The 62,331-nt window shown below is 41.9% G+C and overlaps 2 protein-coding genes across 2 annotated transcripts; one reads left to right on the plus strand and one right to left on the minus strand.

The window, feature by feature from the left end:
- Nucleotides 1–1,369: 1,369 nt before the first annotated feature.
- Nucleotides 1,370–6,269, plus strand: has1 (hyaluronan synthase 1). Its single transcript, XM_072679019.1, has 4 exons — nucleotides 1,370–2,059; nucleotides 3,044–3,269; nucleotides 3,790–3,922; nucleotides 5,594–6,269. Exons 1-4 carry the CDS (start codon nucleotides 1,370–1,372, stop codon nucleotides 6,267–6,269), a joined length of 1,725 nt encoding a protein of 574 aa, XP_072535120.1.
- Nucleotides 6,270–20,703: 14,434 nt separating this feature from the next.
- spaca6 (sperm acrosome associated 6) lies at nucleotides 20,704–31,271 on the minus strand. The gene is made up of 9 exons (XM_072679020.1): nucleotides 31,058–31,271; nucleotides 29,415–29,501; nucleotides 28,563–28,634; nucleotides 28,217–28,240; nucleotides 26,782–26,859; nucleotides 24,951–25,051; nucleotides 23,492–23,648; nucleotides 23,081–23,264; nucleotides 20,704–20,797 (listed from the first exon to the last, which is right to left on the minus strand). Exons 1-9 carry the CDS (start codon nucleotides 31,269–31,271, stop codon nucleotides 20,704–20,706), a joined length of 1,011 nt encoding a protein of 336 aa, XP_072535121.1.
- Nucleotides 31,272–62,331: the final 31,060 nt, after the last annotated feature.

A 62,331-nucleotide genomic window follows, 5' to 3' on the forward strand; every position in this document is an offset into this window, starting at 1 on the left:
CCTTACAGTAGGTGAGTGTGGGATCGCTTGGCTTGGTGATTTGTGCAAAGCTAGCTAGGTCTATGAGAAGTCCTCAGGATCAGCTGGTTGATGCGATCTAGGCTAATCACGTGGGTCTGATTTGACAAGGCAGCGCTGGAGACTTGGTTATTATTATATGGTCATTTTTAAGGACAAGTATAATTGTAATATTTCATTAGCCTGTAAACTGCTGTCATATTTTAGAACAAGCTTGTTTAGAGGTTTGCAATCAATGTTTTTAGTCTTAAATATAAATAAAGCATATATACATATATCTTATATATAACTATGTATAATATATATAGCTATATAAATATATAGCTATATTTATTTACTTATATTTATATATTTTTGTTTTTGTTGTTTTTTTATCGCTGTCACAAAAGTCTTGTGGTATGTATCTCCATTTTTGATGTTTTAAATTTTTGGATATAATTTTATTTGTTAGTTTTTATTTGTTAACTTTTATTTGTTTATTTTAAATGGATCAATAGAAATGTTACTACATTGTGAATAGATCAATAATAAATGGAGCAAAAGAAATTGTATTACATTATGATTGGACATGAATGGGAAATTAATGGGAAAATCTTTTGGTAAATTTTTTGGTCGATTATTTTATGTTTTTAATATTTAATAATATTTTGATTCTAGCAGTTGTTCTTTTCATAATAAATCGATCAATAGAAATGGTATTATAATTAATAATGAATGGACCAATATACATGTTTGTTTCTAGTTTTAGTGGAAATACTAGTACTAGTATACTAATACTAGTTTTAGTAGAAATAAAGTTGACAGAGATACAAGGTTTTTAAATGACCGTGACAATGCATGTAATTATTAGATCATTTCACATAATGAAGTTATGCAATGACTAAACCTTTAGGAGAAGGATCACGCCCAAACTCCTCCTCTCCATTCCTAGGCACTATAAAACCGCTCCTCTCCCCTCTCCTTCTCCTGATGAAAATTTGCACCCCACCACCACCCCTGCTCCTCCTAATGGTCCAGCTCAAAGCCCCTCAGAACTCCAGCCCAAATTTCTTGAGTTCCCCTTCCTTGCTTTAGCCAAGCCAGCATGGCCCACACTTCGCAAATATGTGTTTAAGATGACCGAGAACTACACTGTAAAGAAAATGTGAATGTTATAAAATTGACGGAATGTCTAAACTAGACAGTGAACGTTACTTTTTGAGTATCTGTACCTGCACTGTGTACCTTTTTACTGTAGTAAAAAATATTAAAAGGAAAAATGATCCTAAGCTTTTAGAGCAGCAGTGGAACTGTGTTCTCTGACCTTTCTAAATGATGGTCTTTGATTTCTTCCCCGTGGCAGGGCAGGAAAATGGAAATCAAACCACTCTTAAGACGCTTTGGCTCCATAGTCCGAGCCTTCTTTACCTTCCTCTTTGCCCTATTGGTCCTCGGAGTTGTTATGTGGGCTTACATTAGTGGCGTCCCAATCGTCTCTTCCCCATATGGTATCATCTCCTTTGGCTTCTACGGCCTCCTGCTCAGTCTCCACCTGCTGATCCAGAGCGTCTTCGCCTTCATTGAGCACCGACGGATGCGCGCCCGCCGCAAGCCCTGCTCCTACACCAAGACCATCGGCTTCACCATCTCCGCTTACCAGGAAGACCCTGTGTACCTGCGGGAATGCTTGCAATCGGTGAGAGCACTCCAGTATCCTTCTGAGCTTCTCCGAATTGTCATGGTGGTTGATGGGAACTCAGAAGACGACCGTTACATGTTGGAGATGTTCCGGGAGATCTTCGCCGACCAGGATCCCGGCTGCTATGTCTGGCAGAATAATTACCACACATGGGACCCGAATGCGCAGCAGGGGCACGGGGCCGGTGCTAATGGTCCGTGGGGGGATGCTGGACTGGGATTTGAGGAAGACCCCCAGCGCAGGGAGGTAGAAGATCTTATAAGCACCAAGAGGTGTGTTTGCATCATGCAGAAGTGGGGAGGCAAGAGAGAAGTGATGTACACGGCCTTCAAAGCACTAGGACAGACGGTGGACTACATACAGGTAAGCAATGTCCCTGGAAGCCTTTTTTAAAGAAATAAGGTTCTTTGGTTTGGTTCTTTGAGTGATAGAGGCCATAAAGGAACCATGTTTGGCTACCGTGGCCCCTTAGACAGTCCACATTTCCCTCCTCTATCCTTGTTTTGCAGTTTGAAAACTACTACCTTAAAGAAGCTTGTGTGAATGTGAAATAAGAACCTTGTCTTCTTCAGCTTCATAGTTCATTTATACAAGGTCCTACAGAGGGTTGTTTGAGCCATGCCATAGAAGATTCCCCTTTGGTTTCCCAAAGAACCTTGATGGAAAGGAGATATGTGAGCATGAAGAACCTTTTACAGCTGAAAATGACATAACGTAAAGGTTCTTTACTAAGTTAAGGGTTTTTCATGGAATGTTTACAAGACATGGAGGTTCTTGAGGAAACTTAAAGTAGGTTCTTCACACTTAGTAGCTGCTTTCCAAAGCCTAGGTTGCAGCCAAGGTAGGCTGCATTTCTCAGCCGCTACATCATAGAAAGCTGTTCCAGTGGAAGGACCCTTCGTATGCAGCTTACGTTCAGAGGACAATTTTGAGAATTCTTTTAAAAGCTTTGCCCTGCAATTACAAGAGGTGGGACCTTTCTGGTGACATCACCACACAGCCTGGTTAGAATGTTCCATTTGTATGACCAACAGGCTATGACGAAGGAGTTCCTCTGATGACCCGCCCTACCTCGGGCCTAGGCTTTTAACTAAGGCAGCCAATCAGAGTTCATTGATCTTAAATCCACCTTAAAGGCACAGGAACAGAAACAGCCTGTTGAGATCCCTTTGAGGGACTAAGAAGTTGGAGAAATGATTTAGGAGCATTTTTGGAACATATTTGTGGACCATTAGAGCCCTACCTTTCTGCCAGTAAAGCACTCTGGGATACTGCTTGTATGCCCTATGCTTTAAACTAATCCAAGGTTTGGTCTTCTCTGTGCTCCGTTTCCATTATTCCCCTCAGGTGTGTGACTCAGACACTAAGCTGGACCCTCTGGCCACAGTCGAGCTGGTCAAGGTGCTGGAGAGTAACCCCATGTATGGTGCAGTAGGCGGCGATGTGATGATCCTCAACCTGAAGGACTCCTACATCAGCTTCATGAGCAGCCTGCGGTACTGGATGGCCTTCAATATCGAGAGATCCTGCCAGTCTTTTTTTGACTGTGTCTCTTGCATCAGTGGCCCTTTAGGTAAATGACAAGCACTCATCAGTCTGACCTATGATGGACAGTGATTTCAGCATGTTCCATGCTAATCCATGGTAATGTCCATGATGGTAATCAGCTGTACATTAGAAACACAGAACTCAAGGCTAGTTTTCCCAGACATGGATTAAGCCTAAACCTAAAGACAATTTCCCATGATGATTCGACCATTTCCCTTGCAATTCACTCTAAGACAAGGCTTAGACCTTGCCTGAAAAACTGACTCATAGATATTGGGTCATATTCTCTCTATTCTCTCCATTGGCATTCATGGAGGACATCACAAAGCTTAGTCATGTTGAGCGTTCACACAGTGTAACCAAGTTAAGGGTTAATTCATGCTCATGTAGACTGGGATCCAGCTGGGCACGGGCACTGAGTGGATTTGTACATGCGTTTTTACTGAGACCCAGTTGGTCTTCCCAAATGAGCCCCATCATTACAGCCTTTTACTAATAAAAAGGAACACAACGTTTCTCACTTTGTTCCCTACTCTGTGCCGCAGGTCTGTACAGGAATGACCTCTTACAACAATTCTTGGAGTCCTGGTACAACCAGTCATTTCTTGGAACACATTGTACTTTTGGGGATGATCGCCATCTGACCAATCGCATGCTGAGCATTGGCTATGCCACTAAGTGAGTATTGTCCTTAAAATATAACCACACACATCCACACACACACACATAGACAGTGCATGTGTTGCCATGCAAAAACCTCCTAAATGTCTTCATAGTGGCAAATGTATAGTAGAAGGAAAAGACCTTTTTAACTTCCAGTGGAAATCGATGTATTTCTATTGGTTCATTCATCATGGACTCTTGATGCAATGTAAAGAACAACTGTATATACACATACAAACATACAAATATGTGTGTGTGTGTGTAACGAAGGTCTTAAATACAGAGATGAACTGCTCCACGGTGGCATGTTGATTGCTCTGTACCACTTGCTGGAGTCATTGCTCCCCTCGTAGGGCCATCAGTGGCTTGTAGGGCCATTCTCAGTAAACCCTTATTACGGCGGCTCTAGTGCATCCCTACCACCCTTCGCCCACTACCCTATTCTCATGCCCCTTAGGGCATCAGTCAACTCGTGTCCTTTGGCCCATGATGATCACTTTGCACTACAACTGACTGGTGTGCTCGCCATTATTTATGCATGCAGCAAACCCTGTCACGTGGCATCTGTGACGTCCCAAGCTTAGTTCATTCCAAACTAGGTGTGATCATAATATTCTGATACAACTGTGACAGTGGGTGAAGGGTGGTAGCATTTCAGAAACCGATAACTTTGTGGGAAGTTATTGAGCCGCTGTACTGAAGGTGTATAGAGAATAGACTCCTTGCACGTTGAATGCCTCCAAATGGCATAACAGTGGTGCCCCACGGGCCACTGATGCCAGAGGGAAATGGCGACTCTGGTAAGTGGGGCCGAGGCATTGACACCTAATTTACCATCATTTAGTGACACATTAGTGATTTACCAAACCAGGTGTTGGATGAGAACTATAAGTAATACTAGGCTCCAATGAGGAGACCTTAAGATGTTTTAATGAACACCGTGATGAATGTTATTAGTGTTAAATATGATTGATTTAATGCTGATGTAAGCAGTATATTTAAACAGTAAAAGGCTGAGGCAGACCCTCAGACCTCTCTGAGAATGGTCTGGGCATTGTCTTAATATTGGTCTTAAAGTTGCATCTTTTAGCTTTTTACTTTTCACAGATCTTTAGGGTTTGCTGAGGTTCTGTATCTGTATCTGAGTTACCAGCCTAGAATCAAGCTTGAGCTTCGCCTGAGGAAGTAGATGCCCCACATGCCCCTTTTCCATTCCGGCAGCTGGCTACGCGCTGTGCCTGTAGAGCAGGGTATGGGTGGGCAGCGGGATGTTGGTGGGTGGTGACCAGCAGAATTTTCCATAATGATGAAAATGGAGAGCCGGACATAAGGGATAACCGGGCAGGCAGGGCAGCTGCTCCCTGAGTCACAGCCTGAGTGAGCCTTTAGTTTGCCAGCTTTAGCTTTAGCTTAAGCTAGCTATCTAGATTGCATAGACTCAGGAGAGGGCAGTGCCACGTTTGCGTTGTGATTGGTCAGGTGTATGCTGACATTATGCTGATCCACTTTTTTGACGTCCATATCAACAGTGGTGTAATGCACTTCCAAATCTAGATCCATTAGACTACTTGATTTTTTTGAGCCTAGGCTACTATTCCCGTCTCTGCTGGTTAGGATTTTAGAGTTTCTACAGTTATCCATTGCCTGGAATGAACTCTAGACTGATCGTTGTTTTGCTTTGGTCAGGTACACAGCCCGCTCCAAGTGCTACACAGAGACCCCAGCCCAGTTCCTGCGGTGGTTGAACCAGCAGACCAGATGGACCAAGTCTTACTTCCGCGAGTGGCTCTACAATGCCATGTGGTGGCACAAGCACCACCTATGGATGACCTACGAGTCCATCGTGTCGGGCGTCTTCCCCTTCTTCGTCACGGCCACCATCATCCGACTCTTCTGGACAGGCACGCTGTGGGACATCCTTTGGGTGCTTTGCTGCATTCAACTGATTGGGCTGATCAAGGCGGCCTACGCCTGCATCCTCCGGCAGAAAATGGTGATGGTCTTCATGTCCCTTTACTCTGCCCTCTACATGACGAGCCTCCTGCCCGCCAAGTACTTCGCCATCCTGACCATGAACAAGAGCAGCTGGGGGACCTCAGGACGCCGCAAGATTGTGGGCAATTACATGCCCCTGCTGCCGCTGTCCGTCTGGGGGGCTATCTTGCTGAGTGGCTTGGGCTACACAGTCTACAGGGAAAGCCAGCTGGACTGGACTACAGCTGCAAAACAAGAGGAGATCAAGTTTTTGATCGGTGGCACCATGGCGTACATCTGCTACTGGCTCACGATGTGCTTCCTCTACTGGGTGTGGTTTCGCAGACTGTGCCGAAAAAGGTCGCAGAGTTACAATGTGAGTGTGTAGTATAGTTTTAATGTGCTCTTTGTTTACATGGACAGTTTCTTTTATTTATTATCTTTTGTACAGAATATGTGTGCTTTATATTTAAGTGATTTTTCTGTGGTTGGATTGTTTAAAACACACTGTATCATTAAAAATATCAATAGATGGGATTTTTGCATACATGTTATGAAGTGTTTTATAAAGAGGATTGTTTATTAAATAGTTTGAAAGAAACTTGAAAAATTAAGTACGTTGTGGAAATGGGCGGGTCTGATCTGTGTGATTTTGCACCCTTGCCTTTTTAACATGCTGGTTATTGTATTATTTGCTTAAAGAGTACATTTCTTTAAATTTCATTTCGATTTTTTAACATTTCTGAATATTTTGATGAAATGGACAAAGTCATTCAGAGTGGTTTGATGTGAAACTTACTGACCCTGACATCATCACAGTGGTGGTGATAGGAAGTGATTTTGGACTGTACATAAAAAGGCTATATTTGTGTTGTAGACATGGTAAGCCCTGATTCCTGAGTTTTTCATTTCATGTTAATGATGGTAAAATTGAGGTAAATCTGAAAAAAAGAAAGAATAAAAAAAATCTGAAATTGTTTTACCCATGAACAGATTTTGACTAAATATATTTTAGACCAAAACCAAGCTTTGTAAAACAGCATCTCGGGGCTTGATGCAGAATAGTAATGACAATTATGTGTCATGTATATTTTGATGGTTCTATAAAGCACCACTGTGAACCTTTCTAACTCTAGAATGGAGCGTTTCACACCAAATCTCTCTGAATGACTGAATGTTCACATGGCACTGATTTAATTCCTCTGAATTTCTGAACATGTTTTGGGATTCCCTTCAAAGAAAACCTCAAATGTAGTCATGTGTTGAAATAGACAAAGTAAGGAATCTGTAGCTGTAGCTTGACTGTAAGTATTCCTTTTGGCTGAAAAAAAAATTAAATTTACAATGCTAAAAATCACAGTATCAGCGTGAGTATCAGGCTTTTGTACTACTGATGATAGAGTTATTGTCTAATTCATCAGTTTCAAGCGGAACTCTGCTGTTACTGTCGCAAGAGTAATTTTCTAAGACAAATCTCCATTGCACTCAGTTCTGTTCATTAGAAACAGAGCACTGTTTGTATACTTGAATGTCTATTTATGAATATTTATTTTAATAATAGAACAAGGAAGGGGGACAATTTTTGAAAATGTGAACACACTGTTTAATATGAAAATAAATATTTGCACGAGTGAAATAACAGAGTGGTCTTTTTTCATTGTAGTATACGGCAATACAGTGGTGTCTTACTCTATACAGCAATACAGTGGTGTCTTACTCCGTACAGCAATACAGTGGTGTCAAACTCCGTACAGCAATACAGTGATGTATCACTCTATACAGCAATACAGTGGTGTCTTACTCCGCACAGCAATACAGTGGTGTATTACTCGATACAGCAATACAGTGGTGTCTTACTCCGTACAGCAATACAGGGATGTATTACTCTATACAGTAATACAGTGGTGTCTTACTCCGTACAGCAATACAGGGATGTATTACTCTATACAGCAATACAGTGGTGTCTTACTCCGTACAGCAATACAGTGGTGTCTAACTCCGTACAGCAATACAGGGATGTATTACTCTATACAGCAATACAGTGGTGTCCTACTCCGTACAGCAATACAGGGATGTATTACTCTAAAACCCTAAATTATACAACATGACTTCAGAATTAGATATGCTGGAATATGCCATATTATTATAACCTTAACAAACACCCCTTAATTCCCGGTGTCTTTAGCTTTGACACATGTACTGTTTATTTCTTTACATGTAATTAGTGACAATGGTGAGCTCAGAGGCAACAGAGGGCACAAGAAAAATTGTGCTCAGCCTCTTTAAAACCTTAGAGCCAACAACATCCCACCCTCAAACCATCCCAAGGTTAAGCAATCTGCTTTCCAAAACCTAGACAATGAAAATATACCATAGCTTGAAAACCCCCACATGTTAGTTTAATAGACACCTTTAATGAATACCTTAACTAAAGTATTTCTTAATGGACTGAATAAAACACATCTTTTGCTCAGTACTGTACAGTGAAGTGCATGCTTTAGGTTGTAAAAAAAATATTTATATATATATATATATATATATATATATATATATATATATATATATATGTATATATATAACATATACACAAAATCAATAATATGGGGTGTTAATTTCTGACCTATAGACGTAAATTATTGACCTTTACCTCATTTAGGGGGTCGACCTGTGTTTTCTGATCAGCCACCTTGCTTCACAGACTTGATGGATATACTGATTATACTCATTTTATTTGAAAAATTTTATTGTAAGTAATTTTGTTTTTGTTTTTAACAACAGTTGAAATTACAATTGCTTATAGAAACGGTATATATACAGTCATGCCCGAAAGTATTCATACCCCTGGCATACCCCAAGTTTGACTTAAATTTACTTTTATTTAACCAGAAGTTATATTTTTGCCTTGAAACGACACAGGCATCTCCCAGGAGATAACACGATGATGTACAAGAGGCATCATTGTGGGAAAAAGTATTTCTCAGCTTTTATACACATTTGAACAAAAAGTGGCATGTCCAAAATTATTCATACCCTTTGAAAACTGTCACAGTATATGGGAAAATCCAAAGTTCTATACCATTCCAAATAGTCCAAGCTGTTTTAAAGCATCCTAATTACCCTGATTCATTGGGAACAGCTGTTTTAATCAACTCAACAGGAGAAAAACAGCAGCTCTCTGCAGTTGGTTTGTGGACAGTCATGGCTAAGACAAAGGAGCTCACTAAGGACCTGCGGCTGTGCATTGTGGCCGCTCACAAGTCAGGAAAGGGCTATAAAGACATATCAAAATGTTTTCAAGTTCCAGTGGCTACAGTGCAAAGTATTATTAAAAAATACAAGAAGTTCCGCACTGTGGAAAATCTCAGAAGATGTGGTCGGAAGCCAAAAGTGACACCTGTGCTGGCCAGGAGAATAGTGAGAGAGGTGAAGAAAAATCCAAGGATCACCACCAAGGCCATCCTGGTGAATCTGGACTCTGCTGGTGGCGACATCTCAAGGCAGACAGTTCAACGGACACTGCACACTGCTGGGTTCCACGGACGCAGGCCAAGGAGGACACCACTTCTCCAGAAAAGGCACACAAAAGCCCGCTTGACCTTTGCAAATGCTCATCTGGACAAAGAAGAAGACTTCTGGTGTTCTGTTTTATGGTCAGATGAAACAAAAATTGAATTGTTTGGCCACAATGATGTGTGCACCATTTGGCGTGAAAAAGGAGAAGCCTTCAACCCTAAGAACACCATCCCCACTGTCAAACATGGTGTTGGGAACCTAATGTTTTGGGGGTGTTTTTCAGCCAATGGACCAGGGAACTTGATCGCAGTAAATGGCACCATGAAAAAAGAGCAATACATCAAGATTCTCAACAACAACATCAGGCAGTCTGCAGAGAAACTTGGCCTTGGGAACCGGTGGACATTTCAGCACGACAACGACCCAAAACACACAGCCAAAGTGGTGAAGAAATGGTTAGCAGACAAAAACATTAATGTTTTGCAGTGGCCCAGCCAGAGTCCTGACTTGAATCCAATTGAGAATCTGTGGAGGGAGCTAAAGATCAGGGTGATGGCAAGGAGACCCTCGAACCTCAAAGAGTTGGAGCTCATCACTAAAGATGAATGGGCAAAAATACCAGTGGAGACATGCAAAAAGCTGGTCAGCAATTACAGGAAGCATTTGATTGCTGTAATAGCCAATAAAGGCTTTTCTATTAATTATTGAGAAGGGTATGAATAATTTTGGACATGCCACTTTTTGTTCAAATGTGTATAAAAGCTGAGAAATACTTTTTCCCACAATGATGCCTCTTGTACATCATCATGTTATCATTTGTTTTCAATTCTATAAAAGAATCAATTCATGCCATTAGATTATAGATAGTATTTTTAATTCTATTTAATGTAATTTTTTTCAACTGCATTATATGTATTGCATTATATATGTTTTTATTAAGTTGTATGTTGTATAAGTAAACAGTGTCTTTACTTTTTTAAGACATAATTTTTTTTGTACTAAATTATTAAATTTCAGTCTTTAAACTTGTTGAGTTTTGTATGTATAAAAACAATGTCACTTTTATAGGTTAAGTATTAAATTCAGAAGTTAGACTGTAGACGTTATATTGATTGATTATATTCTAATAAAATCAAATAATATATAATTCTGTGCACAAAATGTATTTTAGACTAAACTAAAACTGATTCAATATATATAAAAAAAAACTAACAGAAAAAATGCATTGCATTAGGTCACTATTAGAGCTGGATATGGTGTTGCTTTCTATTATTAGATAGATTATTTAATTATTTTTTTAAATAGCAAATCTTTTCATTAATAATTAATTAATATTTGATATATATTCAAATGAACACTGATTCAATACTGATTTAACTTCTGTGGAATATGGACTGTTGTTTATAGTGTGTTGTTTCGTTTCACTATTAGACCACTATTAGAATTTGTGAATAAGTATTTTAACAATCCATAACAGTCCCTTATATTATTCACTTTCCTGTTCAATTCTGCTTAAAATCAAATTCCACATCATTACTTTTAAGCAACTAAAAGAGATGGGGAGTAAAAGCTACTATATTATTAGGAACTCACTGAATAAATGTTTATTGTCTATAACAATTTGTTCATTATAAATAAATTTCACTGGCTATACAAAAACATACCATCTCAAAGATGGAACAGATGACAGGGTGGAGTTAGATATCTATTCAGTAAATGGTTATCTAACACTTAGCATCATATCTGCCCCAAGGACACACTGAGAAATGAGTTTGCTCAGTGGGTTAACCGACATGACGTAGTATGGAGCATTGTGTGTTGGTTGATGAGATTGTCCAATGCATTTTTGACTTTAGGTGGGGTACAATCTTTATATCTTTACCATTAACAGAGAAAGTCTTATATTATTGTGAAATAGGTTGCTACAGTTACTGTTGGTGCAAACTCTCTCTCTCTTTTTTTTTTTTTTTTTAGAAGAAGTACTATGAATCATACAGTGGGGCCCAAACATCTGAAACCACTAGTGAAAATGCTTCAATTGTGCCTAGTCTTCTACCTTAATATATCACCATTTCACTACAAATACAGATTGTTAGCCAAACAACTTCAGTTCAACATAGAAATGATAAAAATGTTGACCCACAGTTCAGAATTTATCAGTACATCCACCTTTTGCTTTAATGACAGTGTACACCCATTCTAGTTTCAAGTATGTTTTAAAATCCCGTGTCATTTCCAGCTTTTCCATGTTTTTAAATGTTTCTCTATGATGGAACGGCTTCCTACACATGCTTCACTGCTGTCCATGGACCTCCTACAGTGATTGGATTTTTTGTGGATATCTCCACACATTTCCCAACACAATATGGTTTAAATCTGGTGGTTGTGTTTCCATGACATCACCTGAACTTCCTCACTCTTCAACCCACTCCATCTTATGAGGACCGGTGTGGTGCCTTGCATTGTCTTGTTGGCAAATCAAATCAATCCGTCACAGGAAGAAGTGACGGATCCCTTAAAACACGTACACTAAACATCAGAGTATGACATATGCGTGTCTCAGCAGTTTGTTGTGACTGCAAACATAACAAATGACTTATTGAAATTGAATTTGTGTTATAATTGCTGAAAATAATAGATAAAGACAACCATATTCACCATTTGTGTTGGCCTCAGATACAATTTTGCAACTGCCTTTAACCCATCCAGTGAAGTGACCTAGTGAGCACATGAGCACACATTTGATTGGTGATTCAAAACTTTTGATTGGTGAATCCAAACTTTTTAATCATGATTTCGAACCTTTAAATAGTTATTGTAAATTTTTGACCAGTGATTCCAAACTTTTGAGTTGTGATTCCAATTTTTTCAGCAGTGATTCCGAATTTTTTAGCAGTGATTTCAAAGTTTTGATTTCAGTAACTTAAAAGGTATACACACAGAGTCCTGTAACATCATAAAGACATAACAGGCTTGATTTCCATGTTTCCATGTTTCCATGTTTTTTAATATGTTATAAGATATAAGGTGCTGCAACTATGACCAGAGGATTGCTGGTTTGAATCCTGGGTCATGCTGCCTGCCATCAGCAGCCGGAGCCCGAGAGAGCACGATTGGCCATGCTGTCTCCAAGTGGGTTGATGGCGTTGTAAGGGGTGGCTCTGGGGCAAGGCCTCCCCCTGCCACCAGGGGGAGGCCCCGAGTCACCCCTGCCAGTAATTGAGCCCAATTCCCTACACCTGGGCAGTAGGCTACATAGGCACACAGATCCAGTTGCCCCACTGCTGGATCTTTTGACTCTGGTGGTGTGTGTCTGTGTAGTTCTGTGTGTGTCACTCCCCTTCATGTGTCTCTCCCGAGTCTGTCTCCCAGTGTCTGTGCAGTGTGTGTGTCTGTGTGTGTGTGCGTGTAGCACACATACACTCGTGTACCAGAGGAAGGCAGGAGTGTCTGTCTTCCCTGGTGTGTGTCCCTGGTGTGTGTGTGCCTGTGTGTGTGTTTGCACACAAACACTAGTTTTACAGAGGAAGGCAGGAGTGTCTGCCTTCCCTGTAACTTCTCAGTTTTCTGGTTTCTTTTGGGAGATCCTTTTTGCCCATAGTTGTATTTCCCTCAAGTGTTAAAGAGGTAGCCAGCTCTCCCCTGGCGTCCTTTGTTTGTTTCCCACCTTTTGTTTCGCGTTAGACGCGACGTCTCCTTATTTATTATATCCACCCCTTTACGTTTCTTTTGTTGACCGCTTTGATAACTGCCGCTTTGGTGAAGCGGCAGAGCGTCGGTCTCGCGATGCGGCGGCCTGGGTTCGAGTCCCGGGTGGTTTATTTCTCATTTCCATTTTGCCTGTTCTAAGATTAAAGACTCTGCCCTTGGGCCCGTTGGTCACGTCATCGTGGTAGCTCACTCCGTAGCATGCTGGCCCGCCAACACGGCGGCCTGGGTTCAAACCCCGCTGTAAGTGAGCACCTCCATTACAGGCGTCTTTTCACCCACATCACTTTAGCGTGATGCTTGCCGACATGGTGCGGGTGTCCGCTAGCCGATGCATCAGAGCTGGGTACCCGGTGCTTTCTTTCTAGTGCATTGGTTGCCTGGTGTCTCTTTGAAAAGAGGTGGTGGATGGTTGGTTAAAGCCAGTACAGAGTGGTGACCCAAGTTTTTAATGGATTCCAAAGTTTTAAGTGGTGATTCCAATTTTTTTTGCAGTGATTCCAAAGTTTTGATCCTAGTAACTTGAAAGGGATACAAACTGTACAAGTCCTGTAACATCCTAAGAATATTATAGGCTTGATTTCCAAGTTTGTTTTTTCAGCTTTGAATTTGGGATGGGAGTATAACTTAATGTTATAAAAATTAAAAAGTCGTCTCGCCAGCTTTAACTACAACTAGCAGGGCAGTGTCTGTGAGTTTTGCGGGTTTAAAGTTTAGTTACGTAACAGTTTGGGGGGTTTAAGAATTGCCACATTTTGCATCTTTTGAATATAAAGACTACAGTGTTTGAGGTTCAGGGGTTTGTCACCTCTATGTACTAAACTCTCATAATTCGACTATCCCAAGGAATATACAATATGACATTCTATGGCCCCTTTAATACTTCAACACCCCCAACAGTAGTAACAAAGTCAACTTGCAAACATACTCATTTGATCCTTACGAGAAACTGCAGCAGGGACCTGTTATGTTGATCTTTTGCAGAGCTTGACTGCTCCCTTTTTTTTGCATTTGTCATCCATTAAAAGTTGGCTCCAAACAGTACTCTAAGTGTCCTTAGGCTGACCTTGCTTTTACTTGAGGCTGGTCACTTTCAGGTTTAATCTAGGATTGAGCACATCTACATCATTGCTTCACCCAAAGAACTTTCAGTCCGCCTAATACTGAAAACGGAAAGGATAAAAATCAAGTTATGTCTAGTATTCTTCAGCAGGAAATGTCTAATGGTCCAACTCTCAAGAAGCATTAAGTCAATGAATCTAATAAAAACAGGCTGTGAAATGAGGAATTCTGAGCGCTGCTGACGTCAATAACGCTTGTGTGGTAATCTGGGTGAAGGGCTTCAACCTTAATGGTCATTACTTCAATAATTAGCAGCACGACATTGCTTACATCACTGATGTTTAGCTCATAAAAGACGTGGTTCATATTGCATAACACAACAGACCTGGAGAACTGATTTTCCTGACGTACAAACTGATAAAACACATACTAGTACAGACTAGGAAATATTTATAGTTCCATTGGAAAAAGTTCTGATTTATTTGCCATTTTAATCATTTTGGTTATTTATTGAATTTAACATTCAATAAATGATCGTTTTTCACTTTCTGTCATCATTTAAATCTGGAAATTTGGCTGTGCCCAAATTTCACAATGAATGGACCAATAGAAATGCTCCAAAATGATTTGGAATGTGATATTTTTACTTTGACTTCCTATAGAAGCTTTTTTCCTTCTCATTTTCCTTCTATCTTCATCAAGAGATGTTTTGTGTGACAGCAAAGATATATAAAAACATGTAAAATTCTAGGCACTAGGGCTCTGAGTGGTCCAGCGGACTAAGGCTCTCCCACAATGACCAGGATTGCTAGTCATGCTGCCTGCCATCAGCAGTCAGAGCCCGAGAGAGCACAGTTGGCCTTGCTCTCTCCAGATGGGTAGATGGCACACTCTCTCCCCACATCACTTCAGTGTGGTGCTGGCCGGAGCTAGCGCCTGCTAGCTGATGCATCAAAGCTGGGTACCTGACGCTTTCCTCCTACCGCATTGGTTGCCTGGAGACATTGCTTCAGCTGTTGGAAAAGAGGTGGAGGCTAGTTCATAAAAAAAGACACTTTTAGTTACTGAGCTATTTTCTCTGACCACTAATCTATCAGTCAATCTGTTGTCTTATATTGGGACTAAAGCATGTGACCTTCTGGTTGCGGCCTCATTTGTGTTACCATTAAGCCACTGGCCAACCTGTATTTGTATTGTTCTTCTTTTTGTTCTTCTGTTAGAACCAATAACCTTTGGTTTCTGAGGTATTTTCTCTGATTACTAATCTACCAGTCAATCTGTTGTCTTATACTGAGACTAGAGCATGTGTCCTCATTGATGCCTCATTTGTCTTAACATTAAGTTTCGGCTGTTGGAAAAGAGACGGCGGCTGCAACCCAAGGTAGGCATGGTTTTTAACGTTAACATATCTCCACTGTCACTCAAAAACCTTGCATCTCCAAAATGTGAGGAGAGAAGGAAAAAATGTATCTTTGAATGGAAGTCAATGTAAAAAGACTCCAGATTCCAGAACACTTGGAGCATTTCTACTGGTCCATGAAATTTGGTACAGCTGCCAGATTCACATCATGGCAAAAAGTAAAAAAAAAAATGACAGCAGAATAGGTTTTATTATTAAACACTTTTTATATTAGTCATTTATTATTTCTACACTGAATGAAAAACTACCTCTAGACTCCAAGGTCCCGTCAAATTATAATGTCTAAAATAACCTGCCTGTTCATTTTTGTGAGTTAAAATTCCACTGTGTTTCTTTTCTCACGAGTAAGACTGAAGTCGGATGTGGACCAGCCTGCATCACTGTTACTCATTCCACTTTTATCCCTTTTTGTGTGGTCTCAATTTGCATCATCAAACGTAATGTTGAACAGGCAGCTTTCCCATCATTCCAACACATCTGCAGGCCTCACTGTGTTATGATAGGACAGTCTACACACTCGTGAGTAATACCTTAAACTGGCAGCTGAAGTTGGTCTCTCAGATAAGGGGTGGAAAAAATTTATAAAAAAAAGGCCAAATCCCTGAAACCCCTGCCCATTCCTTGTGGTCAGGTCTTGCCAAACAGAGTGAGTTATTCGCCAGACGAATGTTTGCAATTATCCACACCCTTCCCACCCTGTCTCGCTTGGCCTCCCTGCGTCAGAGGGTTTGGAGTGTTTCTCCACTGGGCCAGGGCTGCACATCTGCAATAGATTAAAAAAGGAAGCTGAGCTATGTTGACTAAGCATAGGCCCCATACACCCACAGTCCAACCTCCTGCAGGCCTCCCTTATTGTACATCCCCAGCAATACAGTCACTTATTCCACTAGAAAATGTACACTTCTTTGAACACTCCTTCCAACTCAGAAGATCCTTGGTGGCATCATAGTAACGGTAACCATCATCACATCCATAAAAACAGTGTGAATAGTAAATCATTATATAGATCCATTTGGTTTTCCAATCTTAAAAGTAAAAGTGCCAAAAGCGTTTCTTAGAGAGCAATGCCACACAAGAACCTTACAATGATTTTTTTTTACAGACTTATTTTTATGTAATTGTTTTTAACCCTGTTTTATTTAACCCTCCATGACATATTACATCAATACCTATATTTTTTTTTGGTCCAATAAACAAACATGCCAGACCCTTATTTTTAAGAGTGTAATTTGGATTTGTATGGACCAGATGATCTGTGCTGTGTTTACACAGCGAACCATCTAAAGGGGTGTAATTGGTTTAGTAGGTGGCTAAGAACACAACTGGAAAAACCCAGTCAGTCCTGGGATTTAAACCCACAACTAATCCTTTACTGGCTTCTCTCATTACTACGCTACGAGGCCACTCGGTCTTTGTATTCTTCTTCTTTTATTAGAACCTATAACCTTCTGGCTGCTGAGCTATTGTCTCTGACCACTAATCTACCAGTCACCCTGTTGTTCTATCCCGGGACTAGAGCATGTGTCCTTCTGATTGCAACCTCTTTTGTCTTACCACTGAGCTGAGAATCCATAACCTTCTTGTTACTAAACTAATGTATCTACCACTACTCGTCACACTGCCTTCTTATCCTGGCACTAGTGTGTCCTTTTGGATGCTGCCTCATTTGCCTACTGTCCAACCTGTCTTTGTCTGTTTCATCTTGTCCTGAGATTAGAACAGGCGACTGTTCTCTTACCACCTGGGTAACAGGCAATCCTTCTTCTTCCTATGACTGCCCTGGGATTAGAACCCAGAACCTTTTGTGTAATCCTAGGCTGCCAGATATTCTGGTAAAAACCTTTTCAGCTTCTCCTTCTATTTCATATTATCAGTATTCATATTACTCTTCTAAAATGTAATACTATTGAGTATAATTGAGAATAATATCTAATATGTAATTATATTAATAATAAATACATTAAAATATATCTAATTTTCTCTCCTTCCGGTTGATTGTTCTTGTTATTATGATTTATTCATTAAGATAAGAACTAAGATTAGAAATGATAAAGTTCCATCTACTGACTCACTTCTCTTACCACTACCACAGCCTAATATTGATTTTATTTATTTATTTATACACACATATATAACTTTTCACTACTCACATTACATTTAATTGTCTGTTTTATACCCTCTGTGTATTTATTGTAAAATGTATGTTGCTTTATGCATGATAAATCAATGAATGAATTTATGAATCATTTATGAATTATTCTATAGTAGTAATAAAAGTAATCTGTGTCTTACATTCTGTGATTATTCTACTCTGTTTTATGATACATTCTAGAACATTTTATATTATATTTAAGAATGAACTGAAAGGTCACAGGTTTAAATACCAATACAGGAATATGAATAGTTAGTAATAATGAATTATTTAATTAATGTATTTATTTTTAAAGCAAAGAAAGCCAGGTTGTGTACTTTTTTTATGTTCCTGCTGATATTTGACTGACTGTAAGAAAGTGATGAAACACTCTTTCTGACCAATGGGCCCGTCTTGACTGATGTTGATATATCCAGGCGATATCACCTGAGAATCTTAGCCTGAGATTCCTCCAGCCTTCGGAGTCGCTCTCAGATGTTTCTCTTGTTTCTGATGAATTCTTGTCCGTTTACATGGGCCTGTGTACAGCTGCATGGTCTGTTCCTACACCCATTTTGTGTCCCCCCTGTTGCTAGGAGCGATGAGATACAGTGAAACAAACTACCAAACCAGTTTTTACGTTAAATGGGGTGGGGTTATGTACTGAGTCACGTCTGGCTAAATTTAGCATCATGAAGGGAGCTTTAAAATCCCCCGAACTGGCCAGCAAAGCCTTTGTACCATTTGTACAGTGATTCCAGGGGTGAGGCTTTCTTTTCTTCATTTTCCTCTTATAGCCATGAAGAAGAGAAAATTCAGATTCCTCCTGAAAGTGCCATACGACTTATTTTTTATTATATTTAATTTATTATTATATTTAAGTATAAATACTTATTTAAATATTTCAATATTTAAAGATATATTGATCTTTTTTTATATAATACTAAACTCGGGTGTTAAGTGAAGCATTCAGCAGAGTTTCAATAGAAAACACAAAGCAGAAATATGATCAAACTCAATAAGAATGACCAGAATGCTCTCCTCACTCCTCTCTGAGAACGGTCTGGCCATTGTCTTAATATTCTAATAAATGTACGTGACTGACAGCCCTCCATCACTGGCGACCAGAATTTTTTTACGTTTCCGTGGTAACTGGCACAGCCTTGAGAAGGAGAAGTTGCATCTTTTAGCCAGCTTTTTACTTTGAACTGCGGTTGTGATTTACAGATTATTAGGATTCACTGAGGTTCTGATATCTAGAACCAAGTTACCAACCCATGTGAGGGACGACGGGGCACGCAGGCCCCATCTGAGCTTCGGCTCAGCAAGTTTAGCTTTAGCTTTACCTCTCCAGGTTGCTCAGACTTGAAGAGAGGGTGGAGCCAGGTTAGCCTTAATTTGGACTGCCTTTTCTATTCGAGAGGAGAGCAATACTGCAGACATTTGTTAGACTTTGGGAAGATATTCATAGACATCCATAGACGTTTACACTGGGGGCCAGATTAACTTCATTAGAAATAAAAACAGTCAGATTTACATAAGTCAACATTACATGTAAACGAATAAAGGCTACATGGGTAGGTGCTCAAGCTGTGGTACTAACCTTATGTATTAGCCATACATCTGCTGATTGGAATTCCCTCTCCCCATGTGAATTGATCCCCAGGATAGTAAGTTCTGTGCAATATGCTACAGTATTACACATAGATTGTAATAAAAACACTATTTAACACAGTAAAAAAAAAAAAAAAAAAAGATTTTTCCTCCTCCAATTGATATCAATCAATCATTTCAGACTATACTTTCACCCTTCAATGCTCAGTACCCCACAGGACCACCACCTATCATTTGGGTGGCGGGTCATTCTCAGCACTGCAGTGACACTGACTGTGTTGTGCTGGTTCGAGAGGATCCACTGCAGTGCTGCTGGAGTGCTTAAACACTTCAGTGTTACTGCTGGACTGAGAATAGTCCACCAAACAAACAAAAAAAAAAACAGCCAACAGCAGCCTGTGGGCAGCATCCTGTGACCACTAATGAAGGCCTACAGGATGACCAACACAAACTGTGCAGCAACAGTTCATCCAGGTCATCCTGGTCATCCTTCATTAGTGGTCACTGGATACTGCCCACAGGTTGTTGTCCAAACCATAATATTCTGATATTCTGACATCTCCAAAGCTTTCCTCATGGGACTCTTTAGAGTTATCATCCAACACCTGGTTTGGTAAATCAGTGCTCAGTGATAGTAAACCAGGTGAACTGGCAATGGAATTGAACACATCCACGCTGTGCTGGCTTAGACTACACTAAATCTAGTGTAGTCTAAAGTAATCTACCAAATATTTACACACTTAATCCACTCCAGGAAGATAAGATGGCTCTTAAGTTGAGTTGTTTTATTTTAAGAAAGAATTTTTTACATAGTTTTAAGAAAGTACTCCAACCACAGACATTTAAGTAACAGATTCTGTTACATTGCAGTTGTGCAGTGATTCACTAAGGGAATGCTTACATTAGAGGGTCAGTTTAGTCCTGTACGTAGCTCTCTTGTTGCCAAGCTGAGATGTAAACAAAAAGAAATGGTTAACCCCTGAGTTAACCCTCCAACTTTGCACTGATACAGAGTTCGATTGTGCTGTTGTGAAGTGGTCGTAGTGGCTCATCCAGTGAGAAGTTCAATATTTTGAGAACACTACACATTTCTACATACAGAAAAACCTTGCATCTCCAGTGCATTTTTCATTTTTTGACAAAATGTGATTCGGGCAATTCTGCACACTTTTTCAATACTGGCAAACCTACGTTGCCATTTGTCTGGCACTGTTTGGGGCTTAACCCCTTTGTTTCACACTATATAATGGGACAGCAAGTCCCCCTGTTCGTCTGGCCTGCTGTACATCAAGTAAGTGGTTGTGGTGACCTCTAGAGGCAAGCCAAAAGCATAGCCAGCTCAAGATGGAACCATTTTATTGGAACTCGGTGTGGTCAAGCAGTCCGTAGTACATATCTCGTTCTGTGGGATTCGAGCTCTGGATCAGGATTGTTGACTTTTCTCTTGTAGGAGGACCAAAACAGCACCCTGTGATAACACAGACACCAGTGTATCATTAAACTGAACAACTGAACATTACCAAGTTAATAACAAGACAAACATGATCCACTCTAACTGAGATCTGAGGGTCTGATGCATTTAATATGTGTTAGCTAGTTAGCAAAGTTACCATACATACACTCTGATGACACGTGTAAAATCATGAATATAAAGAACATTTCCAGAAGATAATGGGGTCTCCTCAATGTGAATTTATCAGGACTTTCAACCTCATTGATACTTTACCCTCCAACGCAGAGCTCTGAAACATTCTGCCTGTGTTTTGTTTGTAGCTCCAGCCAGTCATCATTTTGTCCACCTGTATATTGTTAGTCTTGTGTGAGTAGCGCTTCCCTATAAAATCTACCTGTACTACTGACTGAAATATTTAAGTTAGCCTAACTGAAACACTACAAAAAGTTGGGCTAGCTTGAGCTGATTACGTTAAACTAACTCTAAATGAATAGTTGAGACACACACTCTTAAACTTTACGAGTTATATTGAGTAAACTGAGTTGTTTCAATGAAATATGGTGACCTTCAGGGTGTGCCTTATGTGTGGGCAGTGCAACCTAGACGAGTAAAAACTCACGCCTTTCCCATTGCCTCCTGACACCATCATTTTGCGTTCCCTGCTAGAAAAGTTTGCTTAGTAGAACATTACGTGAACGTTCTGAACGTTACAGTTTTGGTTCTTAGAACCTGAACATTTCATATCAGTTTTTATCAATGTTTTTATGTATCATTTTATTTATTGTATAGCTTTGGCTTTAGGAAAGTTACCTTAGATGATTCCATAGCATTGCTTTTTGTCAAACTGGGAATGTTGTGTAAGAAATGTTCTAATAACGTTATTATGTCCCACGTTTTGAGAACATTCCTGCAACATTGCAGACTGACCTCTCTGGAAGCTTTTAAAAACACTGCTGAGTGCTCCCATAACGTTCTCTGCTAGCCAGGTTGCCCTCCATTGCCCTCTTCTGCTCAGGTCTTCAATCCTGGGCCTTGAATCCAGCTTCCAGTCCTGGATTTTGTTCTTGCAGTAAAAGCTGAGGGACTTGGCCACACAGTCGCCCACGAAAGGATGACAAACTCCAGGACAGGAAACTGGATTGAGTGCAGATTTGAAGATCTCTGTCTGAGTAATATCAACTTAAAGTACAAACTCAGAGCACTTAACAAGCGCATTGCTTGTACTCAGTTCAGGGGGTTATTTAAGCTGAAATGGTTTAACTCCTTAAACAAGAAAGCAGCTGAGAGCAGCTCTGAAAACTCCATTTCCCAGAACCCCCAGTGCTGATTACTACTGATCACTGCTGATCACTGCTGATCAGACACACCTGCTGAGCTCTGCCTAAAAGCTCTCCCAAAGAGAGGCTCAGTGCTGCACCTTTGTAGAGGGGCAGCGGTGCACAGGTAGAAAGAGCACGGGAGCTTGTGTGTCTTCCTTGTATGCCGTCCCACCCCACTGCTTCTTGGAGTGTTTTTTTTTTTTTTTTTTTCCTTTTCACACGTCCCCTGTTGTGCAGTGATAACACACTGCCCTTGGGTTCAGTGGCTTGGCCTCCAGCACACCAAATTATGGTGGTCCCCTGTTCACCTTTCTAATTGCCCATTTCTCTGTGTAACTATTTATCTTCCTGTTTAAGATAAATTAATTAGCCAGGAGTTCTTGGGTCTAGGAGTGTATAATGACTGTTAATATGAGGTGTGAAGAGAGAAATTTGGAAATTCGCTTTAGTTTCAGTTGGGACATTGAGTTGGGAAAATTGTTAACTTTTACACAATCCACACTGATGCTGATTTTTATTTTTTATTTTTTATATGTTTGTCTTTTTTTTTTTTTTTTAATAAAAGACAGACTATTGATGCATTTGAATTTGCTGAAAATATTGTTTATGGTGTGTGTTTCCTACTTCTCAGTAAAAAGATGCAAAATTTGACAGCACTGTATGCTTAATTTACGTTGATATACAATTACCTCTTATTTAATCGAGATGGACATAATGGACAATGATGCAATGAGCTACAATAATGCAAATTCAATGCACAATTTTAAAATCAGTGTTTCTTTTGATATTATCTAGCAATATATGCAAATATTTTAAATCTAATTAACAAAAAGTTCCATGAATGGCTACAATCACTGTGGATTTACATCTACATTTTAAACATAGGCTCTTGTGATGTGAATAGGAAGACTGAATAATAATAAGAATTTTACCCCAAGTTAAATCTACTTGATGACCCCAGGCTTACACCCTGACTTACCCTAGAATGAGGAAGAGGAGCAAGAACAGTGAAGTCAGGCAGACTGTGAGGAGGTCTGGGCCAGGCAGCTGCACCACGGCAAATGGGGGTTGTGGCAGCATTAATGGGAACTGGCCAGCAGGCAGGAGAGCCTGGTCAAACACGTCCTGCAGTTCCACGTGGCCCTTTACTGCACGAGGAGTGACTAGGAGAGAGAGAGAGAGAGAGAGAGAGAGAGAGAGAGAGAGGGTCATGTCTCAAAGTTTTTTAAGGGTGGTGCACCCCCTACTGGCCAGATGTTCTTGCTAAACCATTCCTGTCTATGAGAGCACAGTATATACACTCTTCTCACTGCTGTACCAATGTTCTGTTAGAAACTTGAATTGGAAGCTGGTCAGGTAGGCACTAAAGATGCTCGGGGGGGAGAGGTACCTGTGAGGTGAAAGTAGATGCGAACCAGGGAGCGTTCCTGAGAAAAGATCTCGCACTGGTATGTGCCCGAGTGCTCTGGCCGAGCTGAAGGTATTGAGTAGAGCTTGTCCACGCCAACAGTCACCTCCTTGAATCGACTCAGCAACACTGTTTTCAGCTTAACAAACAGATACATGTCAATTGTAGATACATGAGGGCAATCCTGATTCTAGGTTCACCAAACAGCCCCTTTAAAACTGTAGTTTAGCAAAAGGTCCAATATCATGAAAAACATTGCAATTTCCTTTTGAATGAGACGCAGGGCAGCCAATCAGAACATGGCTAATTTATAAATACAGGCCTATGGGCATAGTAGCTGTGACTGATTAACATGGCTGTGTTTTTTTTTTGTTCATAAAACTACAAATATGTTGACATTAAAGCATTATCATATATATAATACTGCTTTAATGCTTTAATACTGTCAGTTTCTTCTGCCAAAAAGTCCAAAACACCAGGACTGTCCAAGTGAAGGTTGGTTAACATACCTGTTGAGCCCTGTACGCAGTCCAAGATAACTGCTGATACTATAGAGCTCACCTGTTGTGGTACGAATGAAGCCATAGAACTATCGAAATATAAAGTTCAGCCAGAGACGTCATAAACAAGGAAACCGGCCACTGGTTGAAATATAAATGGAAGTCCTCGTAACGCTCAACGTGACGCTCTACCCTTCAGCAAAAAGGGCCAATCAGCTTGCTGGTTACACCACGAGCGGAGGAGGGTTGACGTGATAGTGGGGAAACCCCCTTAACGGGGAGATCTGCATGAGTGTAGTAACTGGGACAAGCCGAAACATCACATTTATGTGCCTATTTGAGCCGAATGCTACAAGTTACTCACAAATTATTAATTTGTGCAGACTTGCCTATGAGGACGTGGCTCAGCCTTTTCAATTGTTGTTGAGTGATATGGTTTTAGGGTGAAAAGGCTGTGCTGTGCATATTTTAGCATGGTTAGAACTGTATATCGACCAATCAGATTGTGAGGTCAGAATTAAGTGTTGAATAATAAAGTATATAACTTTAAAATGTACCATTAAATTGACCATTTTCAAATATGGGATATCTATTGCAGCCAGATATCAACATAAAGTATAATGTAATTTGTATAATAACGTATATAACTTTTTTGGGGCCTACTACTCTTCCTCTAGTCACGAAGGTAATAGGAATTGATGCATTGTGGACATTGGTGACCACCCTTATACGCTTATGGCATCTGACTGACTCTCTTATGCAGAGCGACTGACTTACATTTGAGTCATGTTACACAGGAGGGAGAATGTAGTATTAAGAGTTATGCCCAAGGACTCGTGTTGGTGTAGTGTGGTGTGCTTTCCTAGCCAGGGAACCAAACCCTAGTCTGCCACAGGAAATGCAGTGTTAGCCACTACACGACTCCACCTGCTCTTCCTCACCTCTGTATACCTCCACACTATCTGGATGTCACTTGGCAAGACGAACGGCACTTTGCACCACATCTGAGTCCTGTTGTTTTCCTCCTCGGTGATCTCCCGCGCTGTTAATAGAGACACACACTCATTGTAGCCTGGGCTCCTTAACTCCTCACCTTGCAACAAGGCCTCTCTCAAGGGAAGAATAGGGCCTGCGCTGTCTGCCTGACGCGCTCGTAATTATAATATTTAAGCAGAGCCTCTGGGGAGAGTGGTAAAAGGGATGATGCACCGAGCAGTAATTGTAGCTGTGCCGGCTGGAAATGAATACCACAGTGTGTGGGAGTGTTGAGGGGGGGGTGTGTTGGTGTGGAGATGGAGGGTGGGGGGGCATGCCACCTCGCATCAAGAAGCCAAGGACTTAGAGGCTACCCACGGGGCTTTCTGTTTAAATTATATTATGCATGAAAATGTGCCAAGGCCCAGGGATTCGTTTAACAATCTCTGACTTGCTCTTAAGAATGTTGCGGGGATTTAGGAGCTACAAATGGATGTTTGTGCCAGGCACATATACTGTTATGTAATCGCGGTTCCAGCGCTGTCAGCTCGCGTTAGAACGATTCCATCAAATCGTGGAGGACAATGTGCTAGCGTGGTATATTCAAGACGAATAAGGCAAGCCAGTTCATGTCGTCGCTGTCCCAAAATTCCTCCGATATGGAAACTTAATAGCAGACGGAAACAATCATGTTACATTAATCTACATTAAAGGGGAATTCCACCTGTCATCCATTATGTCTGAACAATGAAAGGGTTCAAATGTAAGCAAAGTCATTCAGTGAGATTTGGAGTAAAATGCTTCATTCTGGAGAAAACAGCCCAAGCCAAAATTGTTCACAGTGGTGGTGATAGGAACCAGACGTCTAAAAAAAGACACATCACAGAAAGCTGTTACATGAATAACATGGTGTAAATGCACTGTGTGATGCCTGTGACTAGTTTACAATAGATCAGTGGACAGGAACATACAGGGTGTTGTAAGGCCACTTGGTTCCCAAAGAACAGCCAGTTTACCATCATCAATATCAACCAGCTTGCAGACTGGCCTACAAGACTGGATGAGTCAGTGACTGACTGACTGACTGACTGACGGATGGACTTTATCGAAACGTGTATTCGTGTATAGACTGCCTCTACTGATGGTCTAAGTACTACATTTTGCCATAAAGTTAACAAGTACGTGTGCTGCCAAGAAGAGATGTAATCTCAGGTAGGCTGAGGTTGGCTCTCCTTGCTCGAAATATGTTTTGATGTTAGCATTGTTATTGCGGTGTTAGCATCGCGATTGCCGGCCTCGACTAGCAATGCTGTGCCGGTGTTGGGCAAAAGTCATGTTGATGGGCCCTTCACATCTAAAACTAGTAAATATGAGGTCTACATCTTAAGGCTCTGAGGGCAAGGCTTGAGCCCTTTGCAAGGCAGGGACACATGAAACATAACAGATGTCATTTTATGCCACAGAACCTTTTTTACAATTAGAAGCAGATATTTTGGTCCCCTGCTATTGACCATTCTATGCAGCCAGTGGCAGTCTGGCAAAACTAGGCTTTCCTGGTTTTTCTTGTATATAAAAGGTGTGCAGATCTACTGGTGGTTTTGAGTAGTAAATAAAATGGCTAAATTACATTTCTCTGCAGTGTGCCATTTTGCACGCTCTTTAATGTGTATTAATGATCAATTTTATTGTTATTATTTTTATAGCATTGCTTTTGGTTCATACATCATAAAATAGTTACGCCATGTAAAAAGCAGCTGGTGTAAAAAAACAAAAACATTAAGACATTATGAGACTTACGAGGACAATCCAGTGGGAATTCACAAGTGTCATACTGACAGGACAAGCAGTTGTAGACAGCACCTAGAGCCTGGAAACCTGCCCGGTATAACGAACAATGGGGAAATGCACAGATTTTATAGATTACAAAGGTAAACATGAAAAAAGTACTTCTTGTGTTAAAGTGTTAGGCAGTGGGTCTCATGTAGTTCTCATGTGGGACAGCTCAGCACGCTTGGAGGAGAACTTCCAGACATCTGAGAGTGATGTTTTTTGTTTTGGATGTAACTGGTCCCACCAACTGGGAATCCCAATGTAAGAGGATGATAGACCTTCCCCTTTATCAGCATGAGGAGTGAGGCTGTCTTTTACCTAATGTAACAGAACTGGTAGAATTGGAGGTGGGACCTTCATGGATGGCATCAGTTAGCTTTGGGCACCCATGAAACTGCTTTCAGTTCATTTATGGCCCTTCCTTTGGTCCTATGGACCACTTTTTCGGTAGGTACTGACCACTGCCTACCAGAAACATCTTATAGGATCTGCCTGATGTTTTGGAAATGCCCAGACCAGGTCATCTAGCCATCCCAATTTGACTCTTGTAACAGAGCATCAACTTAAAGAATTGACTGTTCACTCGCTGCCTAATATGTATATCCTGTAGATAATCAATGGCCTCTTTTCCTCTGCAGGGCAGAACACTTAGGGGTAAGCATTCCTGTGACGTTCCAAATGAACATTTACAGACCAGGCTGAGCACTGTTTTTCTCACCATGGTTCGCTAACTGTACTTGGGTCATGTAACAGATTGGTGGGCAGGCTTAATAGCACAATGGATATTGCATCTTGCTCTATAAGGCTGATGTACCAAATACGGCTATTTCTATAGAATAGTGGTATCACACACTCGCGTAAGTGAATTCCAGCACATCCACTGTTGGTTACATGTTCCTGCATCTTAATGATAATGGCAGTCCTAGTAGGTAAGGATTAAACAAGTCTCTTGACATCCATGTCCATAGTCCACACTTCCACAAACTTGGTGCTTCCAAGTCCAAGCAGAACCTAACAGTGACTCTCCCACATTCCAAGAGGACAACTGTAGGGTACATAAGTCCAAATCTGTCAGTGACCGACATGATGGAACTCCAAGTCCTCACCAAAACCTCAACCCCAGTTCTCAATCTGGCACAGCAGGTGAAACGCTGAAACAGGCCAACATGAACTCTAGCTACAATGTGCATCTAGTTCGTGGAAGAGTGAACTAAAATGGACAGGAGAGTGGTGTAATCAGTGCCTGACAGCCTGTTATTAAGGAAAGGAGATGTATTTTTTTTGGTGTCACGACTCAAAAAGGATGAGAACCACCGCTATAAAAAAGGTGGCATTACGGAGTGTTAGCCAGAGTTCATAAGGAGATGTTATGTCATAAAAGAACGACAGTGGAGTCACTTACCGCAGGGGGGGAAACATCCAGACGCTGTGAAAATAGGATAAGAAGGAAAAAGAAAGATGAGCAGGCGAGGATTAAAGAGAGCGACACGAACACATCATCTTTAGTTAAGGCTGAAAGGATGGCGCTTATTTGAAAGAGCTTAAGCTGCAAAAAGGCTTGCCATAGGGGCGTCTGAGGCCTGACGAATCCAGAGCCTGTGCGATAAAGCAGGTGAGATGAAAATGTGAAAGAGAAAATCGTGGCAATAAAAGCACTCCAGAGCCATGCAGGCAAGCAGTATTGATGACGAGAACAGCTTCAGCCCTGTGTTGTCCAAATAAAAGGGGGGAAAGGGAATTGATCTCACCTCTAGGCAGGCCAGATGCCATTGCGATGAAATTGTCTGCAGCTGTCTGTAACATGGCTTTGTACACCGTGTCTGAAAGGGAGACAAGGAGAAAGGACGAGGAGAGAGTCATTTATCTCAATTGCGGTCAAGACGTACATTTGTCATCTCAATTTCACTCTGACTTGCCTCTCGCATTCACAAAAAGATGTGGCATTGACGAGAAACAAAAGGGCTCAGATTAGTTTGCTAATAGGTTCTACTGGATTCAGATTTGTAGTAGAATCTGATGTTAGAAAATGGAAAAATTGAGGCCATGAAGGGATGCAACAATATTCAAATAGATGGTGGCATTCAAGCAATGACTGATGGTTAATGGTTGGCATTAAGAAGCCCGAAGTGGAGGCTTCGAGTGGCTCAGCAGTCTAATGTTGCTGCCACTATGGCGCAGGGGTCATGGGTTCGAATCCTGACATCCGTAGCCAGAGCCCCAAAGTGCACAACTGGCCACATTTTTTCTGGGTACGTAGTTACTCTTAAAACGATGTTGGTTGGCACAGGCATCTTTTGGCTGACACAGCTGGGACCGTGGAGGTGGGATACCTGCCAATGCAGCTCAAAAACAGTCTAGCTAGTGATAAGGGGAGTTTCGAATGGGTACCAGTACCAGATTGGAAGAAAAAGGGAAGGTTGGGTCCATGGATTCATGGTGTTGGCACCAAATTCATATGTGATTCATCAGACCAGGCTACATACAGCCTTACTGTTCTTTGCTGACAGAGGTAGAACCCATTGGGATCTTCTGCTGTGGTTGGAGTTAATAAGCCAAATAAGAGTTTCACAAACTGTAAGAAGTGTTGGGTGAATGGGTACCGTTATTCATCTTCTGGTCAAATTCTTCTATGATGGGCATGATTTCACCCATCAAGAGCTCCTTTAGAACAGAGTCGTAACCTCTCCCTGCAAAACAAACCCCCATCATGCCAGCACAGGACAAACAGACACATAAACAAGGGAATCTTATTAGCATTTAAATGTTGAAATCAGTTTTCAAAAGTTTGTTAAGGTGTTGGTAGGTGGTTGCTTGGCATTTGCTATGGTTTCCCAGGTGGTTGCTATGAGGTTGCTAGGTAGTTGCTACATTGTAAAAAATGTCTGTATATTTAACAGTGAAAACTGTCAAGCCAGGACCGTATAAGACTGTAAACTAAACTATAAAAGTTGAATACAGTTTCATAAATACATATTTCATTTTATTTCATTTCATTTACGGCATTTAGCTCTTATCCAGAGCGACTTACAAAAGTGCTTTGCGATTTACCCAAGAAAAAACTAAATAAAGCCAGTCAGAATAGATTAATAGTTCAAAGATATCTCTAAGCTTAAGACATTACTAAGCACAAGTCAATAGGGTGACCATTGTACTCTGCTATTCATCCAATTCATCCTGCTATTCGTCTATATATAAAACATTATTCCACTGTACCAATACTCTTAAACTGTATTTTTAACTGAAATATTCGGTGATATTTATATATTAGCTTACACTTTTGGGTGTTTTGCATTTATTTGTTGTAAAAGAAAGCCAAAGCTAAAAAGCTTAACTAAAAACTAACCTGCTATTTTTAATTTCATTGTTCTCACAAGTTGATGTTTGTGAACAGGTATATGGTATATGCTATAATATACAATAATACACATCTGAGGATGCAACATTTTGAACTAAACCTCCTTTCCCATTAGCTCCTGGCATCATCTGTTTGTATACTTGGTGTATCCCCACCCTCTTTACTGACCATCTGTATATAGTCGTTCCCCCCAGGCTACTTCCCCTTGGATGTTTATTTATATTTTATATAATGGTTGACTGCTTAGCCTTAGTGTTGAGGACTATAAGAGCAAGTTACTATCTACTGGCTGGGTATTGCAGTGGTCACTTTTGCATCACAGATTATACGTTCAGTTTTTTGGCAGCTTACTTAGTATTAGTCCATCAACGAATGAAAGAATAAGATACATTAGGTGCGACTAAAAATTGTTAAGTTGTATGAGCGTTATTTTTTATACTTGTAATGTACTGTAAATATAACAGTTTTGGAATAAAACATTTACAGTTGCTAAATAAGCATTCTGTAATGTCTCATATACTGTATGGTATACTATACTATACGGTATCTTATCGTAAAACTTTAGGGATTTATTTTTTACTGTATACGGTGTCCCAGATGGTTGATATAGCATTCCAGGATGCTTGCCATGGTGTTTCTAAGTGGTATTTATGGCATTACTAAGTGGTTGCTAGGTGGTTGCTATAGTAACATAAAACCAACTAAAGCGAATTCTGAGATGTTCATCCTGAGAAATGTCAAAGTTTTTAGAGAGGTTTAACTTGAACGCTAGTGTGTATCTGCTGGTCGACTACGAAGCGACAGCGTTATTGACCTAAACACCCTAATCTAAACATTGCTCCTTCATCATAAGACTTTGCTGAGAACTGAAAGGGCAGAATTTCTTACCGACTTTAGCAGCATCGATCACCTTTTGCTCATGGTTGAATATCTTGTCCAGCAATATGAAGCAGGCGTCTATATTACGAACGTTGTATTCGGTGATGATGTGACCCCAGCACAGTCGCACGCTGTCGTCTGAATCTATGAAGCATTGGTAGCAACTTAAACCTGCGTGAATAAGTGAGCCCAAAAGGAGCAACCCAGCTCTAAGCCCAAACATCTTACTTATCTCTGGACATTCTTGTTGTTCGAGCTCGTCCTGGAAGTCGTTACATCATAACTGCAGAATAGATGTGATGTCACAGGTGGCTTGGCTAAACCATGGAGCATGACAAATCAGCGTTACGTCACAATAACAATAAACAGCCTCACTTTTATATTCGGTATCTCTAGAAACTGTGTAGCTACACATGAACAATCCATGTAATAACAGCGTAGCTATCTGGCACCAGTAGTGCTGCTTATGTAAATGCAGACGTATCTCTAGAATTGTAACAGGAAAAGCAGCAGTTCATGTAAATGTTATTACCTTTGTTATTACACATATATAACCACAAGTGAGAACGTCCTGTTACAGCTATTGAGATACACTCATGAGCCAATTACATATGTAATTACAGAAGCTGTACTGCTGTAATCCATGTGTAACAGTGATAAGGTATGTACATCACCAGGGCCCAGTAAAGTATTATTCAACCCCTTAACACATAAAGCCTTATTACAACCCAAGGTATTACTCTAAAGGGACTAAAGGGACTTCTGTACAAACTGGTGGGGCAATTCTTTAGTAACAGATATTTGTAATAACACTTTGGGCCAGCCAGCAGGCCATATGCTGTTTAAGGGGATAACTGTCATAATCTGTTAAATTATGGAATTATAAAAAAAATAAAAAATTATGAGAATATGATTTAGGATTTACCTCTAAATGTTTACTTTTTAAAAAAATGAAGGGCAGTAGTGGCTCAGTGGTTAGCCCTTCAGCCTTCATCTGCTCCTCGGGCACTGAAATTGGCTGTGTGTGTGTTCACTACCACAGATTGGTAAAATTCAGAGGACACATTTGCCTTAAATGAGATGCTCCTCAGTGAACCTCCTCACTTTCCCTCACCGGGTTCAGCCCTGCAGCAGATCTACTGCTTTTAGAAGCTGGGGAAAAAAGTAAACCTAATCCATTCTGCACTGCAGTACATTTGCTTTACATTCCCAAATACAAACAGATTTGGAAGAACTGCAAACAAAAAATGGTTTGGTCTATTATTTTAATGATTAAAAGGGATTCATTCATCAACAATCAACCACAAATACATGTTCTGATTGGTGTATACCTTGAATTAACGTCTTAAGTAGCTACACACACTAAACATGTTTGTACAGTGTAATTTATGCTGAGTTTAACTAATCAGTGTTCAGATGGTGCTCTGAACACTGTGGTTAACACAGAGACTCTAGGCTGAACTAGGCTGGGATTAAAATAGCCAATACCTGATCCATTAAAAATGTGCCTGGATTGACCCAGCATTCCTAAAATACTTTAGATCAGAACATATCAAAACATTAACACTACATATCTACATGCTTGATATCTATGGAATGTATTAATGTGTTTATACTAAAGATTTGTTAAGTGAGAACTGCAGTAACATGCAAAAGTGGAAGCAATCCTCTGTTCATCTCAGTTTTTTAATGGATTTTATGATGTTTGGGTCCAGAATTTTTGGAATTTAATTGAATCGAATTAAATGAAATTACCCTCATGCCACTGGCTGTAACACAAGCCCAGCGCATGACCGATCCACCTCTGAGCTTAACAGTTGGAGAGGTGTTCTTTTCATAGAATTCTGCCCTTTTTTAAAAGAAAATGTTGACTTATATCAAAATATACAAAACACATGGTTTATGGAATCTTTATGAAAATATCATTTTAGATGATGTTATGTTTGAGACTGTATAAAAGTGGAAACTGCTCTTTTTTCTGAGTTCCTCTTGTTTGTGATGTCACAAGCACAAACACATTTACATATTTGATCTACAGCTGTTTAGCTCCGCCCATACAGTGTGCTGTTATTACCTCCCATTTAATCCATTGTCTCTCAGCTCTCTTCCACAATGCACCACTTTTTTCCACTGCTTTTCTGCAGATCTACTACATGAGCGGAGAGAGAAAGAGAGAGAAACCGAGAGAGAGAGAGATGTATGGGGAACACTAAGGATCGATTTCAAAATGTCCATTTATTTAAACGTATTAATGATATTTTGCACGTAGCTGATGTCAAATTAAACAAAAGGAAAAAATTGATGCACTAAAGTCACACATAGAAAACAAAAAGCCATTATCGACTATAGTAATGACTTGGGAGAGGCAAGCCTGAGTGCCCTCTTTAAGAGAGAAATGTAAGGTATAGAACAGAATAGACTGGAAAACTGTGAAACAATAGAAAGCCAACCAGTTTACATGTGTGAGAGACAGGGGGAGAGAGAGAGAGAGAGAGTGAGCGAGCAGCACTACTGATGGAGCCCACAGCTTCATTGCATCCCATATCCCCCAACTCCCCCCCCCGTACCCACCCTCCCCTCGTCCTTCTGTACCCCCCATCCCCTCCTCCTCCAGCTCTCTCCCCCTGCACGTCGCCATAGAAACGAGACAGGGTGCCTAATACGCCAAGTTAATATATTTCCAGTGGCAGGGAGCGACTTGGGTACTAATGCATTCATCTGTCTCCTCAAAGACAAGCCAATCAATAGTGTGCAGGAGCCCGTGGCGGGGCCCGCCAGAGCGCAGACAGAGAAACAGAGTCTGGCCGTCCTTCCGTCAGTCAGTCCGTACATCAGTCGAGGGCTTCGTTGGCGTGACTGGTAGCACTGCAGCAGCCCCGGGCCGGAGCTGCTCATTCAGCAAAATTCTCCACCAATGGGAGAGCTGATAAGGGGGGGAGGTAGGGTTAGCAAGGGCACTATGGGAAATGGATGCTTCAGTAAAAGACAGGGCTGTGGTATAGGTGTGGGAATACATATACGTTCAGATCAGGATTTGAATGAAGTAATCTAGATGTAAATTACAGGCCGATAGTCCCTCCATTTGCACAGGCTTAGAATGAACTGGACAAACTAACAATAAATAGAGTATTTTTCATACTTGCAGTAAGTGTCTGGAACCCATGTACATCACCAAATGCATAGTTTCCACCATTCAAGATGTTCTTCCAGACCTTTATTGCAGCCTATTTTAGAGTCTTTCTGCCTTCAGTTATGTCTCCAGTAAGTGAAACCCTGCCTAATTGGCTTCAGGTCAGGTGATTGACTCGTACATTTAAGAATACTGCATTTCTCTGCCTAAAGAAGCTCGCAAGTTGCTTTTGTTTGGGTCATTATCCATCTGTATTGTAAAGGGCCAAGCTATCTGCAAATCATCAATAAACACCAATGACCCAGTTCCACTTGCAGCCACACATACCCATGCCATAACAGTGCCTCCATCATGTTTGACAGATGATTTGGTATATTTTGGATAATGGCAGGTTTTCCTACCCACTTACACCCTTATTTACAACAATGGATCTTTAGAGAACAATTCATTGAATAGAAAGGTTTTGGGGGAAACAATTGAATGCTGGTTTCCTGGCTATTTCAGGCAATTCCTTAACAGTGCCTGGCAGTGGAAGAAGAAGCAAGGACGTGTTTTGAGGATTTATAGCCATTTTGCCCCCTATTTAAGAACATGTGGCCATTGAGTGCAGACCTTCATCTAGAGGTCCATCAACAAACTTGGTTGGGACATTAAAAATTACTGCATAGATTTTGGAGGTGTGCATGCTGTGGCCTCTGTGGGTGACCCTAAACTACCCCTGAACCTCTTCTATGGATTGCAGCACATATATCTTCACTGACGTATAAATCAGTCTTTAGTCTTCGCTGGGTTATACCCCCAACCCTATTAGGAAACAAAGCCATTCTTCCTTCCCACAGAACAGCAGGGTGAGCAACGCCATGGATGGCTGTAGTTCATTTGGTTGCTGTTTCAAATCTTTGTTTTTGAGAATTACTAGTGATGCCATTTGGTCTTAGAGCAAGTTCTATGATAATTTAATAACAATAGAGACTTTAGGCATCAACTGTGGGCAGGAATGCTTTGGAAATAAAGCTAACATTCCTAGCTAACATTCAGGTAGAATTAGCCAATGTCTTGAAAACATTGATTAGATTATGTTTCAAGAAAAAACACACTTTTGATTGATGAAGAAAGTTTAATTGAACTTGACAACTTGACAACAATAAACAATCACAGACAAACATTTTTTGTGTTATTTTGGCGCTGACCCCTCTAATCGTCTGGTCTTTCCAAACCCCAGGACTGGTACCCATTGAGCATTTTATTTATTTATTTATTTGGCTAAATTTCTTTTCAGAACTTCGAAACAAGGTTTCAACGTTTTTGAAGATGATTGTGCTACGGGATCACCACCCTTAGCTGTCTTCAGATTGGACCATTCCATCAGCCAGGACACAAAGCCAGCTCAAAGGGTGTGCCCCCTCAGGCCACCAGGGCAACATAAGGGCCAACTAGCAATGATTGGGAAGTCTTTCTCCTTTAAAGGACCAATAATACATGTGTGCAGACAGTCAGTGCAATGTACTGCTCACCAGGACAGAGTCAATATAATGAAAGTGAAGACAACACTAATCAAATTTGTGATGGATTTCATTGAGATGTTGCTGCTGCGGTCTTTAATTAACAGCCTAATCTCTTGCAATTTGGGATCCAGACAGGTTGTATGGTTCAAACATGGATACACAAGTTCTGCGTTTTGCTGAGTTGCTAAAAAAGTTGACGATGCATTTGCATGCAGCCCTGTTCCTAAGGACCTCACCTGTGACCTTTGTAGACTTCACAGGTTAAGGGTCTCAGGGACAGAGAGGCACACTGGGAAAACATTGTGGGTCTTCAAAACACTCTTCCAAATCTCCATTCTGAAAGGCTTCTTCATGACCGCTATCCTTAAACTGGCAGTACTGCTTTTTGGAGTAGAACATGGGTAGACTTTCTTATAGACGTTCCCCAACAGTTTTGCTTTTGCAGAAAAGCAACCCTTATGGGGGGTGTTATTTAACTTTGTATAACATGCTACATGTTTCCACTGACCATTTCCATTGTTACCTATTTGTTGGACAGGGATAATCACCCTTTAAAGAGTTCAACAAGTTTGAGCTTGCTAGCTCTGAAGCTGTGAAGCTAGCACTATTAGAGAGAAAAACAGTACATTTGTCTACACATGATTCTGGTTAACTGAAGACATGCATGTGAATTATCAGTTTCTAAAGAGTTCAACAAGTTAGCACTTGCTAGCTATGAAGCTCAAATGCTTGCACCATTAGCGCATATGCTAACGTTTGAATGACTGATTTTTTTTCTCACATTTTTTTTGACATTTTTAAGGGAAAATGTACATTTTGTTTGACTCAACCGTTGAAGTGTAGACATTTGAGTGTGTGTGTGTGTGTGTGTGTGTGTGCGCACAGATTCACTACTATTATAAGTCCCTTATTATGCTAATTTAGATCTCGCTAGAGAGCCAGCTTAAATCTAGTCTTCATGGATTTATTCATGACATAGAAATAGATGTTCATTCAAAAGTCCTGCCCGATTATACTTGTGAAATAAAATTCTACCTATTGTTATGGTTATTGTTACCTATTACTACTAGTACTGGTAATAATCAGTACTGTTAGTTTTTATTATTTTATTACTAATACATATAATATATAATGGTACTATAAAAATTGAATGATAAAAAGCTAGCCTGGTCTTGTTTAACTTCCAATGTGTTTTCCCCCACACTCTTTACATATATTCTCACTTCAACGGTGCAGCAATCTCATCTAGACCACACCTGGTCTCTTGCTGCATTGCACTGCACAAATTAGGGGTCTGCGAGTTCATACACAAGCTGCTGAGGCATTAATCCATAACTCCATACACAAGATGGGGAAAGAAATATTGCAGCTTCGGATTATGTTCACACCAGACCATGTTGTGTCAGTCATAATAAAAACCATAGGGTGTCGATGGGTGTTTTTTTTTTCTTTTCTTTTTTTCTTACTGCAATATGGTTATGCTGCTGCAGAGGCTGTAAGAGGCTGTAAGAGGCATATCGCCCCTCGCCCGACTCCAGCACCGGCTTTATGAAAACCCCGTTTTGCTTTAAGCTGCTTTAGCTCTGGAAATCACAGGCTGCTTTCGCTGACTTCTGGGACAAAGCGGATGAGCGTTTTCCAGTGAAACACTCAATGACATCTCATTTAGCTCCGACAGCCGTGATCTAAAAGTGACCTTATAGCAATGCATAGAAATAGCCAATGCACCTGGATCAGCACCATGGACAGGGAATTTACAGTCGGTTTCCCCCCGCTCTGCCGCCAGGTGACGTGAGGACAAGCTGAAATGGAGTACCTGCAACATGCTGTTGGAGGAGGTGCTGGGGTGGGGGTGGGGTAGGTTATGTTCTTGGGAGGCTTGGGAGACCTGTGTACAGAAAACAGAGGACAAAGATACTAAACGGGGTCTTATATGCAATCTATACACTAACGCTTAAGACCTGCGGCCCAATTTGCACAAATGTTACATTAAGTCAATTTGAAAAGAGGGGGGGGGGTAGAAGGCCGCCCTCTGTTGGCAGACGGCTGCTACAACCGACTGCCCAATTACCTTTCTTTTTTTTTTTGGAAACCAGCTTAAGTCATCGTCCCAGTGACGATGTGAATGGCAGCCTATGTAGACGGTCACGTTCCTGGACACGAAATACTGCAGAATGGCCGCAGCACATTAAATACTTTACCAGGATGGGCAAAAAAATCCAAACATCACTGATGAATTATGAATAGCTCTGCAGTAAACCTACAAACTATTCTGTTGTTTCGGAGGCACTCGTCCGAAACAAAGTCATAAAAAGGTTCTGAAGGTTTTATGAAGGTTCTGCATGCAGAGCGGTCCAGCTTACCATCGGAAGACCATTCCAGTCCAAGTACAGACCTCTACGCTGTATAAAATATAAAGTACATTCATATACCTTGTATAGACAGTACTTACAGTTACGATTATATATATAAAAGGATGCAATAAGGTGTATGTAACATGCATGCCAACGGCTACACCACAGCTGTACGCACCTGCTTCGCCCCGCCACGCCAAACTTCGCCCTCACGCCACCTTAGCAGCTCATGGCACACCCTGTAAAGGAGAATAGGTAAGGGTGGAAGGAAGGGAACAGGGATGCTGTACTACTGGCATGACTTAGAACAATGTATTCACAGACGGTCTTATAGCATACAACCACACTACAACTACCCATCTACTACCTTTCCCTACCAGACACCCATATGCCATTGTACTCCTCCAGCGTCTTGCTCTTCTGGCAACAGTCTTCCATTCACAGCAGACAAATTAAAGAGGTAGTTCGGTCAATTGCACATGCACACTGGGTAATGCTGATAATGCCGGAGGAAAAAGATGAAAACCTTCGGCTGCCTCTAAACTTGAGTCTTACGAGACAAAGGCGAAGCGGAAAGAGAAACGCAGCCACGCCGTTCGGCGCCCGACACTTTTTTGCTTCTTTTTCTGTGCCCTGAAATTCCAGGAAATTTTTAACTGCCTTGTTTTGCATGTTTAAAAGAACATTTGTCTTAGATTAGTTTAGCTGGATGACCACAAAGCAGTGAAGGTCCAGACAAGCATACAGACAGGCATAAAGACGGACAGACAGACAGACAGGCTGGAAAGCAGACAGATGACCAGACAGATGCTGCGAAGAGCCAGTGGCGGTGAGACGGTCATGCTAAAACCCACATGAGCTTGACTTACCTCCCCATAGACGTCCCGCTTCGGTCTACTGGTGTGCAGATGCGCTAGCACTGAGTATGCTACATACCTACATAACCATGTGAGTTCACACACACATATACACACATATATATATATATACACACACACACACACACAATTCTGCCTTTTTCGCTTCTGCTAACCAGTCTCTCTGAGTGTCGCTCACTCTCTCTCCCCTCATCTCACCCCTCTCCCCATCGCTCGCTCTCGCTCTCGCTCTCGCTCTCTCTCTCTTCCCCTCACTCACGTTTTTTCAGGCATCACGTCTCTGTTACCCCCCTTTGCAGTCTGTGTGTACGCCGCGCGCCTGGGTGTGTGTGTGTGCGCCTGCGCGTGCGTCTGGAGAAGAGAGAAAACGTGTGCGAGACAGAGGGGAGCAGGGAGGGGGCAGAAGACTGGAGGAGAAGAGAGGAGCGAGTAAGACGGAGAGGGAACAGGAGAGAGGGGGAGGGTTCGGAATCTCAAAGAGAGAGAGAGAGAGAGAGAGAGGCATCAAGCCGGCGAGAGATGAAGCGCAGGAAAATATCACTTGTGTTCGTGGCAGTCATCTCTTAATCAATCTCCCTCCCTCTCTCTCTCTCTCTCTCTCTCTCTCTCTCCTTCTTTCTCTCTCTTTCTTTCCAAGTGGTGCATGACTGCCTGCCCCTGTGAGACAAAATGAGCAGCAAACACACATGCTGTCATATGAATGCAAGTGTAATTCACACCTATAGGCTGCAATCCACTCTCTAACACCCTTCTGCAAAAGGTCGGCCGGTTAAAGGAGAAGCTGAGTCAAAACTAGCAATCTGGCTAACAATGAGCACAAGCTGGTGAGGCACTAATTAGTCTTATGCAAGTGACGTCATGCTATCCCGCAGGCTAGCTGGTTGGCTTTTAGTGTAAACACTGTAAGTAGCTAAGCACAGGCCACCCTTCGCTTATTTCATTTCTATTCAAATGTGTGTCCACGTTATACACGCCACTTACATTCTCTTACCGCTAACTTCAGAACTGTATGAAATGTCATTAAATCACAATCGCAATTTTGACATTTTAAACGATGGCTACAGGAAGGGCAGACATGTGATGACATGTGATCTCTACACAGCCGTTAACACGAGGGAGGGAGCAATAAATATGGGGAGGAGATTACAGTAGCTAACGTTAAGTTAGAGAGGGTTAACAGTTAAAAGAACGCCAGTTCGCGATGTAATGTAAAGGATTTCGTACACGGGACGCGCTTTGCAACCCTGCAAACTCTAAAGTTTGAAACCATTGTTTATACGGAGGTTCGCACACTGACGCTAGCACCGCGTGTTTTGCAGATACTACATTCAATTAAAGCCATATGGAGAGCGCAGAAAGTCCCAGTAGATCACATGTGACTGGGAATGTACACAGAGAAAGGCAGACACAGTCTTTTGGTAAACGAACAAATGCTAAGGGTCAGATTACGCCCACTAATGTTACTATGTTTACTAGCTTGTATCATTCAGCTCGAAAACAGACAGTTCACAGTGTTGGAAAGATGGCGTATGTACAAATGGATCTAAATAAATAGTAAGTATAGTTTTGCAGTATCATTTCACTGTATTTCATCGCTTATGTCATATTTCCTCATTTTAGTACCACCCTAAAAAACATACAAGGGAAGAGATTTAGGAAAACTAGGGAAAAAACAACTAACTCAATAGTTAGGCTAGTTCTAACTTTCTGCATCTCGCCATCCAAGTCATCTCAACGTTCAATAATGCTAAGGTCTGGAGATTCGTCTATTCGTCCAGTTTTTCTGTTTCACATAAGCTAACAAAACGTCTTAACCATGTTCCTAAGAATGCTACCCTAGCAATTCTGTTACATCAGCTAATAAACGCCTGCGTTGACTAGGATTATACTGGATAATGGGAAGGATGTGATGGTTGGTGTGGTGCTACAGATAACACCATTACCTGCCAGTAAGCTACCACACCATGTGGAAGGCTGGGGTTCAAGTCCCGGTCTGGGTGACTATGCTGCACTACACCAATAAGAGTCCTTGGGCAAGACTCCTTACACTGCACTGGCCCATCTCCACCTGAGTAACCTTGTATGTCGCTTTGGATAAAAGCATCTGCTAAATGCCGGAAATGTAATAGAAATGGGAGTTACCATCTCTCAAAGATGAAGCGAAAAAGAGTATGGAGAAGAAAACGAAGGGTTCATGACCTGTGGCAAACCACAGACTGTCAAACATGGTGGAGGTACTGTTATGCAAATGGTTCTGGGCCAGTGGCTTTTATCGATGATACGACTGCTTATAGAAGAAGCAGGATGAATTCTGAAGTGTAGGGAGCTCTACTTTCCACTCAGATTCATGAACTGTACAAATTAGACCCAAGTTATATTTATCCTGTGTGAATATCTGTCATTTATATGTGTATTTTAAATGCTATGCAAATTGATTATAAAGATTACGGGATGAAATCCCATTGAAAAAGCAGTCTTGTATGAACAGCAGGGTAACAGGGGTTACTACTTAATTGGGACTAGAACATCCTTTTCGCTCATCTTCTCGTGTTCTCATAGCGATGTTATTTGCGAATTGTGACCGGATTCCTAACATAGCTGACGATGTTTGGAGGAAAATGCTACCTGAGCAATTCTGTTACCTGTTCTAATAAACGTCAACATTGGCTAGTATTATACTGAGTGATGGAGAGGAGCAGGAGGACCATACTGCTTGCCCAGAGACAGTGAGGTCAGTTATGATCTCTCAGATGGCCACAGTATTCACTTAATGATAGAGTCACGCTTAGACTTTTGCTTTGTAGATATTGACAGCTTCACATCCAGATCTGTTCAACTTAATACCATAATAAGTAGCATAAAAGTAGTGCTGTGTAGCACTGACAAAACCGTGCCTTTCGCATGTTATGGCAAAAGTCCAGATGAACAAAACTTGCCGCTAATGATGCGTCGCTACGCAAAGAGTGGTATTTAAAGAGTGGTCTTATTTACGAAGCTATGTTGGTGGCTCTTCTCCACAGGGCAGAATCTAATATGGCCTTTCTATTCTTGAGTCTTGCCAGTGGTCTACATCTTGAAGCAAACCCTCTGTATTTACTTTCATGAAGGCGTCTCTTGACTGTAGGCTTTGACAAGGATACGCCTACCACCTCGACAGAGTTCTTGACTTGACCAGATGTTGTGAAGGAGTTTTGCTTCGTTTTCTGTCTTTTTTTTTTATCATCGACTTCAGGGAAAGAACGTCAACGCCAGATTTCACATAAATGGTAAAACAGGCCAATAATCCTAAATGGAAGAGTCATGGTTTGGTTCAGCAATGTACAAATATTAGCAAAGGTGTATTTAGAGAGGTACTGTACATACATTGTCTTGCACAAGCTAAATCTAAAGACACTAATACAGGGTTGTCTTACACTCTCATTAGCAGATTGCGCAACAGTAAGCCAGTGTGATGTATGACACAGCCGTACCGCGAAGGGGGAGCCGCTCTCGAAAAGAAGAAAACCAGAGACAAAGGTGGACTGGAAGACAAATAAGAAGCCACAGAGGCTTGATCATGAGGCAGAGGAAATAGAGTGACCCTGTGCGGGTTATGTGCAAGTAACGGGGTTGATGTTCTTTTGTTCTGCCTGCTGGATGGCAGCATCAGGGGCTGCTGGAAGGAAGACGTCTAGACGGCGATGAGTCGCAACATGAAAGAAAAGCCAAAGCTTATCGGAACGCTCGCTTTAGAGTTCAGAGTGTTCCGGGCATGTAGAGGGAATACTTAATGACTCTAAATTAAGCCTCTCTAATGTATACATTGAAGCTAAGAGCAGCCAAAACAGCCCATTTTGCATTGGCTGTTGCATTTGTGATGTCCCAAAAAAAAATCAATGCAGATGCCACAGATTTGCTCTGTCTACGTTTACAGTGAAGTTATAAGGAGTGTTTCAGCCCAGCCCTGAGGGGCATTGCAGTACATCCACATACACAACTAATACACGTCAGTCTTAAAGAGAGGTTAAACAAAGGGCATTGCATAATAGTCAAAGCGAATAAGGTCTATTTTTTGGTAAACATAAAACCACTAGAAAAGTCACGAGTGGGCCTTTTTTTGGGTGGGCAGGAGGTTAAAATACAAGACAAAAAATAGAGATAAATATATTGAATGGGCCCTTTAATTACTGTAAGGCAAATTGCAACATGTAGCAACATTGAAACTGCAATACTCTATTCTGCCCACATTGTGCCACACTACAACACACTGCATCACTGCCTGTGTCGGAAAGCACACCTGGCAAGTGCTAAACCAGGTTCGGCCTAAGGAGAAAGCACATAATTGGCACTGGGCCAGCTGATCTGTGGCATATCAGTCCATTAAAACCTCTTAAACTCTAAAGGTCCTTCAGCAGGTGCGGGTTTCCATCCCTCTCTCTCCTAACCCCATGCATTATATTCCTTCCATAGTAGTACTGAATAACTACTAGGCTAGAAGGAATATTATACTAAAGGCCGAACGCATTACTGTGAGAAACGGCCCAGCCAATGCCAGGTACATGCTACACGATATTAGCCAACCTTTTTCAAGTTGCGGACTGGTTTTATTGACCTCAGGAGGCCAATTGGCATTCGGGGTTCATTCTAACCGCTGAGCCACCACAGTTTATGAGGCAAATTAGCTAGCTGAAAGGATGTAGTCGGTCAATTGGGTTGCATGTAGCCTAGCACCTGCTCGCTCCACCGACTTTATCTGGTCAGCCTAGCTTTAGCTTCCCTGCATCATGGCATGGTGCCCCATCTTTAGCCCAGCTAAGACAACCAGTTACCGCAGGGCCAGCCGAAGAAGGGAGAAGAGCAGACTGGAGGAAGCCAGTGAAGTTGACCTTTCCAGCCTAGCAGTATCTTTTAGCCTTTACCGCTTAGCTTTCATATTCTCCCCCCAAGTAGCCACTGTGTTTAGCCTCTAAAGATTTTCCCTAGTGGGCTAGGTGTATGTAGATAATGGGGGGAGTAAATAGAACAGGTCAATACAGCTATGTTACAATTTTGGGGTTTTCCAACTCTGTCTTAGTAATGCCGGGTTTTGTGTTCAGCGAAGAGAAGACCAGTGACCGTGTTTGAGGTTCACGGTTTGTCAGTTACATATACCAACCTCTCAAATTTTCAACTGTGCCAAGCGGAATACAGTTTTCCCTTCTAGGGCACCTTTATTAGCTTAAAAATAAGCCTACACTTTAAGAGGTTGAAGCACTCGTCTCATAGACTGGGTGCAAAAATCCTGACTGCACACTAAACCGCCTGACCACTAAACAACCCCACAATACCCAGTGAAGAGTGTGTATGTTGTGTGGGTGTGTGGATGTGTGAACTAGAAAAAAACCCCAACCAAGAGTAGAATCAGCAGTGTGCTGATGTATGCGCTTTTTCCCCCACTAAGGAGAAAAAAGAGAGAGAGTAAAAGTGTGAGAGAGAGAGAGAGAGAGACTGAGCCAGAGAGAAAGAAAGAGAGGGAGAGTGAGTGAGAGGGGGTGAGAGAGCTGCAACGCAATGCGGATGCTGGCTGTCTGAGCCACTAGCCAGACACACTGGGGGAGACGCGGGTGGCGGACACTGGAGGGTGGGGGGTGCAGAAAATGGGGGGAGGTGCAAGGGAGGAGATGCTGAGATGGGAGACAAACAAATAAACAGGCCAACAGAAGAGAGGGGTAATTTTTTTTTAAATAGAAATCACAAAATGATCAAAACGCACGCTCGATTATGACCTTCCAAGTAAAAATTCACCTTGTGGCATCAGTGTGTTCTTACTGACCCTTAGTTCTGCGTTATAGAGATGGAACTATCATTGGTTGTGTATGGTGTATTCTTGTTCTGCAGAAAGAAACAACATCCTTCACATCTGTGGTCAGCAACCCTGCTCATTAAGATCTACCTTCCCCCAGACTTTAGCTCTGATCCTATGGTCAGACCCCACATGGTCCATCTAATTACTGCCTTCGAGTTGGAGGTCAAGCTTGCACAACGGCAGATCTCCAGAAGGAGGTATTTTGTCCAGTGCAGGCTTGAAGAAGCCCATCCCCCATAGGTCAGCTTGACTAGCTTAACCATCAAACTCTATGATCCCATGATCTGAGCATCGCTGGATCAAATCCCGGGTGATGCTGCTTGCCATCAGCAGCCTGAGTCAGAGCAAGCACAGCTGGCCTTGCTCTCTCACGGGTGATGGCACTTCCTACCCACATTTAGGGGTATTGGAAGTGTGCTGACTACCTAGTGATGCTGCATCAGCAGCAGTTTGAAGAGGCGGTGGCTGGCTTTACATGTGTCGGAGGAGAAATGCTAGTCTTAAACCTCTTAATGTTGGGAGCATTGCTAGTGATAGGGGGAGTTCACATGAACATCAGTGGGTTATTGGCTAATTTCTACCAAACTGGGTAGAAAATGTTTGATAGTTTAGCTGGTCTACCAGTATGACCAACTTAACCAGGCTATTCAACCAGTCTGACCAAGCTGTTTGACCCATATGAGGCGGAGAACTTCTAGTTGGTCATACTGAAGGATCAGCTAGTCCATCAACCTCTAATAAAAACACATGCTATGCTTGTCAAGACACAGTCGGTCACCCAGTTTAACCAGCTTAGGGTATTTTTTTCCCTTGAATGAACAGCTTCAATCAACTTAACCATTAAAGACCAGCTTAGACCATCTGAAATTTTTTCAACAGGGTAATGAATAATTTATTTTGATTGAATAGAATCATGTTTGTCACAACTGATTGAATTAAATGCAACATTTTTTGAGTGCTGCTAGGGTATAAAACTCTGGTCTAACTGCTTAACCAGTTGGTAGAGTGAAGATTTTTTACCTGGATGACCAGCTTTTCAACCCCCTTCGACTATCAATGACCAGCTTAGACCATCTGACCATCTGAAAAAAAATTACTACATGTAATAGTAAAGTTGGTGAGACCCCCACTGCACCACAGGAATGCTAATGCTATCTCCATGACAAGATTTACACTGTTGCCTACTCCCCCTCTCACAGCTGCACCGCCTCACATGTTCTCAGACGTCCCGTCAACTCCGATTGGTCCTAATCAATGTCATTTGTCACAAGACGTCCCTCTGAGTATGATCGGTTCTAATCATCACCTCATGTCTGGGTTTTGTGAGACCACCCCCCTGACTGTGACTGGTTCTAATTACCATGTAGTTTGTTCAGAGACCTCCTCCCCCTGGCTGCGATTGGTTCTAATCGCCACAGTGTTTGTTCAGAGACCCAAGACATCCCCCTGACTTCTGTATGATTGGTTCTAATCATCACCTCGTTCTTGGTTGTTGGTTCTAATCATTATGTGCTTTGTTCTGAGACCTCCCCTCGACTGTGCTTGGTCCTAATCACCATGATGTTTGTTCAGCCCCCTTGTCCTAATCACAGCTATCAAACAGCATTTGCAGTTCTATTAGCATAGAGGGTGTATGGGATGGTATGGGAGAAAATCACAGGAATAAATAAAGCCACCAAAAGCTGGATTTCAGCTCAACTTTGGAGCTGAAATGTTCAACGCTAGGTTCAAAGGAGACCAAGAAAATTGCCAGAATTGTCCACAGTCTGGAGATGTTTAGAGAGCACACTTCAGTAAAGAGCAGATATCTCTCAATGTATTGCTTACTGACTCCAAAGACAATAATATTCCATTTTATATTAAAACCCTTCTTTTATTCTGTATTCTACTATTGTGTGAATAGTTCATCTAGTCATGTGTGCATCCAGTGAGTTAATGTAATGATGTTTTTAATATAACTACATAATGCATGAAAAAGAAAGACGAGTCGCGACTCAACAGGCTGGCCAGATGTGAGGGTCAGTGGTTGGTGTGAAACTGGAAAACTGTGAAACTCTGTGGTTAAGGTGGCAGAGAGGAGGACACTGCACAAACTGCTCTCCATCATGGACAATGATGGTCACTGAACAGCACACCATTATTATGGACCAAAGGAGCAAGTTCAGTGGCAGGTTGCTCTACAGACAGACTCAGAGGAGATCCTTTGTTCCGAGAGACATTAGGCTCTTCAACTAGGGAGGAGGACAGATGAGGACTGAGTCTCTTATGTTTAATCATAGGTTTATTTATCTGCACTATTTACACTTTACTGTACATCCAGTACATCTGCACTCCTGGACACTATTTGACACGTTACTTAAATATCAATATATTCACATGTTTATTCAGTATTGTATTATATCTGATACCCCCATCCTCTTGCACATTTTTCATTCTTATTCTTTATTACTGCACTGCCTTTCATCTCTGGATAGGTTCAAATGAATATTTATTGATTTATTTTTATTCTATTTATTGTTATTATTATTATTGTATAACTGTGCTGTATTGTGTAACTGCTACTGGCTGCTAAATTTCCTTCTGGATCAATAAAGTATCTATCTGTCTTTGGTACATGTATTATTCCAGGGCCTTAATTATATTACATTGTGGCCTCAATATATGATCATGTGGCCTTGAGGTATTATATTATGGTATATCATGGAATACCGTATATTATCTCATGGCCATAATATATTACCTTGTGGCCGCAATGTGTTATCTTACGGCCATAACATATCATATTGTGGCCTCACTATATGATCTTGACCTTAGTATATTATATTGTGACCTTTAGAATCCTTTAGAATGTGTTGCCTCGATATTTTAATTATATTAATTATAACATGAACCCATTGGCACCATGCCTAATGCCAGGCATGGGCTGGAGGGGTATAAAGCCCCCCAGTGAAGAGGTGTGGTGGTAATCATCTAACATCCTGACCTCATGTATGCACTAGTAGTTGAGTGCAATCAAGTCCTCACAGCAATGCTGCGAAAGCTAGTAGAACGTCTTTCCCGAACTGTAAGAAACAGATAATCCTACAATGGAAGGAACAATGAATGAGCAGGCGTCCAAATACTTTATTATATATAATCATGCAGCCGTTGCTAAAAACAACCAATTTGGTACCTTAGGGGTTTTGTAGAAATACCCTTTTAAATATATACATTTTAAGGGTTGTGATTTTTGGTTGATACCGATGATACCTTGAATAGAGTACAGAAGAATACTAATCGAACTGATGTGAGGTCAGCGTTTTCCCTCCTTAGAAGTAAGTATATATCATCAACTTATCTAGGACCAACAATGAGGTCCAAGGTCCTATGGTGTCTGTCACTTCTGCAGCCTTCAAGATGCCGTTCCTCTTCGTCCCTGTATTCAACTCCAGTCTGTGCATCGTGGTAGGCGTTTGGGTGCTGCCGCGGGGAAAGCTAGAAGGTTGTACAGTTATCTCCGGGCTGTTTATTATGCGAAACCATACAACCAACTACCTCACACCGCAACGCACAAATCCTTCTTCTCCATGTAGAAATTCAAAAGCCTCAGCCCCCAGAAGTCGGCCCGTTGTGAGAGGGTCCATGTGTAGTCTAGTGGGTGGGTGTCTGTCTGGTTCCATGGTATTACATACAGCCTTCCTAAAGCCATGCTTGTTGTTGTCTCGTCCAGAGCAAGAGCTTCCTCTTGGCTGTTCGTGTCTCGAATCCAAATAAATGAAGTATGAGTTGAGAGAGTTTGGTCTGGCCTCAGTTTGATCATAATAATTTGTTTTATATATTGTGATGTGAGAAGAACACTAGTTAGGTGCCAAATATAAATCTCATGCACAAATATATCACAGACTTCATCTATTTTCTTCATTTAAGAAAAAAATATGTTAAAACCAGTAAGGAAAGTGTGTGCAGGCCTCAAAATGTCTATGGTGTTGTTGCCCTCTAGTGGTGGCACAAAAAAGTGCAGCATCTGCCTATCTGCTAGTCTCTGCCACGGCTCAAATAGTAATTTCACACACATGCACACACACACACAGACACACACAAGCGCCATGGTTTGACCTCCTTCTCCGATGAAACCACCTACTTTAAGCCACTGAAAAATTCATGCTGCTCTGGTAGTATAAAAAAGAACAACATCTCGTATCACAGATGACTTCTTCTTTAAAACGATGGTTTGGCCAAAAATCAAAAGTACAAAATTCACTTTCCCAATGACCCACTCCAGCCTAGTGCCCAGGTAACGTAAGCCTGACACACTACCCTACTACACTCCCCTTGACCTTGTGACCCTGTGATGAACTGAAGTAGGAGCACATGAATTAATAACATGCCTTTTTATTCATACCATTTATCATAGTAGAGTATTATGTACTTAACTCCCACTTTATCAAGGCCCACTGCTGTGGCTGGTCCCTGGTTAGTATGGTCCCATAGGATTCGAACATACATGACTCAACAATCAGCTTTATTTCTACTGCTTCATCAAACCTACACAATGATTAGACTTTCCACAACATACAGCGCATCCCTAAAAGGCTGACAAAACACCTGCAATCTCTGTTAATTACCGTAAATTAGTCTCTCATACCATCAGTGTGTGACTGCCCTGCCCTGCTCGTTTGAGCACCATCTATTTTAAGGAACTGCTGGCAAATTCACTCCTATGATTTCATTCCCTTGTTAGTATAGAATTAACGCCTACATTTTCTGGTTTGCTGACGTTGTTTTCGAGTATTTAAATTTTTTCAGTTTTTATAAGTCAGTTCTTATAAATATTGAATATTGAAATATTGAACATTGAACATTGAACAAAAAAACCTTACTAAAAATAATTACTACATGATCCATGATCTCATCCTGTCTGCATGTATAGCCTGCTAATAACCCACAGCATTCTCTAGATGATGTAGAGCCCATTCATGCTAAAAGGATAAACTCTGGGCAAACATCTAGAGATGGTCAGAACTTGCAAATGGGTAAATGGAAAGAAAAACATAGCGTATCCAACAAGAATTAAGCTTCTTGCATCTTCTGTACAGCAATAGAAACAAAGAAGCGCATAGATAGCACCAGTTCTAAAATAAAATGAGCTAGGTCACTAAACTCGTAAAACATAAAGGTGCTACAAAGGGCTTTTTGAGATTCCATGGACTAACCATTCGTTGGTTCAACGTGAAACTCTTTTTGTATAAGAGATGTGAGTGTGAAGACCCTTTAAATAGTGTAAAGAAGTAAAGAAGCTTTACAGACTTACACTTAAACCTTTAAAAGGTTCTTCATACATACATTTCTTTTAGAAAAATCTACAGCTCAAACAGCCAGTAAGACACCAGTAAAACAATGCATTCAACCAGCCTATTTCCACTGTACTGCCAGAATGGACACTCGGGAGCCTACAGAAAGAGGCTACACATCCCTATGCAAACCTTCTGTTACCAAGGCATACAAGCAGAGGAATAAGATGATATTTGCATGAGAGTCACTGTATAGAGGTTGTATGCTGTTGGCCCACTTCCCGGGTCCGTCTCTGCAAGCCTTGCATTTCACACAGCAGTGTCTGTCTGCACTCTGCAGCAAATCGCCCATTCAGCAACACCATGACTCCTCGGAGACCTCTCACATTCACTCACACGCATGCACAGGCTTACCCAGGTTCAACTCCTATTGATTTCCGCCTCGCTCCCTCTTCACATCCACAAGCATCTGCTGGCCAAACGCACCCAAGCAGTCGAATGCAAATGTAGTTATATTTACATTCATGCAGCCATGTAGCGTATAGCTGCACTCATGCAGTCAGCAAGTGTTCACCTTCTTGTTCTGGACCTTATGATACCTTGCATACCTTGCAGAAGTTTGCATTTTTAAAATGCGGGGCCAAGCTGGCCTTTTTGGTGTCCAGAGTTGCAGAACTCTGCTCAATTATGACTTGACTGTATTATAAATTCCCAAAATGAACAAAACATCACTGTGTAGCTAGTCGACAGGTGCTACATGGTGAAGCTCTGTTCATTTTATTAATAGTCTTAGTAAGTCTGTGTCCAGCGGTCAGATTTTGGATGACCACTAACTTTAAATGCATGTTGGCAACATTAGCCTCGTAGCTCCATAAAAATAAGTAAAGAATACCTAACATCTTCCTGCATCATCTACATTTAAGGTGAAGGGACTAAAACTAAACCACGCCCTTAAACCAAGGTTAGCATAGGATTAGGTGTAGTTGTCTTTAGCTACAGTCACGCAGAACTCAATGGAAATAGTGGTAGGAATACTTATTAGGTGTGTTTGAAGAGGCAACGACAAGTCACACTCAACCCCACCCCCCCCCATGCCAAACACAAAGACCAGTGACCACAGCTTGCCCCACCTGTCCAGTTCCCCCAAACCCAACACCACCCACCACCGGAAAAAAAAAAAATGTTTGAGGCTTCTTCAAACGTCCTGTGGCGGCGTATGCCAGTGGCCCATTGCCACGCCAATACCAGAGCCTCCATTAGCACGCGAGCCAGGTGGACGTCCTGACCCTCGCGCCTTTTTTCTTCTTACCCCCTTTCCTTTTTCTGGACCCGGCTCAAATTGCTAATCCCCTTTGGCCGGGCCCCTGCCAGATCCGCTCCCTCCTCCCCCGGGCCTTCCCTAATTCTTTCTTTACCACTGTCCCAAAATGCCCCCCCTAGGCCCCGCTGTACTCATCTGACCTTCTCCCACCCCCCCCCATCTCCCATCTCTGCCACGCCTCTTGCCTCCACCCAGCTCCTTCTCCCTTCTTTGTTCCCCTCTCTCCCTCCGCCGACCTCTCATGCCCCCTCCCTTTCTTTCTTCCTCCTGTTTCGCAGTCGGATCACGGTGAAATGCGGCGCGGGTGCACCCTACTCTTCCGTCTCAATCCGGATAACTTTGAATCTCTCTTATGTGTCGTCGTTCCAAGCCCATTTTTACATTACGCTTAGGTATTTAGTGTCATTTGTGTCCAGTTGACAGTACTTTTACTAATATGCAGGATCTACAATATGGATCTACAGTATCTATGGCTTATAGTAAACTGAGTTTCCCAGCCCACCATAAGTACCTTATTGACCCCTGTATTGTTGCTACAGTATGGCTCCATGCCACAAAGCAAAGTCGTCTCAAACTGGTTTCACAAACATGGCAATGAGTTCAGTGCTCCTCAGTGTCCTTCCCAGTCACCAAATCTGAATCCTATAGAGGATCCTGTGTAATCTGCAGGAATTGTGTGACAGAATCATGCTAAGATGAACCAGAATCTTGAAGCACTGTCTCCAACATTTTGGGGAATCCATGTCACAAAGAACTGAAGGTGTTCTAAGGGCAAAGGGAGGCCCTACCCAGTTTTATTATAGTGTTCCTAATAAAGTGCTCAGAATTAATCAAATAATTCATTTGTAAAAATACCTTTATACTATTTAGTATATTTTCCTGGACTTTTCTTGGCCAAAATACTCCCCCAGGTGCTAAATATGTCAACGCGGGGCCTTTATGGTTAGCCCAACTAAGACCCAGAAAGTTTTGCCCTTGGTTTCCACATTGGCACCATATTTGGATGCCCACCAGGGTCAGTGGTTGGACCAGGAAGGGTTAAACATAGGCCCCATGTGAGATTAAGGTAGGCCATAATTTGGGAAGCCCAACGGGATCCCAGTAAAAACGTATGTCCAAATCCACTCAGAACCCATGCCCACCTGGAACCCACCTAGCCCATGTTCCACCCATGTGAGCCTCACATGAGCATGCTGGCTGGATATTTATACAGTGCTCATCTTGGTAACCTCAGCTGCATGACCTGGACTCATTGCTAATCAGACATGACCAAAGTAAGACTGATGTCAATGAAGAAAACACCTCTATTTGGTGTCGTTAGCAATTTAGCTTTGACTTAGCATTTCAGCTGTGGATATCAGGCCAGAGCCCTTAGGGCCTTAGGGTTCTCTTGCTTCCTGAGTTGCAGTTACCCTTCCACGGACACTCACACAGGAAAAGCCATGGTCACAAGGTCTGGTCCACGAAGAATACGTGCTGCTTGTCTCAAAAATCAAGCAGACTAAAAGACACTAAACACTAAACACCACATTCTTTCAGAGGCTGTTGTCGCTGATTGTACAGTACTTAATAGAGGACCAAAGTTAGCCCTGAATCTTCTCTCCACAGCCATTCTAAAAAAGCCACCTATTCTGAGCGGCTATAAATTCCTCCTGCGCTAATCGCGTATGCGTGCAGATGTGTGAGCGCGTGAACTGCTGTGGATGTGTGAAAGCGTGAGCAGAGTGCGAGCTTCTGTGTTGATTGCACTCCTGAGCCGTCTCGCGCAGAGGTACGCCAAGGAGGGTGCTAAACTGTGATGTGACAGCGCACAAGGGCTTGTTATCGGTGGGAGTGTCCTACCCCCAAGTCTAGCATTGATCTCACCCGGGGTAATGCTGTTTTCACACGCTCCTCACATACATAGTCCTGTTTCTCAATTGTGAAGTTGCTAAGGCAGTCTGCATTAAATGCATTAAAGGGAAAACCTGAACGGCAGGCAGCATTCAGCATCTAGAGTTTAGCATCTAAGCCCGGTTTTTGGGCATATATGGTACAACACCTGTGTGCCTCAGCAGCAAATAAGATTCATCACACCATGCAAGGTTTTGATAGTCTTCAGCCCAGAGCAGGCCCAAGGCATACTCGAATTACGCGGCCACTTAGGGCCCTATCGCCACCAGGGGGTCCCCAAGGGCATAACATAGGATAATAAAACAAAATGGTATTACACAGTTAAAGTGATTTTTAGAAATTTATTTTCATAGTTGGCACACCAATAATAGGGTAATCAATTCCTTTGGTTGGCTGCTTCCACTGTTAGGCAGATAATGCAGATAATGCAGATAATGCTAATTTTAGTGGGTACATTACACACACAGTGTAGCCTATGGAATGATGAAGCTAAAAACACTGACAATAGTATTAAAAAATATAATATAACATAAAAAATGAGAATTCAGCATTCTGTAAAATCCTTTCTCTGGATTGTGGGGATGTCCCGATGTGATTATTTTGCCCCCCAATCGAATCCAAACCTATATGCATAATTCAATGGTTGACATATCCTAAAAAAAATCCTTCAAGGCCTGGTTTCCTTAGATCATTCCTAAACTCACACTGAGTGCTCTCTTTACCAGTTAAGATGCTTTTATAATTCCTCTAAACTTTATTTACTACTACTGTAATTCAATGTAATATCTCTAATACCTCATTTCTGAAAAAGTCACATTTTGATGACCCCTGGCTTAGGACATCTGCTTTCTGTGTTGCATCCTGAAGAGTACTGAGAACTGCCTTCTCCACTGAAGCAGCAGCGCTTGTGTGCGGTATAGAAGAGAGTCAATTAACTGGATGAATCACCCGACCACATTCTCATCACTTTCCGGTTAATTAGCAGCACATACGTGCTGCGAGCAACTTAGCAATACACAGGCCCAGGATTGATGACACACACTGCACAGCGAGCCTGAACTCATGCACTTTCTGTACATGTGCACTCGCAATCTGTTGCCATGCAAGGTTTATTCATCATTGGCCAGTATCTGGCCACTGGGACACTGTTGCCAAGATATTCTTTGGGTGGTGGACCGTTCTCACTGCACAGCAGTAACACTACTAAGGCTGAGCTGGGGCCCACCATCCAAAAACATCCAACCAGGAGTGGCTCTGAGATCATAAAATGATCACCAATGATGGGCGAGAGGACTAGAAGACGGACTGCGCACTAATAGGTAGGCTACAGTCACTAGCTGTACACCACAGCTATGAGGTAGGGGGTTCTTAAAGGGGAACTCTGCTAATAAAGGGGAAAGGAGGATAAAGGGGAACTCTGCTAATAATAATGGCAGTAATGGCCACATATTTGAGCAACTGGCTTTGGTCCTTCTCCTTCTTTCCATTTCCAAAACCTTAGCCATAGTAGGGGGAAAAAAAAACAAACAAACAAACAAAAAAAAATAAAGTGATTAAAAAGGGGTTGCCATGGGAACAGGTTCCCTGGTAACCATTGGCAGCCTGGCAAAGTGCCAAGCGGTTGCCATGGCCAGTGTTGTCAGTCATGTGTGCGGGGTCCGTGTGTGCCAGGAATGTCGGAGAGGAAGCCGGGGATTGCACATTTTTCCGTTGCCTGCCTTCGAAAATAATGAAGGTCGGAGGGACACCATTGGTGAAGAAATGGGACGCAACGAGCGCTCGGCAGCTAGCCGGCAAGTGCCGATTTCTTAATGAAGGGGGCACTTTCCAGTTTTGAGGGCATGGATGAAAGGGAAATAAACATTTAAGGTCTGAATGAATATATTTATTGGTCAAAACCAGATTTACTGGCAAACACAGCTTGTTTTGATGGTCGCTGATATAGAGTAGCCTATCTACAACCTTACAAGCTATTTGTTGAAGCTTAACTGATTATCCACAATGGAGTTGAAATCATGCCTGTCTTGGTCCACATCATTCACATAGAGTGAGTTGCTTTTCTGTGACTTCTGCACCATTTAAGGTGGACCCGAAAAAATCCTGCATTTTATGGATGCGCTGTATGTTGTGCAAAGACTAATCAGTAGAATTGAAGCTGACTGTTGCATCACTTTCGAAGCTGAACGCTCAGATTTGCAGAGTGGGACCATACTTAAAGGAGAATTGCACCAAATTTCAGCTTTTATCATCTCTTCTCTTCCACATCTGCTCCCTCGAAACCCAATGGACTGCCTTAGACGAGAGCTAACCATATATCAAAAGGGGAACTCTAAGGCGCTGTGTGAGGAAGTCAATGTGAGAGGGTGCTAAGTGGCTGTTACACTAAAAACTAACACTAGCTGACCAGCTACAATCTTTTCAACACGCTAAACGCAAACACTGCACCGGAAGCACAGCAACATTATCTGGTTCGACTCGAGAGTGTCTTACTGGATAGTCCAGTAGGCCACCATAAAAGGAAAATCGGTGTGTTTCATGAGGCAAAATAAAAGGGTTGTACATAGGCTTGTAAAACCTGATCATTTAAAAATATGAATTTTCTTCACCTTTACCAAAGTCACCTCTTACTATATACATCAGATAAAAATCAGTCTATTGCACCTGTAACACAAAGGTTAAGTAGAATTGGATAGCTTTATCTGGAAATATCTGTAAACAGTTTACAGTGAATTTTCATGAATTCTTTTAGAGATATTACAAGGTTTCCACAGGGCAGAATACTTGTCCAACACAGTGGTAAACAACTGGCTTATACTGCTAGCCTACTGCCTGATTGTTCTGTAAGACCTATGTGGGTTTCTAGTTACTGGAAACAGTAATAATCAATGGTACAATGCAGGTACAGCAGATAGAGATTAGGTTGAAAAAGCACAGCCATCCCGAATTGTACAACCAGGGTAAAGCAGTTTGAGCTGAGGTCAGTGTAAGGGGCCTGGGTGAGGGTAGAGGAGGGAGAGACAGAAGGAGAGCTGGTTACCTGATCACTGACCAGCTGGCCTGTCTGCTGTTATGAGGCCAAAGCACACCTGGAGTCCCAGAGGAGGAACAGAGAGCCACTCGGGTGGAACATGAAGGCCGCTGCCTGAAACACATACAACGCATGCAAGGCTTAGACACAGACAAGTTAAACAAACAGGGGCAAAGAAGACTGCGGTATACCTTCCATGAATTGCACCAACTGTACATATATTCAAATGCAGGTTAGTTACAACGGGATGAACAAATGAACAATTGTGCTCTCTCCGACTCCGGCCAATGATGGCAAAGCGGCATGGCTCAGGACTCAACCTCGTGACCCACAGGCCATAGAGGCAGCGTATTAGACCGCTGAGAGTCTGTTGGTCAAGTAAGATTTTTTTTGCCAGATAGGAATTATGGATTGGATTTGGCTGAATTTAGTAAAATAAGACCTTAAAGCTACCCAGTGTTACTGAGGACTGTAAGTATATGCTTACATAAAACTGGTGCAACCCAGTCCTAATGTAACGGCAAATGTATAAAATGGATAATTCTGGTACATCGGGAGTACTTAATCTTAAGATTTATTTATGTTACGCACCTTTTTGATAAACTGTTGTACACATGTGAATTATGTAAATTCAGAGTTTATTTTTGTTATTTATTACTGTTTCATAACTACTGACTTTTTTTTTTTTATGCAATGCCCGATTCTCAGGGTAAAGTAAGGATAGAGTGAGGCCCACTGAAAATTAGTAGTCAAGTTTATCTCGCATTTATCCTCGTATTACGTAGCTGGCTGGAAACCTTGGGGATTACCCATTCTGTTGCGGTGGCATGTTAAGAACGTGCACGCATGTTTAAGCACACACACAGCGATCAGCAGCGTGTAATCCATATTTTATGCCGGCGCTTCAGCGGGCTTGTGTGTTTTCATGTGCGTGAGCGGAAATCCTTCACCCAAGCCGCAAAGTCCACTCATCCGTGTGCCATATGAAAGAGGTCAAAGACAGGGCTGCTGTGGGTCACATGAAAACGTAATGCCAGGCTTGGCTTCAGTCACAGCTGCTAGTTAGTTAGCCCTGTGTGTCATTTGCTGTAGTGAATAATGTAGCATTAGATATCTCAGTGATTAAACTATAAACCGTGTTTATATTTTTTTCTTTGCTCATAGTTTTAGTATTTTAATGCTAAATGCGTCTGCAATTGGCATCTGATTCACTAAGGTTGTCTTTTATCACATACACTGTGCATGGAACTGCCTGAATACACTGTAGATACACTGTACATAGTTTGATTTTATTAAAATAAAAAAAAATGAATCAGAGTTTGTACAGGGCCTAACTGTCACCGACAAATCCATATAGTTAAACCATAGTAACCATAGTAAACCATTTCAAATAGTACATTTCAATCCACAAATATTAGCTAGGCTAAGCAGATAATAGACATATGGACATCTCTGGTTACGCTGCTCAACAATACCTTATAAATAAGTAGTTAGCTAGTAGGAAGAACCTTCTTGCTAATGCTAGCCAGTGTTAGCTGCTGAATATATACTGTAGTTGATCAAAGCTAGCGGAGAGAAGCTAGCTAGCCAGTCTTTATGTTAAGCCATCACCATGTAAGGTCAGAAATGAGGTATACACTCAATCTACACAACAGATCTAACAAGGTCATGTGAATATGAATACCCTAAATAGCCTAGATGGCCAAATTATCGCCTTTCATTTTAAACTCAAGTGTCTTACAAAAAGAATTTTATCACATTTTACCAAATGTACCACAATTTTTTCATCCCAAAAAGAAGGTTACCCTTGTATATGAAGTCACAAACGAAAATGCATGGTGATCGTTTTCTGGTTACAAGGGCACCTGTAACCAAAAATGGGCAAAAAAGGCCAAGTTGTGATGGGTAGACGTCTAGGTCAGAGCATTTCCAAAACATCAGGCAGGTCTTGTGTGCAGTGGTCAGTACCTACCAAAAGTGCTCCAAAGAAGGAGCAGAGAAAGCTCATCAGATCCCCACTTCAGGTTTTGCGAAGAGTAAAAGCTAGCCCATCTGGTCTGGTCCCACAGAAGAGCTACTGTAGCACCAATAGCTGAAAAAGTTCTTCCAAGGTCTTGAGGATTCCTAGCCTCAAAGGGTCAGCGCTGTTCTGGTGGCCCAAGGGAGACCTACACAGTATTCTGTATAAACAACAAAAAGGTCATCTAGCTGCCTCATTGTCTGAATGTTGTGAGTTCGAATCCCAGGGCAGGGCTTGGACCACAACAAATAAAAAAGTGTTCACTTCCTGAATCAATTTGCTTCAGGTAAATACAGTACGCACAAGCAAGAAAACAAACAGCAAATGTCACAGCTTAGCTGATCCGGGCAGAACCAGTGCACCAAAGCACAGACAAGAGTGGAGTCACGACGAGGGCAACACAATTCCCATTAGCCGTTCCTCTGTGTCGCACATCGCGCGCTGCAGGGTGAAAACGGAGCCAGCACTAATGCGATCAAGCTTCCGCCAGACTGATGGGGTCTCACTGCGAGTCGCTAACAGCTGTAAGGAGGACAGGAGGATGCGGCGTGTCGTTCTGCGTAAACTGGATTAATTTCAAAGGCCTAGCCATTCACGGGCCTCCGCAGAACCAGCCCGTTCTCACTGATTAACTCTCTTTGGTGTGCATATTTCAGAGTCTGGCTTGGCTTAATAGATCAGCTGGCGAGACCCAAATACAGACGTTCAAAGAGCGCCGCTTTGATCATGGTGAGCGGTCGGCCAAACGTCACACAAAGGGCGGATTTCTTGGTTGGGCTTCTCAAAGCCGCTCTGAATCGGATAATGAGCCTGACTCCTTCCCATTGAGGGTCCACCTGAAAACGTGGATGCTTTCAGCCAGTCCTGGCAAGAATGGAGCTCCCCCGAACCCCGGGGTACCCACAGCCCCTTTTCAGCGCCATGCCATGGATACGCACATACATCTGCGCCTTTGTCTCAGAGTGGATGTATGTGTGCGTGCATGTGTCCCTGTGGCCACTCCAGTGGATGCATAGAGGAACCTTTTCTACCTCGGTTTTAGAGGAAAAAACATACCCCCTTCCCCCACCTGCACCGTACCACTACCCCCCGCCCCCCCAACACACCCCCCAAACCCTTTCGATTGGCCCCACATGGGTAATGCCTGGCTGACCACAGCACCCCTTAAAGGGGTCGAAGGGCAGACAAAACAGTCTGGTGTCATGGCAACCCGGCTGCCACCGAGCAGAATGACTGCGAGGGGGGCTCTGCAGAGGTTGTCCATCAAACTGTGCTAAAAACACTTTGGGGGCTAATAGCCTGGAAAAACGCACGCGAAAAGACGGAAAAAAATGGATGCACACACACTTGCATGCATTCAAACTAATTTGAAAAGTTAGGTCTGACATTTTACTATAGCAGTTTGTGCTCAGAGTTTCTGTCATTTTAATGGTTTGATAGATGAAGAGGAATTCCAAAGATTAAAAAATAAATAAATCACCATAATTTAAAAAAAGACATTTTTAATAGTGGTCTGGTGTGAAATTCTCCAACTTGATAATGGTGATGAACCAATTTAATTTGATAGGACCAAGTAATAGTTCCAATGCAGAGGATTAAACCTTGTGTGCTGGAGATATACGCTGCACATATAGCGCGATCATTTACACCAACACATCTTATCTTGTCAGTTTCACCACCTCATTCAAGAGCTAAAGCTGTATAACGAGCTATTCCAAAGGCATTTCCGTATGTCAGTGGGGGAGTTTAAGGCTCTGCTTCTGCGTGTTGCTCCGCCATTAAAACGGAGCCAACGAGCTACAGGGAACCTATCGACCCCGAGCAGCATTTAGCTGTTCTAATAAGGTTCTTCGTAGACATGAAGCAGACTAGGAATCACCTAGACAAACTTTAAAACAGGATGAGCTGTTCTGCGGCCATCTTCATGCTCATTTGTTAGGTCCACAACCATGACAATGGAGCTCTGATGGGTCATCCTGATCTTTAATTATCAGAGTAGCCTCCGATTTCAAAATTGTTCGTAAAAATTGTCTTTAGTATAAATAAGCCTTCAGTGCTTTAGGGTGTGTTTATACTTGTCAGCTTTGGTTCGATAGAAACGATGCATGCGGTTCATTAGAGACAGTGTGAACGCTGACTTTCAAACTCTGGTGCACACCAAACACTACAGTTAGTGTCAGACAGAAGAAGTTACAGCACAGAAACGTGTGTGGACGGCATGGCATTGACGGAGTGAGTGGACAGGGTTCACACTAGATTTTGCAGGCCGGTGCTCAAACACTGAGTGTAGTTGGTTTAGATGCCTTTGCTTCGTGTGGTATTCATACTTCAAACCAACCACACCAGAATTTGGCCAAAGAAACTCTGTCCGGAACCGCCTGAGCAGGCCTCACACTTCGCACTAACAGAGCAATTGCATCAGGGTTCGTTTTAATTAAAGCAAAGCCGACAAGTATCTACACACCCTAAGAGCCTTACTTTGCCTTACCACCCTTACCTTCCAAAGGGTCACATTTAGTCAAGGCCAAAGGTTGATGCTGTGTTATGTTAGAGAGTACAGTAATGCACTAGTAAAATATGGATACCATGTGATGCTGTGGATTGTGTATGTATGTTCACCCTGGAGAGATCTTGGTGTTCAGTCAGAGTGGGGTGAGATAAGGGTGGGGGGTGGTGGGGTGCTGGGTGGTGTTAGTGGATAAATGGAAGGTAAATGCATTCAGATCAATACTGCACAGAAGAGTGGCCAAGAGAAAAAGAGAGTGAGTGAGAGAGACTGAAGGAGAGATGGAGGAATAAAGCTACTGATTAATCATTGCTGTATTGTCATTGACTTTCTGTTACAGGGGTGACTCAGATCTTGAATTATACCATGGTTTGTGTGTGTATGAGTGTGTTATAGTGCTCCTATAGGGGTAAGACCTTCAGCTTCTTCGTCTCTGCAAAACAAACATTTGGTAATGTAGCTGACTTGACCAATATTGACTTGGCAGAGTCAGGGGACATCCCACAAGAACTGCCTGATGTTTTGGAGATGTTTGGACCCAGTCATCTAGACACCACAATTCCCTAGTTAAAGTGTCTAAGATTGCCATCATCAGCCGGAGCCTAAGAGAGCACAATTAGCCCTGCCCTCTCCTCTCTCTCTCCCCCCCAACATCACTTCAGTCTGATGCTGGCCAGCATGGCCTTCTGGTGCTGGCCAGCACTTTCCTCAGAGCAGGTAGGTTGCCCAGTGACGTTGCATCCACGGCAATTGGCTGGTTGAAGATGCATCGGTGGATGCGTGTGTCGGTCCTTACCCTCCCAGTGTCAGGAGCATAACACATGATAGGGGAAAGTGTACTAACAAGTGGGTTTGATGAACTAAATTAGGGACAAAAGTTTTCATACTTCCAACACATCAACTTCAAGAACTAACCATTGTCAGATCATTGTAAGCAGATAATCATATTATAATCAATATTATTTACTTCACTCGTTTTTTTTTTTCAATATCAGCTTCTAAAGAATGGATTATATTAATATTTTGAAGTTAAACAAAATATTTCTTAAGAAATAAAATTACCTTGTTTTGGTCTGGCATCTTGCCCAGGGGGTATTCCTGCATTGCTCCCAGTGATTCCATCTAGGCTCTGGACCCACTGCGACCCTGAAGAAGGTTAAGAAAGTTATAAGAAGTTGAATTAATGTATTACATAAGACTAAGACTCCATTAGTTACATACTATGACTACATACTATCTACAATAAACTCAGTAGACCCATACATAGTGTGATACTGCCATCACACTGCACATTATCCCAGCATGTAGGACAATTACGCTATGCACAGTTTCTCAAATAGTTTCAATCTCTGGTTACTCCTTCAGTCATTCACACTCGTGTGTGTGTGTGTGTGTGTGTGTATACGTGTGAGGAGGTAGGGAGCATCCCATGGTGAGTTCAGCTCAGACACACCCAGCCCGCAGACACAATACAGGAGGCTGTGGAGGTTAGAGGAAGTGCCTCATTTCCATTGCCTTGACACCTGACCTCCCAATTATGACCTTGTGTGCTGC

This window comes from Salminus brasiliensis, chromosome 5, assembly GCF_030463535.1.
Source record: "Salminus brasiliensis chromosome 5, fSalBra1.hap2, whole genome shotgun sequence".
NCBI classification, from domain to species: domain Eukaryota; kingdom Metazoa; phylum Chordata; class Actinopteri; order Characiformes; family Bryconidae; genus Salminus; species Salminus brasiliensis.

What these genes read in the sequence shown, in the direction of transcription:
- spaca6 (XM_072679020.1), bottom strand. Translation starts at nt 31,271, where the DNA reads ATGTTTGGGCTTAGAGCTGGGTTGCTCCTTTTGGGCTCACTTATTCAC. An exon ending in GATCGATGCTGCTAAAGTCG is followed by an intron (nt 29,502 to 31,057) that starts GTAAGAAATTCT and finishes TTTGTTTTGCAG; the next exon opens with GGAGAGGTTACGACTCTGTT. An exon ending in ATTCCCACTGGATTGTCCTC is followed by an intron (nt 25,052 to 26,781) that starts GTAAGTCTCATA and finishes CTCTATTAACAG; the next exon opens with CGCGGGAGATCACCGAGGAG.
- has1 (XM_072679019.1), top strand. Translation starts at nt 1,370, where the DNA reads ATGGAAATCAAACCACTCTTAAGACGCTTTGGCTCCATAGTCCGAGCC. An exon ending in AGACGGTGGACTACATACAG is followed by an intron (nt 2,060 to 3,043) that starts GTAAGCAATGTC and finishes TATTCCCCTCAG; the next exon opens with GTGTGTGACTCAGACACTAA. An exon ending in AGCATTGGCTATGCCACTAA is followed by an intron (nt 3,923 to 5,593) that starts GTGAGTATTGTC and finishes TGCTTTGGTCAG; the next exon opens with GTACACAGCCCGCTCCAAGT.